At 37.1% G+C, this 72089-nt stretch overlaps 1 protein-coding gene across 1 annotated transcript; it reads left to right on the top strand.

The window, feature by feature from the left end:
* The first annotated feature begins 12064 nt into the window (after positions 1–12064).
* Positions 12065–57168, top strand: LOC123848934 (transmembrane protease serine 11A). The gene is given in 10 exon segments (XM_064584006.1): positions 12065–12153; positions 17720–17883; positions 19710–19828; positions 38048–38115; positions 40226–40386; positions 44784–44822; positions 46770–46941; positions 53518–53777; positions 55159–55274; positions 57007–57168. Coding segments are annotated over 10 exon segments (1350 nt in total).
* The last annotated feature ends 14921 nt before the right edge of the window (positions 57169–72089 follow it).

The following is a 72089-nucleotide window of genomic DNA, read 5'->3' as shown; positions in this document are numbered from 1 at the left end:
CAGTGGGAAACACTGAAGGTGTATGGTATCTTTAAGGTAACTTCACAGAACACTCATCCAGGATTTGGAGGATTTGCAGGAGATAGCAGGTCACACTAATAGGAAGGCTTAAGGAATGGAAAAAAGCAAATACCTAATAATAACTATGATACCCTGTGTTTTACCTACAGTATTTTTACAATATATTTTACAGCCATGCTCACCATTTTTCTCTAATAAGAAATACAATGTGTAAGCCTTCTCAAAATATATTTGATTCATATCTTCACTGTTTCTGCTACACTGAACCTTGGGTCTCTTCTCTATGAGTTTTGGGACCATCTCTACATTTCAGAGATAGTCCTTAGTGCTCAGACTTTGCTGTGAATACCCATTTGCATTTGCCTTTAACAGTATCCATACCCCTACTCTTTCCTATAAATTAATTGGGTGATTCATTCACTTAAAATCTCAATTATTTCTCTTATAAAAGATAAAATACCAAATGACTTCATCTGAGATTACTGTCCTGTTCCCAGAAATCTGGCATTGTTCTCTTCCTACAGCTCATTATTTTCAGCATTGCTTATCAATAAATGCAAAAATTAAGTTCCTCCTCTTCATTATCATCCTTTAGAGAAAAAGTCCCAGGAAAACCTTTACAAATATTGATGATTTAAATTTTAATTTCATTTTGAATACTCATTTCAATCAACTTGTTAATTTGCCAAGTTTATTCTCTAATATATTCAAAAAAACTCTATCTTCAGGGTTAAAACCAAAATAATAAAGTAATACCTCCAAGTTACTCACCGATCACGAAACTTTGTATAAATTATCAACTAAATTTTACCGTTTGGTTCTTTTCAACAAACTCAGTGCCATATACTGGCTACATATTAGCTTATTTAATTCTCACAACAATCCTATGATTAGGTGCCACTATTATCTCCACTGTATAGATGAAAAGGTAACTGGCCCTACATCACAGCTAAGGAGTGAAAGAGTAGGAATTTGTGGCAATCTGGAGCCAGAATCTGAGCTTAACTATTTTTTTTTTACAAGATTTTATTCATTTATTTGAGAGAGAGAGACTGAGAGAGAGAGCACATGAGAGGGGGGAGGGTCGGGAGGGTCAGAGGGAGAAGCAGACTCCCCGCCGAGCAGGGAGCCCGATGCGGGACTCGATCCAGAGACTCCAGGCTCATGACCTGAGCCGAAGACAGTCGCTTAACCAACTGAGCCACCCAGGCGCCCTGAGCTTAACTATTAAGATGTCCTCCTTTTCCTTCTTTTTGATAATTCTCAAGAGAAAACGTTTTGATCTTAATGTAAAAACTGAGTAAAGGATTTATAGTGCTAAAAAAGATTCACTCCATAGGGCTTTATCTATAGTCAATAAATTGAAATATATATTCATATCATTGAGAGTTAAAGGCTATTTATAGCATCTTGTTTGTTCTGTTTTCCCTCTTTTCCAATTGTGTGGCATATAGGGAATAATATACTTGTAGATAAAGTAGGCAGGCTGGCAGATATGTATATAAAGTACTTGGAAACCCAGATGTTGGGAGTTTATGATCAGATAAGCATATTAATCCTTACTGGGTGGTAGTTTATTTTTAATTATTATAATAACATCTGTCATTTATTATTTATTTACAAAATGTGAATCATTTTCCATACATTATCTCATTTATTATTTACAATCCTCATATGAGTTAGCTAATAGGGTAATAGCTATTACCCTATTTTAAAGAAAAAGAAAGTTGCCCCGGATCATGGTTACTGACTTTAAACTCAAGCTATCCATACCATCTTATCCCCAATACATTCACAGTTGGGCCTGTGAAACATCTTGGGCAATGACAACAGAATGACCCACTGGGGATATAAAAGTAAGCAACGTTGGAATGGTACAAAGGCTTTCACGTTCATTATCACCGCGGTCTGGTTACAAATGGACAGATAGCCTTGAAGTCAACCTGGTCAGGCCTTCCCTTAGCTCTGTTACCTGTGTTGTTTTGCCTCTCTGATCTTTAATTTCCTCATGGCTGAGCTGGTGATAAGGTGGTAAGGCCCACTCCACAAAACTGTGACAATTACGGTGTCAGATAACTCCCATGAGAACTCCTGACCCAGAGTAGGAATTTGATTGTGCTAGAGTACTTCATTTACTCACTTTATTGCCTCATGTCCCTGGGCAGTATTTACTATCACCACTTTACAAGCAGAAAAACTGAAATTCAGAGAGGTTTCATAAACTTCTCAAGATACATGTCAAAGAATTACAAGCAGGGACTAAAACCGAAGTCTTATAACCCTAAGAGGTAGAGCATATCCATAATACCAGGATGCTTGGAGAGGATTTGTCCAGGCAGGTGACGACTCAAAGGAATTTTTTAAAATCTTTGTCAAAGAAAAATTCCCTCTGTTTCCCTTTACTAAACTACTAAACTCCTTTCTTACGCCACTACCGCACTCATAACACTTCTGACACCAGCTAGGTGGGGTTTTCTTCCAAGCAATTCTCCAACACCAGGTGGGTGTCCTACAATTCAATTCTGGCATTAACTGGAGTTAGTGCAGACCCCACAGGTTAAGGGCTCAGTCCCATAAGTCTGCCCCTGCCCCCACTGCAAACAGAGATCACAAGTCCAGGTTGTTGTTACCTGAGTTCCTGACAACTGGCTATAAATTGGAGCTTCCCAAAATCCCCTCCTCTGGTTTGATTAATATGCTAGGGTGGTTCACAGAACTCAAGAAAACAGTTTACCTATTAGATTACCAGTTTATTCTAAATGATATTAAAGTATATGTATAAACAGCCAAATGATGAGGTCCAGAAGCGTCCCCAGTGCAGGAGACTTTGTCTTTGTAGAACTGGGGTGCACCACCCTCCCAGCACATACTACACTAACCCAGAAGGTCTCCAAAACCTATATTATTGGGATTTTTATGGAGGCTTCATCATATAGGCATGATCAATTATGAACTTAATCTTAAGCCCCTTTCCCCTTCCCAGAGAGGATTATGGCAGGTGGGGGTGGAGGGAATGAAGCTGAAAGTTCCAAGTTTGTAACCATACCTTGGTCTTTCTGGTGACTAGTCCCCATCCTGAAGCTATCTGGGAGCCCACTGAGAGTTACCCCGTTAGAACAAAAGACACTGCTATCAACCAGGAAATTTCAAGGGATGTAAGGGCTCTTTGTCAGGAACTGAAGTTAAAGAGCAAATATTAGAACAAAAGATGCTCCTAGGACTCTTATCACGTAGGAAATTACAAGGGTTTTGGGAGCTCTGTGTCAGGAACTAGGGCCAGAGACCAATATATAATTTTTTCTATTATTTCACAGTTTTTAATGTTCATTTTTGTTACCTTAATGGAAATTCATTATTTGTGCTGTTTTAAATATTTATAGAAAAGAAGTTTACAATGCTTTATTCTTTTCAATCATATGGCACAGATTGAGACAAAAGCATTACAAGTCGTACCATGAGCTACATGGGGTAGAATCCATGTCTTATTCATCCATGCCTTTCTAAGCCCTGCATGATGCCTTAAAACAAAATAAAGGCTCAATAAAAGATTGTGAAAAAGAAAAATAGGTGGATAGATGGACGAACAGATGGATAATTGAATGGATAGACAGATGGACAAAGAAAAGGACAAAGGAGAAATAAGAAATATTGTAATAACTGATCAATTCTTAGAAGTAGTTAGTTAGGACATATTTATGGTATACAAGGCTCTGACCTAGGCATTGAAATACGATTTATTTTTCACACATGCATAGCATCTCAACCTGGACTTTAACCCCTAATCTGATACATATTTTACAAACTTTAATAGGTGGGACTGCATCTTGTGCTAAAAACATGTTAGGACTAAACCAAACATGCACACACACACAAATACACATGCGCACACACACACCACATAACATTTGGTGCTATCTTTTCTAGTAAAGTACAACATTCTGTAATAAGTTTCTATTTCGTTCCTCAATCCCTTATTCCCCCATTAATATTGTACTTGTAAAACCGCATCTCCATTTTGTTGTCACTCTGGGACACAGTGGAACACATTTTTTGTTGACAAATACTGCATTAAATAAAAAATATTTGGGGTATTTCTTAATATCTTTCCAATCTGAGCTCTTTCCTGTGGGGCCACTCCAAGATGATACTAAAATCTAAAATGCTACTGGTCGCAAAATTACCTACCATAAATATTCTAAAATTAAATGCCCATTTTCTCAGCATGGCTGATTTCTATCAAGTGTGTAATAATAATAACAACAACAAAAATAGTGATTATAGTTCACATTTAGGGGAACCTGAGTGGCTCAGTCGGTTAAGTGCCTGCCTTCAACTCAGGTCATGGTCCCAAGGTCCTGGGATCAAGCCCCACGTCGGGCTTCCTGCTTCTCCCTCTCCTTCCTGCTTATGCTCACTCTCACTGTTTCTGTCTCTCTCTCTCAAATAAATAAATAAAATCTTAAAAAAAAAATAATTCACATTTGTATGGTACTTACTATGTGCTGGTCACTTGACATGGATTAATGACTTACTGTTCATATAAATCCTATGAGGTAGGTATTAATTTCATTTCTTTTTTACAAATGGGAAGACTAAACCACAAAAGAACCAAATACCTTGCTTCATATTGCAGAGCTAGCAAATGGCAGGGCTAGGACTTGAACACAGGTAGTCTGGCTCTGGAGATTGGTTTCTTATCATTAATGCTATACCACTCTCAATTAGAAGTCAGTTCAATTATGTTGCATTAATTTAAACTAACATGTGATGGTGCTGTACCGCTAACACAAAGTCCAAGTTCAAAACTATTTAAGGAAGGCTTTGCAGCTATAAACTAGCACCATGTAAGTTCATATTTTTCTGATATCTGAAGGTAGAAGAGAGTTAAATACCTATCCTGCCTTAGAATACAGCCAGAGAAGGCACTTTTACTAAATCGAGACAAGACAAGAAGATCTAGAATCTGAAATTAATTTCACTCATTAGGGTTGGGTAGAAAAAAAGATAGGGCTGCAAGACTGGAGTAAATCCAGCTCAGTAAGCCAGATGTGATTAAGCGGTGAGTAACTGCGCAAGGAAGTAGCAGGAGGTGGGAGCTTCACTCCATGCGGATGAAGTATCCATGCGGAATCCAGGGAAGGTGTTCTCAATCCCCTTAGTTCACACTTTCCTCTTCCAGCCTCAAAATTCTTTTTTTTTTTTTTAAGAGAGGGAGAAATGGGGAGAGGGGCAGAAGGAGAGGAAGAGAGAGAATCTTAAGCAGGCTTCACACCCAGAACAGAGCCTGACTCAGGGCTCAATCTCACAACCCTGAGATCATCACCTGAGTTGAAATCAAGAGTTGGTCACTCAACCAACTGAGCCACCCAGGCGCTCCCTGCCTCAAAATTCTCAGTTATGCTCCTTTTTTGCCAGTGTGCCGAATTTCCATCCCTGGGACCAGGGTGAAGACATTTCCTTAGATAGGGGAAGAAGTAGAGTCTTTTCTTTTCTAGGGTCCTCATTTTCCTTTTGTGAGTCCCCTGAATTCAGCTCAGCTTGAATTTTCCACAGAAAATTTGCACTAGACTCACAATGGTATATTATTCAATTTTGCCCATCCTCCCATTGCCCCACCTTTCACTCCTACCCATAACTGGGAGTTAAACACAGAAGGAATATCAAAGTTTTCTTTGTTTCTTCTTTTTTTTCGGGAAGTTTTTTTTTAAGTTATTATTTAAATTCTTGGGGTGCCTAGGTGGCTCAGTCAGTGTCTGCCTTTGGCTCAGTCAGTGTCTGCCTTTGGCTCAGGTCATGACCCCAGGGTCCTGGGATCAAGCCCCGCATCAGGCTCCCTGCTCAGCAGGAAGCTTGCTTCTCCCTCTCCCACTCCCCCTGCTTGTGTTCCGTCTCTTGCTGTCTCTCTCTCTCTGTCAAATAAATAAATAAAATCTTTTTTAAAAAATAAATTCTTATTAGTTAACATATGCAGTAATACTGGTTTTAGGAGTAGAATTTAGTGATTCATCACTTACATATAACACCCAGTGCTCAGCACAAGTTCCTTCCTTAATACCCATCACCTTTTTAACCCATCCCCCACCCACCTTCCTCCATCAAGCCTCAGTTTGTTCTCTATAGTTAAGAGTCGCTTATGGTTTGCCTTCCTCTTTTTTTACTCCCCTTCCACTACATTCACCTGTTTTGTTTCTTAAATTCCACATGTGAGTGAGATCATATGGTATTTGTCTTTCTCTGACTTATTTCTCTTAGCATAATACACTCTAGCTCCAACCATCTTGTTATAAATGACAGGACTTCATTCCTTTTGATGGCTGAGTAATATTCCATTATATATATATACTACATCTTCTTTATCCATTCATTAGTCAGTGGACGTTTGGGCTCTTTTCATAATGTGGCTATTGTTCATAATGCTGCTATAAACATCAGGGTGCATGTGCCCTTTTGAATCAGTATTTTTGTATCCTTTGGATAAATACCTAGTAGTGTAATTGCTGGTAGTAAAGTAGTTCTATTTTTTACTTTCTGAGGAACCTCCATACTGTTTTCCAGAGTGGCTGGACCAGCCTGCATTCCCACCAACAGTGTCAAAGGGTTCCCCTTTCTCTGCATCCTTACCAACATCTGTCATTTCCTGACTTGTTAATTTTAGCTATTCTGACTGGTGTGAGGTGATATTCAGAATAGTTTTGATTTGTATTTCCCTGATGATGAGTGATGTTGAGCATCTTCTCATGTGTCTGTTAGCCATCTGTATGTCTTCTTTGGAAAAAATATCTATTCATGTCTTCTGCCCATTTCTTAACTGGATATTTTGGGTTTGGGGCATTTAGTTTGATAAGTTCTTTATAGATTTGGGATACTAGCCCTTTACCTGATAAGACATTTGCAAATATCTTCTCCCATTCTGTAGGTTGCCTTTTAGTCTTGTTGATTGTTTCCTTCAGTGTGCAGAAGCTTTTTCATCTTGATGAAGTCCCAATAATACATATTTGCCTTTTCTCCCTTGCCTCTAGAGACATCTAGGAAGAAGGTGCTACAGCTAAGGTCAAAGAAGTTGCTGCCTGTGTTCTCCTCTAGGATTTTGATGCATTCCTATCTCACATTTAGGTCTTCCATCCATTTTGAATTTATTTTTGTGTATGGTGTAAGAAAGTGGTCCAGTTTTGTTCTTTTGCATGTGGCTGTCCAAGTTTCCCAACACATTTGTTAAAGAGACTGTTTTCCATTAGACATTCTTTCCTGCTTTGTCAAAGATTAGTTGCCACACAGTTGTGGGTCCATTTCGGGGTTCTCTATTCTGTTCCATTGATCTCTGTGTCTGTTTTTGTGCCAGTACCATACTTGATGATTGCAGCTTTGTAACACAGCTTGAAGTCCAGAATTGTGATGTCTCCAGCTTTGGTTTTCTTTATCAACATTACTTTGGCTAATGTGATCCCATACAAATTTTAAAATTGTTTGTTCCAGCTCTGTGAAAAATGTTGGTGTTATTTTGATAAGGATTGCAGAGAATGTGTAGATTACTTTCCGTAATATAGACACTTTAACAATATTTGTTCTTCTGATCCATGAATGAAATGCTTTTCCATTTTTTGTGTCATTTTCAATTTCTTTCATAAGTGTTCTATAGTTTGTCAGAGTTCAGATCTTTTACCTTTTTGGCTAGGTTTACTCCTAGGTCTCTTAGGGGCTTTGGTGCAATTGTAAATGAGATCAATTCCTTGATTTCTCTTTCTGCTGACTCATTATTGGTATACAGAAATGCAACAGATTTCTCTACATTGATTTTGTATCCTGCAACTTTGCTGAATTTGTTTATCAGTTCTAGCAATTTTTTGGTGGAGTCTTTTGGGTTTTCTACATGGAATATCATGCCATCTGCAAATGAAAGTTTGACTTTTTTCCTTGCCATTTGGATGCCTTTTATTTTTTTGTTGTCTAATTGCTGTGGCTAGGACTTCCGTTACTGTGTTAAATAATAACGGTGAGAGTGGACATCCTTGCCTTGTTCCTGATCATAGAAGCAATGCTCTTAGTTTTTCCCCATTGAGGGGGATGATATTCACTGTGGGTCTTTCACATACAGCCTTTCTGATGTTGAGGTATGTTCCATCCATCCCTACTTTGTTGAGGGTTTTTATCAAGAATGGATTCTGTATTCTGTTAAATGATTTTTCTGCATCTGTTGAGAGGATCATATGGTTCTTATTCTTTCATTAATGTGGTGTTTCATGTTGATTGATTTGCAAAGATTGAACTACACTTGCAGCCCAGAAATAACTTACACTTGATTGTAGTGAATAATTCTTTTAATGTACTGTTGGATTAGATTTGCTAGTATCTTGTTGAGAATTTTTGCGTCCATGTTCATCAGGGATATTGGTCTGTAATTCTCCTTTTTAATGGAGTCTTTGTCTGATTTTGGAATCAAGGTAATGCTGACTCAGAGAATGAGTTTTCCTTCCATTTCTATTTTTTGGAACAGTTTGAGAAGAATAGGTATTAATTCTTCTTTAAATGTCTGGTAGAATTCCCCTGAGAAGCCATCTGGCCCTGACTTCTGTTTGTTTGGAGATTGATTACTGATTCAATTTCTTTGCTGGTTATGGCTCTGTTCAAATTTTCTATTTCTTCCTGTTTCAGTTTTGGTAGTTTGTATGTTTCTAGGAATTTATCCATTTCTTCCAGATTGCTCAATTAGTTGGCATATAACTTTTCGTAATTTCTCTTATAGGTTGTTTGTTTTTCTGTGGTGTTTGTTGTGTTCTCTCCTCTTTCATTCGTGATTTTATTTATTTTGGTCCTTTCTCTTTTCTTTTTGGTAAGTCTGGCTGCAGTTTATCAATTTTATTAATTCTTTCAAAGAATCAACTCCTAGTTTCATTGATCTGTTCTACTGTTTTTTTGTTTCTATATCATTTATTTCTGTTCTAATCTTTATTATTTCCCTTCTTCTGCTGGCTTTAGGCTTTATTTGCTGCTCCTTTTCTAGCTCCTTTAGGTGTAAGCTTAGATTGTGTATTTGAGATTTTCTTGCTTCTGGAGGTAAGCCTGTACTGCAATATACTTCCCTCTTAGGACTGACTGCTTCATCCCAAAGGTTTTGAACTGTCGTGCTTTCATTTTCATTTGCTTCCACGTATTTTTTTTATAACTTCTTTAATTTCCTGGTTAACCCAGGATGTTCTTTAACCTCCATGTATTTGTGGTCTTTCCAAATTTTTTCTTGTGGTTGATTTCAAGTGTCATAGCATTGTGGTCTGAAAATATATTTGGTGTGATCTCAATCTTTTTCTACTTGTTGAAGCCTGATTTGTGACCCAGGATGTGATCTATTCTGGAGAATGTTTCATGTGCACACAAAAAGAATGTCTATTCTGCTGCTTTAGGGTGAAATGTTCTGAATATATCTGTTAAGTCCATCTAGTCCAGTGTATCATTAAAGCCATTGGTTTTCTGTTGATTTTCTGCTTACATTGATTTGTCCATTGATGTAAGTGGGGTGTTAAAGTCCCCTACAATGAGTTTCTTTATGTTTATTATTAATTGATTTATAAATTTGGGTGCTCCCAAGTTGGGGGCATAAATATTTATAATTGTTAGATCTTTGTTCATGTTGGATAGACCCCTTTATTATGATACAGTGCTCTTCATCTCTTGTTATAGTCTTTGGTTTAAAATCTAGTTTGTCTGATACAAGTGTGGCTACACTGCTTTCTTTTAACATATTAGCATGATAAATGGTTCTCCATCCCCTCACTTTCAATCTGCAGGTGTCTTTAGGTCTAAAATGAGTCTCTTGTAGGAAGCATATCAGTGGGTCTTATTTTTTTATCCATTCTGATACACTATGTCTTGATTGGAGCATTTAGTTCATTCACATTCAGGATGATTATTGATAGATAAGAATTCAGTGCCATTATATTACCTGTAAAGTTAGTGTTTCTGGAGATTTTTCTCCGTTCCTTTCTAGTCTTTGCTGCTTTCAGTTTTTCTTTCCCACTCAAAGAGTCGCCTTTAATATTTCTTGCAGGGCTGGTTTAGTAGTCACGAACTCCTTTGGTCTTTGTTTGTCTGGGAAACTCTTTCTCTCTCCTTCTATTCTGAATGACAGCCTTACCTGATAAAGTATTCTTGGCTGCCTATTTTTCCTGTTTGGCACATTGAATATATCATGCCACTCTCTTCTGACCTGCCAAGTTTCTGTGGATAGATCTCCTGCTAACTTAATTTGTCTTCCCTTGTAGGTTAGGGATTTCTGTTCCCTTGCTGCTTTCAGGATTCTTTCCTTATCTCTGTATTTTGCAAATTGTACTATGGTATGTCTTGGTGTTGGCCTGCTTTTATTGATTTTGATGGGAGTTCTCTGTGCCTCCTGGATTTGACTGTCTGTTTCCTTCCCCAGATTAGGGAAGTTTTCAGCTATAATTTGCTCAAGTAAATCTTCTGTCCCTTTTTCCCTCTCTTCTGGGAACCCTATGATATGTATTTTATTACACTTTATATAGTCCCTGAATTCCCTAAGTCTACCTTTGTGATCCAATATTTTTCTTTCCCTCTTCTTTTTAGCTTTATCTTTCTCCATTATTTTATCTTCTATATCACTTATTTGTTCTTCTGTTTCTTCCATTCTTGTGGTCATTAAATCCAGTTGGATTTGCATCCTCTTGTTTGCCCCATCAATGGTTTTGGGGAATTGTTTTTCTTGTGCAATGCCCTGTGCTCTGTTCCCCCTGCCCCTGTCTCTCTCTCCTCTTTCCCTGATTAGGGCTCCCTCCCCTCCACAGCACCAGTGATTCTTTTCTCCCCCAAATCACGTCTCTGCATCTCCTACCTTCCATGATGTGGCCTCTAATTGCAGTCTTCAGATTGATTTCCTGGGTGTTCAAAATGATTTGATATTTATATAGCTGTGTTTGAGGGACAAAGCAAGCATAGGGTTCTCCTACTACTCCACCATCTTAACTGCTCTCCCTTTTTTCTTCTTTTTTAAATCTTCTGACTAGCATTCCATGAACACCCATGCACAAGCATTCCAAGCATCACAGTGGTATAAATACATCTAGAGCTATGTTTCTAAACTGTTCTGCGGAACATCAGAATCCCACAAGATATCAGTAGATATGGTGGTTTTTTAAAAAGTACATTTGAAAAACTTTCATTTCAGTTCAATTTGATGAATAGTATTCAAGTATTTACTAAGAGTCAGATGATGTATGAAACACTGGAGTTGTATCAGGGAACAAGATAGAATATATACAAAACCAAGCTAGAAATGCGGCTCACTTTACCTCCATTTAAAACCAGATTCTGAGACTTCTAGAAGTGAGGATCCTATCTAACTTTAACCCATTTTTTCCAAACTTATTTGAATATGGGAAACCTCCTTTCCCCTGCTCCCTGGGAACATTTCTGGAGAAATGCCTCAATGCTATAGATGACTTTTTCACTATCTTCAAGATCTTACACGCTTTAGGTTAAGAGGATATTTGTACACATAACATCTCAATAAATAAAACACACAGAGAATTTGTGGTAGCATGAAAAAAAGTGTCAAGTTAAATAAAAACCTTCAAAGTTTACAGACAACCCCAAATATGGTCATCATTCCATCAGCCCTTCCCCTCCTTCCTCCCCCCGTCCAGATGACCTCTGCCACTGTCATAGGAGCCTCTGTGAGGAAAGAAACATGGGAATCCTAACTTTTTGAAAGTTCATCAGAATGTAAAGCCAGTAGAAAGGAAGATGTGAAAGCAAAAATAAATTTAAGCCTTAAGCACAACGAAGATGGGTGGCCTCTCGGATCAAATAACCTCCACTTTCACTTCATAAAACTCTTCATTTGCCTTTTATGCTGCTTGAAATACCACACATTATTCATTTGAATTAATAGGAAGCCTGTTCTGAAAAATATAAAAATCACTCTCAAAAGAAGTTTGATATCACAGAAAAAAATGGCTTTTGAGTCACAGAGGTCAGTTAGGTTTTAGTTCTGCTTACTGGCTACATGAATTGAGCAAGTTATTTACTTGTAAACATGAAGATAAATAATTCTACTGACAAGAGTGTTTGGAGGATGAAGTGTGACAATATGCCATCAACAGATGAATGGATAAAGAAGAGATGGTGTGTGTGTAGGTATGTCTATATATAATGGAATATTACTCAGCCATAAAAAAGAATGAAATCTTGCCATTAGCAATGACATGGATAGAGCTACAGAGTATAATGCTAAGCAAAATAAGTCAGTCAGAGAAAGACAAATACCATATGATTTCACTCACATATGGGATTTAAGAAACAAAACAAAAAAGGGAAAAGAAAGAGAGAGAGAGTGAGAGAGAAGCAAACCAAGAAACAGACTCAACTATAGTGTACAAACTGGTGGATACCAGAGAGGAGGTGGGTTGGGGGATGAGTGAAATAGGTGAAGGGGTTTAAGAAGAGTACACTTATCATGATGAGCACTGAGAAATGTACTGAAGTGCTGAATCACTATATTGTACACCTAAAACTAATACACCATTGTATGTTAACTATACTGGAATTAAAATAAAACACATAAAAAATAAATAAAATAAAGTAGTCCCAGAGTGCCCAGACAGATATTCACATATCAGAGTATATTAGGTCACCAAAAAAGGTTGCTTTCTATAGCAAATGTCTGACTTCAGTGGCTCAAACGGAATGACAATTTTCACTGGTAGAGGGAGAGTTTAGCACTCTGGTTCTAGAACAACTTTTCTCCAGGGATGGGCACCATGCTAGGAAAAGATGAGCAAAATTTTCTGCACCAAAGACCTTCTAGGAATTTAGTGCACTTAGCACTTTTGTTCAGTTACATTAGGAGTTAAGTAGTCTTATATGTGGCCTGGGAAGCTAACCAATGGAGACAAACCATGAGACACTCTGGACGCCGGGAAACAAACTGAGGGTTACAGAAGGGAGGAGGATGCAGGGATGGGGTAACTGGGTGATAGGTATTAAGGAGAGCATGTGATGTGATGAGCACTGGGTATTATATGCGACTAATGAATCATTGAACACTACATCAAAAACTAATGAAGTACTAAATGTTGGTTAATTGAACATAATAAATAAAAAAATTAAAAATAAAGAGTAAAAAAATAAATCAGATAGTATATTTTAAACTTTAAGATACTGTCTTTATGAAGATTTATGGGAACATAACTTGTCTGTAAATTGGCATTTGTATAATAACCACATTTTTACATTTGTACAATGATAACATTTACCTACAAGAAAGCAGAAGACTAATTTTGAAAATGGAAATATTTAGAACTTACAGATAAAATGATAAAGGGCACGTGGTTGACTGAGGAGTGAGCCTAAAGTGCTGCCTTCAGGGAGGGCCTTTCTAGAAAAAGGAAAACCATGTGGAGAAAGAGGTCTATAATATCTTTTGTTGACCCAAACTATCTTTGAACTCACATATATAAAAGTCATCACCTTAGAGCTTGGTTACTGAAGAAATGAATATCCCAACTCAGATCATTAACAGTTCATACTGCTCTATATATTCCTCAAGGTGTGTATTTTTCAGTCTGCAATTATTCACATTATCACCATGTTTTCATTGACAACATCTTTGGAAATATCATGTGTTGAATATGCCCTTTTAAACACTGAATAACCAAACTTAATGAAGATGAAATGAATATGATAAATTGGATTTCACACAGATTATAGGTTGTGATACTCTGAATAAGTATCATCTATACTTGCCCTTTTCTTAAAGGAATGCAGAGTGCTAATTGGGTCATAATCAGGGATTACTTTTAGTTTTCTTCCCATTTCAAGTTCTAAGAGTTCACTTTGTATTCCCCCAATTTTTAGTTGGGTAAAATATCCCTTAGTCTTCTAGTTGTATGTTCAACATAAAATTCCATTCTATCACCCCCACAAAATTTAGAAATTTTAAATCTTATATGCTTTCTCTGAAGGCTATAGAGATTTCTGTCCATTTTCATGAAAGTCATAATATTTCCAGCTGTGAAAAAATTTTAGAAAGAACTCTAAAATTCCCATCCCCTGATGCATACATTTCTTCTCCCAGTTATTCAAACACCAATCCATGTGCTGCTGTAAGGGAATTTTGCAGATATAATCAAGGTCTCAAATCAGTGGACTTTAAGATGAAGAGATTATCCTTGGTGGGCCTACTCTAATCAGGTGACTCATTTGAAAAGGCTAGCTAGTTCTATCTGGAGAGACAGAGAGATTCAAGATGTGAGAGATTTGTTTGAGGGTGATTCTTCATTGCTGGCTGTAGAGATGGAGCGGGCCACATGCAAAGAATGTGGGTAGAATCTAGGTGCTGAGTGAGGTCTGTGACAGCCAACAAGAGAACAGGGACCCCAGTTCAGCTTCAAAGAACTGAGTTCTGGGGTGCCTGGGTGGCTCAGTTTGTTGGGCGCCCAACTCTTGATTTTGGCTCAGGTCATGATCTCAGGGCAGTGAGATCGAGCCCTGTGTTGGGCTCCCCACTCAGTCCTGAGTCGACTTGAGATTCTCCCTCTCCCTCTGCCTCTCCCCCTGCTCACAAGCATGCTCTCTCTCTCTCTAAAATAAATAAATAAATAAATAAATAAATAAATAAATAAATAAATAAATAAAATCTTCAAAGAACTGAGCTCTGCTTATAACCTAAGTGAGCTTGGAAGATGATCACAAATGTCAGATCAGATAGCTGCCCCAACCAACACTTGATTTCAACCTTGTGAGAGCCTGAGCAGAGAACTCAGACATGACACAGAATTATGAGCTAGTTGCTTTAAGCCGCTAACTTTGTGGTAATTTGTGGCAATAGAAAATTAATACACCAGTGTATGTTTTATGATGCAAGCAGGAAAAAAATGCATGAGCACCATGGTGCAGTGCATCTCTACTTACAATCAGGCTAGATTCCCAAGGCTCTACAAAGCCTATTTCTTTTCAAATCTAAAATGGTATTATGCAAATCACTAACAGGATCTCTCTAGAATGGAAAGTTGGTGATGCGTGTTTGCTTTAATGCATTTCTTGTTTGTATTCATAAAAGCGACACTGAGTTGAAAGTTTATTCATACAGGATTAAGTAGCAGCTGTTTTAGCCTATGGCTCCTGAAGCTTTTGTAATTTGGCATTGTACACCTGATATTCCCCAGATGTTTTCTCAAAGGAAGAAACATTAACACTCCCATTCATTGGTCTCCATTCCCCACCCCCATGCTCACAGCTCCTTGTATGGGATTTATAGATATGACTGCCACAGCACATGAAGCAGTGTGTCATTGGTTATTGAATCACTCTTCTGCTCAGAGTCCCACCGTTCAGTCTGTAACAGTGTGAGTTTGTGTGCATCTCAGTGGTGGGATATGATCTTCCTGTTGGCTACTTTCTTCATTTGTCCTACTCAGAGGAACTCTGCTGTGATGGGAAGATAGATTTCAAAGCTTATAAATCTCCTTGAGGTCTAGCCTTTCGTCTTTGGTTCTCTTATTGTTTTTGAATGACTTGAAGATATAGTAAGATTCTCTGAGAAAATGGTCAAATAAATGAAGAATGAATGAATGATTGAATAGATGAATCTATAAAAAATAAATCAGTTTAAGAATTTTAACATGGACTCAACAGAAAAGCCATCTGGCACTGCAAAAAAAAAAAAAATAATAATAATAATAATAGTGCCCCAGGAGTTAAAAGGCATGAGTTTGAGATGACTGCTAGTTCGGTTATATCAAAGAAGTCATTTAATCATCTCTGGGCCTCAGTTTTCTCACCTGGAAAATGTGTTGAATTTTACAAGTAGCCTCTAAGTTATCTTTCACTTCTGAATTTAGGTTTTAAGCCATTTAAGAGGCTAAGTAATATTATACTCCATGGAGCTTCTATTTGTTGTTATATTCTGGCACCTTAGCTTTTGTCCACTGGAAGACATGCTGCCTTTCCACAGCCAGTTGTCTAGATTCTTTTTAATCAGTCAGTGCACACATTGTCAATATTTTCTATACTAAACAGGATTCAGATCTCTCCAGTTCCACTAGGTTTATAAGGTAAATGTAGTACTTATGCCAAAACTATCATCTTCTTAACTATTTAGGTCCATAAACTGTATCTTTTGTGCTTGCATTTACGTATAAAATATGTTTATATTCAAAAGAAAAAATCCCTATAAGTCAACCAATATTTATTTAAAATTAATTCAGTGCAAAACATTGCACTAAATCTTGTGAAGGAAATATGAAAAATACTTTCTGCCCTCAAAGCTAAATTTTATGAAAGAGATAAATAAAATTGACTACAATGGCAAGTTGTAGAGCACTACAAAATGAGTTAGACGACCAGGATCTTTTAAGCCACTTGACTCTAATCAAGTATCCTCTCTCTCAGCCTCTGTTATTTCATAGGTAAAGCTGGCATAATATCTGCCTCTCATGGATTTATAAAATTCCTACTCTTTACCAGGTACTTTATTGAATCTTAATGATAAAAATATGAACAACAATAGTCCAGCTCATTGAGGAGTTCACAGTTAAGTTTAGATTAATATATATGCAAACAAATACTTGACACAATATCATTAGTACTATTGTTGATCATAAGGTGCTAGGAAAAAAAGTAAAGAGTGATTTTTCTCCTCCTAAATTGTGGAAATTTCCTCTAACCCTGATGTGATAAAAATATAAAATATACAGCATCACATTTGAAGTAGTCTTGTCAAATGAATTTAACCAAAATCTAATCAAGTCTTTAGATCTGTTTAACCTTACAGGAAATGAGGGGGATAGAAGAACAAATTAAGTGATATCATAAGAAAGCATTCAAACAAGCAAGAAGGTGGGATGTCCTAAAGGACAACCGGTTTGATTTCTTCAACCAGTCAATGTCATTAAAATTTTAAAAGGAAACAGGACTCTTCTTTAAAAGACTTAAAAGTCATAATAACCAAATATATTACATGGTTCTTGATTATGTCCTGACTTGTACAAACCATCAGTAAACATAATGCAGATAAAAGAGGGAATTTGAAGATGGACTGGATAGTAGGAGATACTGGAGAAATATTGTTACTTTTTAGGAGTGTTATGGTATTATGGTTACGTTGGAAATACCCTGTTTATAATGGTGATTTAGTGAAAAGTTATAATGTCTTATTTCATATTAAAATATGGCAACAAAATGAATGAAGCAAAATGGCAAAAATATTAACAATTGATAAAATGATGTGATAAATAAAGGGGTGTTCCACTATACTATTCTTTCTAAATTTCTATGTATCTGAAACACTTCATAATAAAGACTTAAAAGATAAAAAGTAAATAAGATAATAGATTTGAAATCACTTTGTAAACTCTAAAAGGATAGACAAAGAAATGAGGGGGGAAAAAAGTGCTGGAGGAAGAAGGAATAGTCCTTTTTCAAGCATGTGTGCTACTTTGGACCACACTGCTAAGAGAAGTCAGGACTGGCCACCACAGAGAGCCAGTGCCTCCAGAAATATAAACCAGGAGCAACATCATGGATTCTCAGATCCTGATCTTTTTAACACCTCCCTTCATACCAAGATGACCTTGATGAAAATTGAAGACAAATGGCTTCTTGCTGGGAAAGGTAGACCAAAGCAACTTGATCTTATCCAAAAGAAAACCAGAAAGCCTGTAACAGTTACCATGTAAGAATAACTGGTGAGTTTTCTTTTTCACAGAACAGTAGGATTTGGCACCCAAAGCAGAGGTTTGAAACCATGGATAATTGCCCTTCTCATTGTGTTATTACTGACAGTGGTGGCAGTGACTATTGGTATTCTGGCTCACTTGTTAGTCTCTGATAGGTAAAAATTATGGATTTCATCCAGTTTGATTTCATTTTTCTGTAAACCTTCATTCGTATATATGTATATGTAATTTTATCCAAAAACAGTTTTGTACTTTTACCAGCAAATGCCCACATTTAGAATTTTTTTAATTTATTCAGTAATTTTATTAAATAATTACTGACTGCCTAATTATATATGAGTACTTTTCTGGATGACTCAAGATACAGCATTAAGTAAAGCTCACAATCTAGTATTCTTTTGAGATTCTATACAAAAGATCAAAAATAATAACAAATTTATTACTAGCAATCATAACTCTAAGCACTCAAGTGAAAAAATTTGATAAATTAGTTATTAAATTAGTTATTAAAATTGGCTCATTTACTCATCATCCTATCCACCAACATTTCAAAGGCAAAAGAAAAACACATGTCCAATGAAATAATGAATTTTGAAATAATTGGTAAACTATAGATATGACAGAATGTTGTTACTTATTTTTAGAGAAAATTTTATTCTTTCCAAAATGATATTCAGGTATTTTTTAAATTGCCTAAATAAATAAATAAAATTGATATATTTATAATCACACAAATACTGCATTTTAGAATTCTTTCTAAATTGCATCTTTCTCTGCACAGAGTGCAAACCATTAACATTTTTTGACAAATCTCCACAGTGTCACACAAATGTATATGATAAAACAACTAGCTCAGGTGGCTTCCTTGAATGGTCTCATCTATTGTCATCTTCCTCAGATTTGATGGGGAGTGATGAAGACTCTATCAGGAGCTTTAAAAGTTTTAAGAACACAGTTCTGGGCCTCCTATGACAACCTCACCTGTTGTTTATACCAATGACCAAAGATTCTTAGGTCAGTTAATTTGACTGCACAAAAGCCCCTTTATTATGACTATAAGGTTTTATAACAATATGGATTGTATAGATAAATATCAGGGGGGCCAAAAAAAGCACTACAGAGTCTAAGATGTCCCACATAGAAGATGTACTATCCTGAGATCCCTCTTTCTTTCCTAGGTCCATAACTGGGAAACCCATTTTATCTTCCGTGAGCCAGGCTCCCCAGGGAGAGATATTGTTCTGTGGTTGCTCCATTCTCTATCTTTAGCTCTTTGTAGCTTTCTTGTTCACACCGCCCCCCGCCCCAACACGGACATGCTCCTAAGATTACCAGATTTCCCAGGAGTCTCCACTGCTCTCTGTTTTCTTACCTTTCCCAGTAGCCAAGCAGAGATCTGACTGATTCACCCTAGTTACACAGTGTTCTTACCTTCCACCTCTGACAGTTTTTCGCCTTCCTTTTCCTGTCTATTGTAGTGTACCTGGCTCTCCCATTACAAATCAAAATTCACAAGGACGTTCATTTACATCTACTTCCAGTAGAGTATGAGGTGGTATACATTTCATTGTCCCTCAACAAGGGACAATATAGGAATTAATAGTTCCAGCTCTAGAGTCACAATGTCTAGGTTTAAACTCAGGCCACTTACTAGTTATATAGCATGGAGCAAGTTACTTAAAACCTCTGTGCCTCACTTACTTCACCTGAGAAATGGAGGTAACACCAATCTTAGAGAGCTAGAATGAGGACCAAATGAATTAATACATGTAAAGTGCCCAGAACAATATTTGGCAACATAGTCCACACTAAAAAAAAATATCAGCTATTATTAACATAAAACATTAATCATTATTTTCATTCATATTATTATGAAACTAAATTTTTTAAAAATCTCAGCAATAATTCAAGACTTTATATTAACCCCATTATATTTGTTTGTGCCTTAGATCCTGAAATCTATGCCCATATCATGTAATTTTCTACTTTTCCTTTGTATCACAGGCCAGAAAATGGAGTATTATCACAGCACCTTTAAAATTTCAGATCTACCAGTCAATAGTAATTCTGGACAAAACAGCACATACCAACTTAAGGTCTTACGGGAGATGAGCGAGAATTTGGTAAGTCACACAATATCCTTTCTGTTGTAAAATAATGTAGATGGAAGGGATTTGTGGATTATTTCCCTCAATATTTCACAAAAGATGATTTTCAGACACTTGCATCAAAATCATCTTGAAGATTCCTAAGCCCCACCCCAGACTCACTGAATCAGTGTCTAATGAGATGGGTAAGCAGCAATGAGGGAGTAAAGGAATCTGCATTCTAACAAACAATGATTCTGAAAAGCCACTTTTTCTAACTCATTCATCTCATCTAAAGGTGAGAGAACTGAGGCCAACTGTATCCCAGGCTATGGCCTCCCCCATTGCCCCATAATATCACCCAAATGGTAAAGTTTAGCCATATCAGAGATGGTTATTTGTAAACCCACATGCTTTTTATGTAGGACCACATTTTAAGATTTAAAATATTTTAAAAATATATGAAAGAAAGAAAGATAATCACAAATATTCATTTTATCTCACAAACATGCTAATAAAGATAAAATAGCCAGACCTTTTGTGTAATGTTCAAATGCAATACTAATAATTTCATTAAAACTAAAATACAGGATTGCCCCCAAAAAGGAAAAAGGAAACTCAGTTATATAATAGTTCTCCTCAGTATGTATGTGAACCATCACTCAAAAACTAAGCTCAATTTAAGTTCTTTGACAAGGAAGCATGTCAGTACAGTTATTTCAAAAGGGTGGGAATGGCAATGTATTGTTTTGTTTTAGTAGTCAAAGAACCTTTTTTCCTTTCTCAAATCAATTTTCATGTTTTCATATCACCATCTGATCTTTATCCCTATGCATACTCAATTGCAACGTACTTGCAATAATATCATGGAGTTTATAACCTATATTTTCAATCCTCACTAAATCATGCATTTTGTTTCATCTTGCAGTCTTGTCCCTCCAAATCATTAATTAACATTTATAGGCTGAAATATATTCCTCCATTCTTTTGTATCTATAGCCTTTCATTTCTTTTTGTTGACTGCTGAGGCTAGGACTTCTAGTACTATGTTGAATAGTAGTGGTGATAGTGGACATCCCTGTCATGTTCCCGACCTTAGGGGGAAAGCTCTCAGTTTTTCCCCATTCAGAATGATATTCGCTGTGGGTTTTTCATAGATGGCTTTTATGATATTGAGGTATGTACCCTCTATCCCTATACTTGGAAGAGTTTTGATCAAGAAAGAATGCTGTATTTTTCAAATGCTTTTTTTGCATCTATTGAGAGGATCATATGGTTCTTGTTCTTTCTTCTATTAATGTATTGTATCACACTGATTGATTTGCAGTTGTTGAACCATCCTTGCAGCCTAGGAATAAATCCCACTTGGTCGTGGTGAATAATCCTTTTAATGTACTGTTGGATCCTATTGGCTAGTATTTGGTGAGAATTTTTGCATCCATGTTCATCACGAATATTGGTCTCTAATTCTCCTTTTTGATGGGTCTTTTTCTGGTTTGGGGATCAAGGTAATGTTGGCCTCATAAAATGAGTTTGGAAGTTTTCCTTCCATTTTTATTCTTTGAAACAGCTTCAGAAGGATAGGTATTAATTCTTCTTTAAATGTTTGGTAGAATTCCCCTGGGAAGCCATCTGGCCCTGGGCTCTTGTTTTTTGGGAGATTTTTGATTACTGCTTCAATTTCCTTACTGGTTATAGGTCTGTTCAGGTTTTCTATTTCTTCCTGGTTCAGTTTTGGTAGTTTATACGTCTCTAGGAATGCATCCATTTCTTCCAGATTATCCAGTTTGCTGGCATATAGTTGCTCATAATATGTTCTTATAATTTTATTTCTTTGGTGTTGGTTGAGATCTCTCCTCTTTCATTCATGATTTTATTTATTTGGGTCATTTCTCTTTTCTTTTTAATAAGTCTGGCCAGAGGTTTACCAATCTTATTAATTCTTTCAAAGAAGCAGCTCCTAGTTTCGTTGATCTGTTCTACTGTTCTTTTGGTTTCTACTTCATTGATTTCTGCTCTGATCTTTATTATTTCTCTTCTCCTGCTGGGTTTAGGCTTTATTTGCTGTTCTTTCTCCAGCTCCTTCAGGTGTAGGGTTAGGTTGTGTATTTGAAAGCTTTCTTGTTTTTTTTTTTTTTAAAGATTTATTTATGTATTTATTTGACACAGAGAGAGACAGCTAGAAAGGGAAAACAAGCAGCAGGAGCAGGAGAAGGAGAAGCAGGCTCCTGGCTGAGCAGGGAGCCCAATGTGGGGCTTGATCCCAGGACCCTGGGATCATGACCTGAGCCAAAGGCAGACGCTTAATGACTGAGCCACCCAGGCACCCCTCTTGTTTCTTGAGAAAGGCTTGTATTGCTATATACTTTCCTCTTTGGACCTCCTTTGCTGCATCCCAAAGATTTTGAATAGTTGTGTTTTCATTTTCATTTGTTTCCATGAATTTTTTTAATTCCTCTTTAATTTCCTGGTTGACCCATTCATTCTTTAGTAGGATGCTCTTTAGCCTCCATGTATTTGAGTTCTTTCTGCCTTTTCTCTTGTGATTGAGTTCTAGTTTCAAAGCACTGTGGTCTGAAAATATGCACAAATGATCCTGATCTTTTGGTACTGGTTGAGACCCGATTTGTGACCTAGGATGTGATCTATTCTGGAGAATGTTCCATGGCACTAGAGAAGAATGTGTATTCTGTTCTTTTGGATGCAATGTTCTGAATATATCTGTGAAGTCCATTTGGTCCAGTGCGTCATTTAAAGCCTTATTTCCTTGTTGGTTTTTTGTTTAGATGATCCGTCCATTTCAGTGAGGGGGGTGTTAAAGTCCCCTACTATTATTGTATTGTTGTTGATGTGTTTCTTTGATTTTGTTATTAATTGGCTTATATAATTGGCTGCTCCCATGTTAGGGGCATAGATAATTACAATTGTTAGATCTTTTGTTGGATAGACCCTTTAAGTAGGATATAGTGTCCTTCCTCATCTCTTATTATAGTCTTTGGTTTAAAATCTAATTTGTGTGATAGAAGGATTGCCACCCCAGCTTTCTTTTGATGTCCATTAGCATGGTAAATGGTTTTCCACCCCCTCACTTTCAATCTGGAGGTTACTTTGGGTCTAAAATCAGTCTCTTGCAGGCAGCATATCAATGGGTCTTGTTTTTTTATCCAATCTGATAGCCTGTGTCTTTTGTTTGGGGCATTTAGCCCATTTACATTCAGGGTAACTATTGAAAGATAAGAATTTAGTGCCATTGTATTGCCTGTAAGTTGACTGTTACTGTATATTGTCTCTATTCCTTTCTGGTCTGTGTTACTTTTAGGCTCTCTCTTTGCTTAAAGGACCCTTTCAATATTTCCTGTAGGGCTGGTTTGGTGTTTGCAAATTCTTGTAGTTTTTGTTTGTCCTGGAAGATTTTTATCTCTCCTTCTATTTTCAATGACAACCTAGCTGGATACAGTATTCTTGGCTGCATATTTTTCTCATTTAATGCTCTGAATATATCCTGCCAGTCCTTTCTGGCCTGCCAGATCTCTGTGGATAGGTCTGCTGCCAATCTAATGTTTCTACCATTGTAGGTTACACACCAGCTTGTCCCAAGCTGTTTTCAGGATTTTCTCTTTTTCTCTGAGCTTGTGAGTTTTACTATTAGATAATAGTAATATTATCTAATAGTACATATATAAGTTTTTCTTTCTTTAAAATTTTGGGAGGCAGTTGGGTGTCAGGGTGTTGACCTATTTTTATTGATTTTGAGGGGGGTTCTCTGTGCCTCCTGGATTTTGAAGCCTCTTTCCTTCCCCCGATTAGGGAAGTTCTCCACTATATTGCTCCAATATACTTTCTGCCCCTCTCTTTCTTCTTCTTCTGGGATCCCAATTATTCTAATGTTGTTTCATCTTATGGTATCGCTTATCTCTCGAATTCTGCCCTCGTGATCCAGTAGCTGTTTATCTCTCTTTTTCTCAGCTTCTTTATTTTCCATCATTTGGTCTTCTATATTACTGATTCTCTCTTCTGCCTCATTTATCCTAGCAGTTAGAGCCTCCATTTTTTATAGCACCTTATTAATAGCCTTTTTGATTTTGACTTGGTTAGATTTTAGTTCTTTTATTTCTCCAGAAAGGGATTCTCTAGTATCTTCCATGCTTTTTTAAGCCCAGCTAGTGTCTTTATAATCATCATTCTGAACTCTAGTTCTTAGTTATGTCCATACTGATTAGGTCCCTGGCAGTTGGTACTGCCTCTTGTTCTTTTTTTTTTTTTTTTGAGGTGAGTTTTTCCATCTTGTCATTTTGTCCAGAGGAAAATAGATGAATGAGAGAAGAAAATGCTAACAGGGTACAATGACCCCAGAAATATATACACTAAACAAATCAGAAGAAACCCAAAACTGGGGGGAAAAGAAAGGGAAAGAAAAAAACAGAAAAGAATATGATCTGGCTGGTGAATAGATCAGAGCCACAAACTAGAGTTTGGGCATTTTTGGTATGTTAGAAGAAACGGCCTCCCAAATTTTTAAAGAAAGAAAAACTTATATATGTACAAAAATAAGGGTAAATACAATGAAGGGATGGAATATGACTGTAAAGATGAAAAGTATGAAAGATTTTATAAAAGGAATTGATAAGAAGTTAGTTGAAAAAAGAAGAAATATTTAAAACAAACAAACAAACAAAAAAACCTGGAGAGAATGTGATCAGGCAGGAGATTAGAACAAAGCCATACACTAGAGATTTAGGGTATATTTTGGTTTGTTAGAAGAAACTGTATCCCAAAATTTTAAAGAGAGAAAAACTTATACATATACAAAAAATAAGGTTAACTACAATGAAGGGATAGAATATGACTCTAAAAATGAAAATTTAAAAAGACTTTTAAAAAAAGAATTGATAAGATGTTGGTTGAAAAAGGGAAAAAGAAAAATTCAAAAAATAAATAGAAAAAGAAAAAAAATAAAGAAAATTTAAAAAATTTTAACTTTGAAAGACTAAAGCATCATGGGAAAAAAGCCATGATTCTATGTGCTGTATTCCCCTAGTGCTGGAGTTCTGCCATTCTCATTGATCGGTAAACTTGGTCTTGGCTGGCTGTTCTTGCTGATCTTCTGGCGGAGTGGCCTGTTGCCATGGTTCCCAAATGTCTTTGCCGGAGGCAGAATTGCCCCACCTTTGCCAGGGGCAAGGCTAGGTAATCTTCTTGGGTTTGCTCTTGGTAACTTTTGTTCCCTGAAAGCTTTCCGTACAACCTTGGAGGATCAGAATGAAAATGGCGGCCTCCCAATCTCCACCCCGGAGGAACTGAGACCTCGGGGCCCCATTCCTCAGTGTGCCCCCAGAGAAATCAGTCAATCATTCCCATCTCCCCATGCTCAGCCATCCTGTGACCGAGCGTTTCTATCTCTGGCACACGATCCTCATTTGGAGTCTCCAAACCCAGCAGATTCCTGTGGTGTGCTCCCGTGCCACTCCTCCTAGGGAGGAAGGGGAGTCTCCCCAGATCAGCCGCTTGTTGGGTCCCTGCTCAAGAGCAGCGGCCAGATTGTGCTGCGGATCACAGTTTATGGCAATCCCAAAGTGACAGCCCACTCCTCAGCTCTGTCTTTGCAGTTGGCTTCCCTGCTCCGATACCTGGGAGCTCAGCTGCACTCAGGCACCCCTGGTCTTTCTGTGACCCCGAGGGTCCTGAGACCACACTATCCCAGTGAGGATTCCACCCCCTGTTTAGCCACTGGAGCATCGCCCCTTAATGGAGCCGACTTCTAAAAGTTCCCTCAATGGAGCAGACTTCTAGAGTGCTCCACTGCTCTATCACTTGCTGGTAGCCGACTGATGAAGGCTCCCTCCCCCATGGCCTGTCTTCCCAAATATGGGCTCAGATTCATTTCTCTGCACATCCTACCTTCCAGAAAGTGGTCGCTTTTCTGTTCAGAGAGTTGCTGCTATTCTTTTCTTCGATCTCCTGTTGAGTTCATAGGTGTTCAGAATGGTTTGATACCTATCTAGGTGAATTCCTGGGACCAGACGAAATTTAGGTCTCCTACTCCTCTGCCATCTTGCTCCTCCTTTCAGTAATAATGATTTCTCTTGCTTCCCTCCATTTCTGACTTCCAAAACATAAAAAGAAACTGGGTGGCTCAGTCATTCAGCATCCAACTCTTGATCTCAGCTCAGGTCTTGATCTCAGCGTCAAAATTTCAAGCCCCGTTTTGGGCTCCACACTGGGTTTGGAGCCTACTTTTAAGCTGTATGAAAACTGACGTGAGTTCTTGAAAATGGTCCAATCAGGAGACAGTGGTGTGATGTTACAAATATAGAGCTTGAACTGGGGACAGGCCCCCAATGCCACCCCAGGTGGCACACTGGGCAGGGGTCACAGGGAAGCCTCCTCACCACTGTTCAAAGCAGACCCCACAACAAAGGCAAGTGCTAAGCCTGTGCTGGGTGCTCATTGTTTCCTATTTTTTCCACCATGAGGGTGAAAGAGAAATTTAACACATGCCTGCTTCCTCCTGGGCTCAGAGACCCAGCCTTAGTGTTATAGCAGCCACCAGAGACAATCAACTTCCCAGCCAATGCCAGTAGCTCCTGGCAGCCCTGCGACTGATATCAATGCATGCAGGGGGACCCTGAGTTTTCATTTTTATAAACTGCAGGTACCTATCCTTTACCTATTTCTCTATTAGAGTTATTTTGTTTTATTAGTGTTATTTTCTGGGAGTTCCTTATATTTTCTAGATATATACAGGTTGCTGGTTGTAGAAATTACAATTAACCATTCTGTTTTTTATTAATTTGCTCCATGTTGTCCTTCATGAAATAGAAATCCATAACTTTGAAGTAATCTTCATCAATTTTCTTTGCCTTATGTTCATGTTTTTAAAGTTTTTTTAAAAGTCATTCCCTCGCTCTAAGTCATAAAACTATTTTAGTATATTTTCTTCTGTTAGTTTGTAGTTTTACCTCTTACATTAGGTCTTCAGTGTATCTAAAGTCCACCTTGTATGTAATGTTAGGTAGGGACCCAGGTTTTATTCTGCATATAAGTGAGCCAGTTTTCTCAATTAACTAAACAATCTTTCTTCCCAGTATATGGTATGATTGTTCAGCTCTTTACATTTCTTTGCACTTGAGTCTTGCAGAAAAGGAAACATGATGTATCTCCTCAAATTGCTTCCAATCTCTTTGGAGAGCTGAGAATAACACACGTGAAACTGAACAGCATGACATAATTAAGAACTAAATTGTATGTTGAGGACCTTAAGGGCAGAGTAACTTCAAACAAAAGGAATTCAACTAGGTTTCCCATGGTCAAAAAAGATTTTGAATTATTTAGCACTGTTTAAATGAGACAGATGTCCTTTTTCCTCCATTCACCACCAAGTTACCTCTAGAAGAATTACACAAAGCGTTCATGCCTCATCCTGAGCCACTCCTGTTTATTGTTGCCAAATCCCAATGAATAAAACCAGATTCTTCTCTCTGCCCTATATGGGTGCTAACTAGACAGCCAAGAAAGATAGGTTGCAGGTCCTGTTCTTCCTCATAATTGGGGATTTACTGATTTGAATGCAAATGGAGGTGCAAAAGTAAAATTAGTTCATGCTCAGATACTGCTAAAAGAACTCCAGTAACCAGACACCAGTAATTCATGACACTCCCAAATAGGTAGGTCACTTTCTTTAATTATTGTAAGTTTGGGTAGGGTCACTGGCTGAGGTAGTACTTTATTTGAAGAAATATATTTTAGCAATATCAGGAGATATTTTTAAACTATAGGGTCATTACAAATGTGAAAGCTATAAGCTTGTAATACCATAAAGATAACTAACATGTATTGAGTACCAAGCACTACATTAAGCATCCTATATGTATTATTTTAGTTAATCCTCAAAAACAACTTTATGAGGCAATTACTATCACAATTTTACAGATGAGAAAATCAAGGTACAGAAAAGTTAATTTACTCAAGATCATACAGCTAGTAAATAATAATTGTTAAAATTTAAGATTACCTGTTCTTAATAAACTTCCATCATCCCTAAGAATCATCTGTGTGATTTTACTTCCCATCTACAATCCCACAAAATTCCAGAAATCAAGTAATTATCCCTGTTACATTAGTGTCTTTCAATTACACTGTCAATGTTGGCCAGTGACCATCGTTTGCATTAACAATGGCAGTGGTTGGGAATTTTCTTAAGGTTGTCTCCCCGTAAAAAACCCTGCTCCTGTGCCCAAGGAGCACCCAGGGACACTCAAAAAGGGCCTAAAATGATTCTCAAAATATCCTTGATACTATGTGTCTATATAGTCTATAGCTGTAGAAACAAGGAACTTAGAAACAGAAAGAGATGCAAGGACATAAACTAATGAGAAACACTCTCTAAAGGAATTAGGAGACAAAAGTGAGAGATTTGGCTCTCATCAACACTGAGGCAGGAAATGCTCCTACCAAGAAAAGGCAACTGAGTCAAGGTAAACTTAAACTTAGCAAAGGTATTAGTCTTAAAGTTTGGACTTGCATAAGGTAAGAGAAGTAAAAGATGCTCCATGCTTGGTGTAGGGCTGTGGCCCTATGCCTAGAGAGAGGAAACTGGATTTGGAAGATTTGAGAAAAAACTAAGCAGACATTATCAAGAAACTTCATGTTCAGAGGTTAGAAAGACTGGATGTAGAATATGGCTGAGACCTTACGTGAGAACACAGATTTACATTTATTTTGTAATTAAAGATTAGGCATATCTGAAAGAGGAAGATGTGTTTCACTGCACCTCTGACTTCAATGTAGTTAATTTGAATCCTGGAAGAAAAAGATAATTGTTGTATATTTCATGTCTAATCTGCAATGTAACACTGCAAAGGAGACATTATTATCCACACTTTATAGATAAGAGAACTAAGCCTCTGAAGTTAAGGTCCACAGCCAGTAAATGACAGGGGGATATGTGAAGCCAAAGAGGTAATTTGAACATGTGCTCTTTCCATTAAATTTTTCTACTTGTCAGGAAGGAACTCAGCTAAGATAGGAAGCTTAGTTTTACATCAATTTTTTTCCCATTTAACATTTAAATTTATTATTTTCCTATTTTTTTTTAATTTAAATTTTGTTAGTTATAAATTACATATGTTGTGCTAGGTAACTTTTACTTAAGCAACACATTGGGTTTATTTATTATATAAGTATGTCCTCCTCCATATTTTCCTCACTTCCCAGTATCAGTTTTGTGTTCAGCTTTATTGAGATCAATTTACAGATAACATTGTGTTAGTTTACAGTATAAAACATGTTGATTTGATATACTGCAAAATGATTACCACTCCATCATGTCACATAATTACCCTTTCTTTTTTGTGGTGAGAACATTTCAGATCTTATTCTCTTAGCAACATTCAAGTGTGAAACACAGTATTATTAGCTATAATGCCCATGTTGTACATTAGATTCCTAGAACTTATTCATCTTATAATTGGAAGTTTGTACCCTTTCATCAACATCTCCCTGCTTCTCCCATGCCCCACCCCCACTCCCAGCCTTGGTAACCACCATTCTACTCTGTTTCTGTGAATTCAGCTTTTTAGAGTCCACATATAAGTGATATCATACAGTATTTGTCTTTGTCTGACTTATTTCACTTAGCATAATGCCCTTTAGTTCTATCCACGTTGTCCCAAACAGCAGGATTTCCTTCTTTCTTGTGCCTGAATAATATTCCTGTGTGTCTGTGTGAGTGTGTGTATAGACACACACACACACATACCTTTGTATATATACCCATGGGATTGCTAGATCATAAAGTAGTTCTAGTTTTAATTTTTTGAGAAAATTCCATACTGTTTTCCACAGTGGTTGCACCAGTTTACATTCTTCAAAAGAGTGCACAAGGGATTGCATCCTCTCCAACACTTGTCATCTCATCTTTTGATGATAGCCATTCTAAAAGGTGTGAGATGATATCTCATTGAGTTTTGATTTGCATTTCCCTGATAATTAGTGATACTGAACCCTTATTCATGTGCCTGTTGACCATTCAGTATGTCTTCTGTGGAGAAATGTCTATTCAGATCTTCTACCCATTTTTTAATCAGTTTTTTTTTTTTTTTTTTTTTTTTTTTTTTTGCTGTTGAGTTGTATAGGTTCTTCATATACTTTGGATATTAACCCTTTATCAGATATATGATTTGTAAATATTTTCTTCCATTCAATAAGTTTCCTTTTCATTTTGTTGGTGACTTCCTTTGATGTGCAGGAGCTTTTTAGTTTCATAGAGTCCCACGTACTAGTTTTTGCTTTTGTTACTTGTACTTTTGGTGTCATATTCAAATAATTGTTGCCACAACCAATGTCAAGAAGATTTTTCCCTATGTTTTCTTCTAGAAGTTTTATGGTTTCAGGTCTTATGTTTAAGTCTTTAATCCATTTCGAATTATTTTTGAGATGGTGTACAGGGGCGCTATTTCATTCTTCTGCATGTGGTTATCCAGCTTTCTAACACTATATATTGAAGAGATTATCCTTTCCCCATTGAGTATTCTTGGCTGCCTTGTTAAATATTAGCTGATCATAAATGTGAGGTTTATGCCTGGGCTCTTGATTATTTTCCATTGGTCTGTGTGTCTGTTTTTATGTCAGTATCCTGCTGTTTTGATTACTATAGCTTTGTATTAGTGTTTGAAATCAGGAAGTGTGATGTCTTTGGCTTTGTTCTTCTTTTTCAAGATTGTTTAGCTATGCAGGGTCTTTTGTAGTTCCATACAACTTTTAGGATTTTTTTTCTATATCTGTGAAAAACGTCACTAGAATTTTGATGGAGATTGCATTGATCTATAGATGCTTTGGACAGTATTTACCTTTTAACAATATTAATTCTTCCAATCCATGAACACAGGATATCTTTCATTTATTTTTGTCTTCTTTGATTTCCTTCATCAAAATGTTATAGTTTTCAATACAGAGATCTTTCACTTCCCCGGTTAAATTTATTCTTAAATATCTTATTATTTTTAATATGATCTTTTTTATTTCTTTTTCAGCTATTTCATTGTTAGTGTATAGAAATGCAGCCATTTTCTGTATGCTGATTTTGTATCATGCACCTTTACTGAATTCATTGATTAGTCAACAGTTTTTGGTGGAATCTTTAGGATTTTCTCTATATAAGATCATCTATCTGCAAATAAAGACAATTTATTCCCTTCTGATTTGGATGCCTTTTATTTCTTTTTCTTGCTTGATTGCTCTGGCTAGAACTCCAGTACCATGTTGAATGGGTGGTGAAAGTGGGCACCCTAGGTGTCTTGTTCCTGATCTTAGAGAGGAAGATTTCAACCTTTCTCTGTGAAATAATATATAAGCTGTGGGCTTGCCATAGATGGCCTTTATTATGTTGAGGTATGTTCTTTCTATATAAAATTTGTTGAGCATTTTTATCATGAAAGGATACTATATTTGTCAAATGATCTTTCTATATCTATTGAAATAATCATATGATTTTTATCTTTCATTCTATTAATGTGTGTATCACATTTATTGATTTGTGTATGTCAAAGCATCCTTGTACCTCAGGGATTAATATTGCTTGATCATAATGCATGATCCTTTCAATATATTGTTGAATTTGACTTTCTAATTTTGTTGAGAATTTTTATATCTCTGTTCATCAGGGATTTTAGCCTGTAGTGTCTTTATCTGGCTTTAGTATCAGGATAATGCTTGCCTTGTAAAATGAATTTGGGAATGTTCCTTCTTCTTCTTCATTTTTTTTTTTTGGAAGAGTTTGAGAAGAATTATTGTTAATTTTTCTTTAAATGTTTGGCAGAATTCACTAGTGAAATCATCTGGTCCTGGGTTTTTCTGTATTGGGAGGTTTTGATTACTGATTCAACCTCCTTACTCCTTATTTATTGATCTGTTCAGATTTTCTATTTCTTCATGATATAATCTTGGTAAGGTTGTATGTTTCCAGGAGTTTATCCATTTATTCTAGGTTATCCAATTTGTTAGTATATAATTGTTCACAGAAGTCTCATATGATCCTTTGTATTTCTGTAGTATCTGTTATAATATTTCTTCTTTCATTTTCTGATTTTGAGTCTTCTCTCTTTTCTTCTTAGTCTAGCGAAAGATTTGTCCATTTTTTTTTACCTTTTCATAAAACCAACTCTTAGTTTAGTTGATCTTTTCTATTGTCTCTTAGTCTCTATTTCATTTATTTCTGCTCTGACCTTTGTTATTTTCTTCTGCTAACTCTGGGCTTTGTTTTTTCTTCTCCTTCTTTTTTAAAATTTTAATTCCAGTATAGTTAACATAGTGTTATATTAGTTTCAGGTGCACAATAGTTTTTCTTCTTTTCTAATTCCTTGAGGTGTGAAGTTAGGTTGTTTATTTAAGATCTTTCTTTTTTCTTAATGTAGGCATTTATCACTATGAAATTCCATCTTAGAACTGCTTTTGCAGCATCCCATAGTTTTGATATGTGTTTCCATTTTCATTTGTTTCAAGATTTTTTTTTGTTTTCCTTTTGGTTTCTCCTCTGACTCATTGGTTGTTCAGAAGTGTATTGCTTAATTTACACACATTTGTGAATTTTCTAGCTTTCCTCCAGTTACTAACTTCTACATACCATTGTAGTCACAAAACATAGCATGATTTCAGTCTTAAATATTTGCTAAGACTTGTTTTGTGGCTTACAGTGATCTATCCTAAAGAATGTTCTGTGTGTGCTTGAGAAGAATGTGTATTCTCTTGCTGTTGTGTGGAATGTTCTATATATGTCTGATTAGTCCATTTTGTCTAAAGTATGGTCAAGTCCAATGTTTCCTTGTTGATTTTCTGTCTGGATGATGGATCCATGCCAAAAAATGGGATACTGAAGTCTTCTACTATTATTGTATAGTCTATTTCTCTCTTTCAGATCTGTTTGTTTTTGCTTGATTTATTTAGGTGTTCTAGTGTTAGGTACAATATTTATGATGGTTATATCTTCTTGATGAATTGACTCCTTTGTCATTATATAATGACTTTCTTTGTCTCTTGTTACCAGTTTTGGCTTATGGTCTCTTGTCCATATCAGTTTTTGAGGAGGAAGACAACAGAAACAAACAACTATAATAGAGGAAGGAGGTTGATGAAAATATCTGCATGTATATATTTAGCACAAACAATCTATGATTGGAGGAAAAATATGGATGGGTGTTTTCTGAGAGAAGTTTTTTTGAGAAAGGAAGCAATCTGAACCATCTCCAAACTTCCTGATAAAGTTGTGACTATAGCAAAGTCTTTACTGGATAATCTATTTAGATTATTGTTCATCATTCAGGAAGTATAAGAGATTCTAAGAGTAATGATTCATATCCTCTCTCTCTCTTTCTCCTTCTCACTGAATAATTTAGAGATTTCCAGGACAACACACCTGGAGAGCACAGGAACCTTCTAAAAAATGACCTTCCTTTGCCTCAGGCATTCTGGTTTAAATATCTTTAGTACAGCTTTAAAAAGACACAAATTATATATATTCCTCTTCTAAAATGGTAATTCAGAGATCTAAGCCTTTGTGTTATGCTGAAAGTTAATAATTTATCCTTTATCACCTTAATTGCAAACATTTCAATTTATTGAATTTACTTTGGCTCTCAATCTCAGGAATATAAACCAATTTGGGATAAGGTTATCCAGTATATTGCTACTTGCTATGTGTGATCAGACAGTTACAGATGTCCATCTGTTTCCTTCTGACGTCATACTAGGAAACACTGAGAAGGACTAGTGCAATCAAAGAAATAACTTTGATAATATCACATAATGTCACAACCCATTTGTTGATATCATTACCTCCTGGTTTAGGATAATCAGAAACACGCTTCCATGGCACTCCACCCACACACCCCACATGACATTGGATCCAACTGTCATCTCTAATAGACACAGCATTGGGTTCAAAGCTGTGGCAGTTGTTGTTTTTTGTTGTTTTTTTTTAAGTGACTCAATACCCAGAAGGCCACCAAGCTTCAGAATCCCGTAAACACCATCACTGTTCGGGTTGGCCACACTCTATGTAAGTTTAGAAAAATTATTCATAATTGACTTTTTGATTCTTGTTTTGCCAAAAATCCAGAATTTTAAATAGATACAACTTTAAAAATTGCAATAAGAACTATCAAGATTATAGCTCTCATATTTAGAAGGCAAAGAAAACAGACTGCCTTTGGAGAGGGCTAAAACAGTTTCTTGACCCCTTACATGCTGCCTACTACACATCAGTGGGTAGGGGCTTTTGGTAAAAACCCACATGCGTGCTCATCCCAAGGTCAGCTGGCTCACTGCTTTGTCACCTTGAAGCAAGTCATCTATATAATGCAGACAATAATAGTATTCACCTCAGAGGGTTGATGAGAAAAGCAAATGAGCTCAGAAATACAATGGAGTTAGTGCTTGGTGCACAGGATACACAACTATGATGACTATTCCTACTATTATATCTATCGCACTGTTAACATGGAGGGGCTTTCCATAAGCAATCAAATTACCTGAAAATGTCCAAAAGGAGAAAGAATTCCTATCAGTAATTCATAGTCAGTTTGCTTTTTTCTCCAGAAGCATTGGTCTAAATCTGATGAAAAGCTCATTAAAAACTCTTGCAACTTTCCTGGTAAATGCAAGACTTTCTGATAAATGTTCGCTTTCTTTCATTCATTCATTCAACAAAAACATGCTGTATTCCTACATATTGTAGAGCATGAAAAAATCAATACTTATACCTAAGGGTGTACAATGTAGTAAAGGAGATAATATACTTGCATAAATAACTATATTAAGGAGGAAGTAAAAGGTATAGGAGGGATAAGAAAAATTAAGACAGAAAGAGGAAAGATTACTCTGAGGTTCAAGGAATAACCACAAAGAAGGTATTATCTGAAATAGACCTTGAAGGAGAGTTGTGGTTCAGAAAAGCAGAGCCAGCAGAATGGGGGAGGGTGTTACAGATTCAAGGAATAGCCTGTAAAGGGCAAGTACACAGGAAATAAGGGTCAAGCCTGACAGGTACAGGTGGTGTTGAAGACTGGACGGGATGGAAGATGGGCAACAGACGGTGAAGCCCTTGAATATCTGACTCTGTGACCAGAGGCAAAAATGAATTGTGCTTTATTCTCTGTTTTTACCTTGAGGTCAGCCCTTAATTTCAATTAAGTCTTATTTAAGGCTAAACGTGTGTTGTTTTTTTTAAAGTATCTCATACTGTTCTTTGTGTGCTACTCTTATTATAATTAGGAGAAAGCAACAGGATCTGAAGTCTTCTTCATGGCATGTTTGTGGGTCCTTTAATTCTCAGGGCTCATCTGGTGTGACATTGGAAGAAACTTTTGATATTCCATTGGCCGATCTTTGGTGGCATATCTATCTGAAGTTTGCAGTCTGAGGCCTGAAACACCTCCTACGTAAATACTAAAGATTGCTGAGAGAGAAGCCAAGTTGGGAAGCCTCTGACGATGAAAGGCGGGTGACATGTGTGAACACATTTTGTTCAGGAATGAGAGCTGAATGGTTGGGCGTGTCTGTTTGTTGGAGTTATCAGCCTCTCCCTAACTCTTTTATTAAACACTCAACTAACCTTCAATTGCCCTTTTAGAACTTAATCTCAGTGCAGCTTCCAGCATTTCAAAATCATCAAACATAAAGAGGTACTACCCTGAAAGGGATGGGGTCTGTGTTTAATGTTAGTTGTAATTACAACTAGTAAACTCGGCAAATGCCCCAGAATGGGAGGTGGGCTAGATTTACAAATCAGTATCTCTATTAGTTTGTGTAAATAATACATTTATAACAAACTGGCACACAGTTTAGAAAAAAGTGTTCTTCTAAAACTTCTACAAATTTAAAATGCCAAAGTATCAGCAGAATGTTTCTTATGAAGTAAGCCTTCATCTTCTAGGAAAGAGTAATCATGATTAATGATTAATCATTATTTTAGGGTCTCTAGAAAGCTAATTCATACATAAAATCCATTCAGCAAGAGTTTAGGTTCCTGTTTTCTCTGATTCCCCCTGCTGAAAATTCCTTTATTGTAGAAACCCTTTCAGCCAGTCTCTGTGCTGCAGCATTTCTCAGTGTTTTCCTCAGGCTACCTGATCACCTGGAGATCCTGGGCCTCACCCCAGGCTAATCAAAGAGGCTTAATAGGGGCAGAGTCCTGAGATTTGTATTAGAAAGAAGAAAACTTTATTTCTATGATTACTGAAGTCACTTATACCTAGATTCTTAACGATATTCTTCCCAGACAACTGAACCATTCAAAGACCGGATTGATACTGGGTACAGATATTTTTCTCAGCAGCCATGTGACTTTAGAATGATGTCATCTAAAGTCAAAAACTTAATCTAATACCTTCACCAACAAGTTACAGACAGCCAAGGGAACAATTGTGAGTGGAATTTCAGAGAATAATTACAAACCAAACTTCTATAAATACTCAACTGTTTTCTTCCCTTTAATATTTGGCACTTTTCTTCCTGTTAGGTTGGCCTGGGTTTTTTGTTTTGTTTTGTTTTGCCATTTCTTTCCTTTTGGACTTCCCCCAGATACTGAGTAGTAAGACTAGCTGTGTGTAACAAAAGAGAAGTCATTACAATGTCACTCCTGCAAAAACACACCTTCCAAAACAGTTCCATTTCTAGCTTATAAACTCCACACCTCCTCAGCCCATTTAAGCTCTTATGTAAATACAAATAAGTGTGTATATTTTGGATACTAGCAATTTTTCTACTTTCTAAATACTGCCTTTGATCTTCAAGTTTACAAGTATATGACCAATTATATCTTGACTAGTTCTATACTTTAAGTCAACCAACTGTTTATTTTATAACTTATTGTTTCGTGTTCTGTGAAAGAACTTGAAGTAAAACGTACATCACATTTAACAAGGAGGCTGTGTGGTTAATGAGAAGAGATGGCCCTGCAAACAGAAGAACTAAATTTAAATCCCAGTTTATGATCCACATAATGGCTGGCAGGGAAATTTACCTACTGCCTCCAAGTGACAGTTTCCTCTTCAAATAAAATACAAATCAAGATAATTTTTATTCCATACCAGTTATTGTAAGGGTTAAATGAGATCAAGAATATTTTGTGTCCCAATTAAGCACTTGTGAATGCCTGGTAGTGCTAAGGAAGCCATGACTTGTTCCTTGACCTCTGATACAGCCTTTCATTTATTTTTATGTTTTTGCATTTTTCAAAATGAGTTGGTTTTCTTGCCCCTTCCTTAAGGATTTAGGACATGGTTTTTGCACATTTGGTTCATCTACGATCAAATGTGAAATGCAATGCTCAACGTTTAGTTTAGATGACACTGTTGCCACCAAGTGGTCACTATGAGATACTGCAAGCCAAAATCCAGGTGTGATAAGCCACAGCCACATGATGATGGATCAGGTAATTAAAATTCTGTGCAAAAGAACCCAAAGCAGTAGCTTATCTTCTCCTTCCTTGGTGATATAAACTGAGTAATACAACTTTGATCTAAATCTGCAACGCCATCTTACTCTTTCTTCCTCTCTGATTTACCCTAGGGCCCACAATCAACAATTTAAATAATCATTGGCTCTCTCCCAAATCCCCAACGCTGGTTCTCTGTACTAACAGCCAAAGACCTGCAGAGAAATCTGAGACCTGAAATGCCGGGATGGGGGGTACAGTTCACTACCAAAATATACCCAACATCTTATGTGTGTTTAATCTTTATACCCTGTGAGTAGCATATCAGTATCTTTTTTTTTATAGGCTGGGAAACTGAGGCTCAGATTGGTTCAGGAACTTCCAACATTGCCCAGTTCATGAGCAGCAGGATAGGCTTCAAACCCAGTACTCAACCAAGGTTTTGCTCACCATCTCTCAAAACCTCTCTCCGTGTCACCTCTTGGCTCTGTGTCTTTTGGCTTCACCTTCTATAGAATTTTAGGAAGATACTTCAAATTACCTATGTCTGCACATTAGAATCACCTGGGGAGGTTTTTAAAAATATGAACGCCTAGGTTCCCTCCTAATCAATTATAACCAAAACTCTGAGGGGCTCCAGTATCTATAATTTAAAAAAAAAAAAAAAACTGCCAGTGATTGTTTCACTGTGAGAGCTGAGAACCATTGGTTTAAATAATATTATTCATTTTAAAACTCCTTTCTATTGCTTTAGCATTTAATCAGAAGGATATTCTTATTATAAAATATCTTATTAACACAGAATTTTTCTCTTGTTTTAATAACAGGTGGATGAGATATTTATAGATTCAGCCTTGAACAAGCATTATATCAAGAACCAAGTAGTCAGACTGACATATGTATGTTTGGGCAAAGGTGGACTCTCAGCCTGGAGGGACATAGAGCAAAGGAGATGGGAACTCTCATATGTTGTTGCCTCTATGAGCTTGGCTCTTGCCTAAGTTTTCTCATGAAGAGTATCTCTACAGCAATCTGGAGATACAGGGTTGACCACCATTTTCTAAATGCAAAAACTAAGACGCAGGGAAGTTAAGTGAAGAACAAGGATTCAAACCCCATCAACTGGGGTGCCTGGGTGGCTCAGTTGGTTAGGCGACTGCCTTCGGCTTGGGTCATGGTTCCAGGGTCCTGGGATAGAGCCCTGCGTGGGGCTCCCTGCTTGGTGGAGAGCCTGCTTTTCCCTCTCCCTCTGCCTGCCGCTCTGCCTACTTGTGCTCTCTCTCTCTGTCAAATAAATAAAAACTTAAAAAAAAAAAGGTTAAAAAAGAAAACCATCAATTGATTGTAAGGCCCAGGACTACCAGAACCCGTGGCCTTGGGAAAACCCACCAAGTAGTCTTGACAGACGTATCAGTTCAAAAATAAGAAGGCAAAGCTGACTACAGAATGGGATCATAAGTTTTACCTGTAATGAAGTCCCAGGAGGCAGGCCCCAAAAAAAGATGTTCCTGTTTTAACGAATTTTCTGCTTGTTATGGTAGAGGGGGAAGGCTCATATCAATTGCAGAAATTTCTCAGAAGTTTCAACTATGTTATTTGGAATGCACATAGCAAAACATAAATACATAATGGGTGCAAACCTATGGGCCCATAGGACTCATCCTCTTAAAAAATGAGTATGTTCAGACAGATTTATATAAAGGAAATAATAATAACTTTTCTCACCAACAGACTAATGCCTTATTAGAAGACTTACTCCAAGTTCCTTACACTTTACTAAATAGCTAGTGACCTCCAGAAAGATTTTATAATATAAATTGGATAAATTCTACAATGTTTAGGAGATAAAAAGCATATATTTCTGAAATTCTCTGGATTTCATATCCTTTCTTTTCAAATTCTGATTTGCCATAACATTCTAGAAATATTATCATAGTCTTGTGAACCCCTTTGAATTTAAAGTCATTATAACAATGTAAGCTTTTGTGTGGATCCAGAGAAATTCCACCTCATAAACAATGTTTTCCTTCTGTTTCAAGAGGGAAAATTACTTGGTCATACATTTGCCAATTTGACATAAAATTCTGATTATTTGTATCTTCACATTCTAGAGCCTAAATGGACCACGATATATAAAATGTTTCAGAATCAATATTTCCTGTTTTTAGTCAAAGGATTCAGGGTAATTAGGCCTGTAGTGTTTTTCAGAGCTTGGGTCTTTTGAAGTGTAAAAATAAGAGACATGGCAGATCAATACATAGAGTTCAATTTTTTTTTAAAGGCCTTTAATTGTTTGGTTTTCCTAATTTAAAAGGAAAAACTGAATACTACAGGTAGAGGGTCTTGAACTTGCTTATATGAAAAAAAAATTCAAGGAACTGGACATGTTTAATGTGGAGAAGACTCAGGAACCAAGAATGTCACTGTCTTCAAATATTTTATGTGGGAGAGGAACCTGATGTTTTATATATATGTCCCAACTGGTAGACCTAAGCCTAACATAATGGAAGATATAAAGTGACATATTTCAACTCAAAATGAAGAATTATCTTAAAATTAGAGCTGACCAAAGAGAAACAGGCTCTGGAGGGAAGTAAATGTCCCATCATTTTAATTACTGCATGGGGCTAGAGGACCATGGATGCTTAGAGGTGATGTAGGTATCAGATACATGAGAGATTGGCCAAAGAGACCACTAAGGTTTCTTCTGATCCTCAGACTTTACAATTTGGATGAAATTTTTTTGATATCTGAGTCTTACCCAACTGCTATAATAAGCCTTCAAATTAATGGGGAAAATTTACTCAAAACATGATGGAAACTTGAAGAGGGAACATATGAAATGATATTGGGTCAGACAGTGACATACAGATGAATGTCAATGTAAGAAGATTAGTCCTCAACACTTTTAGCAATTAAGGCAAAATTCAGGGGCATTAAATCCAGGAAAGAGTATAAGACCCGATGTATACTTTGAATAAACACCTTTCTCTTATATGTTGTAGTCCAGAGGAAGATAGTGTGAAGGCAGATATCATTATGGTGTTCCAGTTCCCTTCTACTGAGCAAAGGGCCTTAATAAAGGAGAAAATCCTTAGCATCTTAAATCAGAAGATAAGGAACACAAGAGCCTTACCCATAAATTCCTCTTCAGTTCAAGTTAATGGTAAGTCAGTACACCTTTCTATCAGATGTGAAGTTTTCTATTAGGTCCATTTTATGTCTAATCTTAAACTTACTTGCCATTACTTCCATTCCAAATAACAGCTAGAATTTAGATGGGAAAAGTTTTTCTAGTTAAAAAAGTGACATTTCAAGGTTTTATGTTTCTCTGATGAAAGCATGTCTGAAGTTAGTTGCCAAGTGGTTTTTCCTGTAGGTACTGACTGACACTCATCCTTAAATAAAGGCAAACCTTACCACTAACGAGAATTAATCTGACCCAGCCACTGCCTCCATGACTAAGCTAGTGAAAATACCAAGCATTTAGCAACAACTATTTTTTGGGGTGGGACCTTCCTAAAACATAAATTCATTTGTTGCCTTTAAAAAATATGTTTGTGTCTGTATATAGTGAAGTTTCTCTTCACTTTTTCTCCTGTGGGCATTTGGGAAGATAGTAAACCAACTTTGGATCCACTAAAGCCACCTTATAAGTGATGTTTTAAAAATCACTGAGCTAGAAAAAAATCTCTGGAACCATTATACCATTATCATTGCTCTAAAAAGGCAAGTCAATCTTTGTCAAGGCCCTTTTCTATGCCCTTCACATGCAGCATCTAATTTCTATATTCTTAGGAAGTAGGCAAATTCACCTTTATAAATATAAAAGACAAAAAGTTAAGGATGCTAATAAATAAAAGGATGTAAGATTCAAATCTAGATCTCTAATTTCTTGAGAGGCTCTATATGAAAAATGTTCTGTGGTCAAACACATCTTAGAAATTCTGTCTATGATATTCATCTCTTATATTAGCATATTAAAGGCTCTGCGGAGTCCAGCTAGACAGAAACCTGTTTACCCTTGTGCATTAAGCTGCTTCCGCAGCACCTACTTCTGGCACGTAAGTGCAGATTTCTCCTACAAATTCCAATGGACACCAGACTTAAAAGAGTCTCAGAGTAAGTGATTAATATCAGAGGTGAAACAGGATGCCCTACCCTTGTAAGGGTCTGGCTGATTCTTCAAGAGGAAACCTGACCAGGAAGTGAAAATCTGAGAGAATGGGATGGGCAAGAGTTTGCTGGTGAAGAGTCAGCTACTCCGGGAATGAGGCTGGAGACGTCTCCCAACCCAGAAGGGAAAACCTGTCAAGGGCTTAATCCACCTTGTTGGGTGAGGAAACAAATGAATCAAGGTTGTGAAATAGTGGCAATTCTGATAAATTATATGATGTGTTGTGTGTGATTTCCAATAACCAGTTAATTTGCCAGGAATTTTAAAGCCTGAGCTATTTGAAACCAGCAATGAAGCATGAAATGGTTATCAGTTGCCTGGACTTTTTGTTTTTTACAGGATCAGCTTGTGTGCTATAGCATATTTTAATGACTAGTAGCTTAAAAGGCAGGGTGCTGATGGAGAACCTGGTTTGAAAGTTACCTAATTCTGGGCGCCTGCGTGGCTCAGTCGTTAAGTGTCTGCCTTCGGCTCAGGTCATGGTCCCGGGGTCCTGGGATCGAGCCCCGCATCGGGCTCCCTGCTCGGCAGGGAGTCTGCTTCTCCCTCTGACCCTCCTCCCTCTCATGTGCTCTCTCTCATTCTCTCTCTCTCAAATAAATAAATAAAATCTTTAAAAAAAAAAAAAAAAAGAAAGAAAGTTACCTAATTCTAACCCCACAGAGTCACTTCAAGACCACCCAAGTAATTGGCCCATGACTTTACCTCCATTTTCTCATCCATAAAACTGCAATGATTCTTCCTGTAATCATAGAAATAACATGAGGATATACAAGAAAATAGAAAAGGTGAAACATACATAGGCCATTACCTTAGAAAGCCCCTAAGTTCTACACGTGCTTTGGAAACCTGAAAGCATAATGCGAGTGATTGGTAGTAGAAAAAGCTGGATAAAAGGGTTTCCCTGAAATGAGAAGGGACAGGTCGGGCCAGCGGAGGGAAGCGTCTGGCTCTGTAGGAGCCTCCCGGAGAGGTGCGCTGGAAAGATCCTCAGGCTGGACCTCACAGATTCCGAGGCCGCTAGCGAACCTTGAAATTTCCAAATGTAAAAAGAGCAGTGTTTACTAACACTTAGGAAAACCCATTTAGTGAAAAGCTTAGCAGAATCCTCAAGACAATTCTTTTTTATTATTATTATGTTATGTTAATCACCATACATTACATCATTAGTTTTAGATGTAGTGTTCCATGATTCATTGTTTGCATATAACACCCAGTGTTCCATGCAGTACGTGCCCTCTTTAATACCCACCACCAGGCTAACCCATCCCCCCACCCCCCTGCCCTCTAGAACCCTCAGTTTGTTTTTCAGAGTCCACTGTCTCTCATGGTTCATCTCCCCCTCCGATTTCCGCCCCCCTTCATTCTTCCCCTCCTGCTATCTTCTTCCTTTTTTTTTTTTTTAACATATAATGTATTATTTGTCTCAGAGGTACAGATCTGTGATTCAACAGTGTTGCACAATTCACAGCCCTCACCATACCACATACCCTCCCCAGTGTCTGTCACCGAGCCACCCCATCCCTCCCACCCCCCACCACTCCAGCAACCCTCAGTTTGTTTCCTGAGATTAAGAATTCCTCATATCAGTGAGGTCATTCTTAACAGGCAAAATGACAGCTCTCCAGGAACACTCAATCTGGGCTGCTCCCAATGACTAGAAAATTGTCAAAATTCTAGACCAAGTCTAGAAATAACCCTGCAGCCCAAGATTATCTGTTATTTGTCAAGAATCTGTGGGTTGGTTTTGGTTTTTTGTTTGTTTTCTGGGGTTTCTTTTGAAAAACAAAACCTGTGTGGCATGGATCCTTCATGGGAGGCAACATGTCAAAACAAAGCTAAAATCAGCTTCTTTGCATTACAAACACCATGGTTGTGAAAGGTCAGCTCACAGCCTACATTTGGTTCATGTGTGCTCCCGTTCCCCTTATGCTACCTGTAGCATGTAGTATTCCCCTGAATACTACCAACTCGATTACTCTCAACTCAGAAGCATATTGGAGGGTCATTTTCATGACTAAGGTGTTAATGTTTATTTCACTCATACACATGAAAAATAAAATTATTTGGTAAAAATCAGATATCAACAGCTAGTTACTTGCGTGGGGGTATTTTAACTCTAAGTGTAACCATTCTCCCTAAAAACTCAATTCTCAAAAATCCAATTACACTCACAACGATTTCAAGCAACCTGGTATCCTTCCTGGAAAGGGGCAATTTGCATCTTGCTCAAACTAAGATGAAGTTTTAAGGAAGAATTCTAACATTATACTATTTTCCATTTTAATTCATTACTATTATGGGGCATATTAAATTAGTTTTTAAAAAAACGAAACAAGAAATTTACCTACTTTAAAACTACATTTGACAGAAAATTGAGTTCTTCCATAGAGTAAATACTGAGAATCTGTCCTGAGCAATTGATTCTTCAGCATATAATGACTTGGGCATGCATGTAAGGGTATTCTTGACTTGGATATTTTCAAATTTCCCACTTCACAGAATTCATCATTACTAGTTTGCCAAGTGGGATCTATAGAAGGTGAGTAGAAAGAAACATTCTTATTTTGCACAATGTAAAATTAAAGACAGAGTATGATTCTGAGAACCACGGCACTGGTTGAAATAAGTAAAACAGCTTATCCTCATACTGCTCAGTAAACCTTTTTACCTTGAAAATCATCAGTTTTCAAATAGCTTTCCACAAATTTGAGTTGAAATGCTCATGTGTCCTTTGTCAGATTCCTAACTTTGTTGGAAATTGAGGGAATTTAATTTTAGATTCTGTCCAATAATTGGTCTTTACCAATATTCAGCAGATGTTGGATAAGAATACACAATAGTTTATTCTTCAGAAAAAATAATTTTGATAATTTAGTAACTGTTTTAGAAATATTTTAAATATAGTTTATGTGGGAGGTTTCAAAGATTTTTTTCATTCCCAAACCCTTTAACTAAAGAAAGGCTTATGTGAATTCTTAAATAGAAGAGATAAAAGCAGAGCTGCTCTGACTGAGGCTGGGTTTGAGCCTGGAGACCCCATCTAGTGGCTTCCTCTTTCCCCATTTTCTCTATCTCCTGAAGTGAAATCCAAAGAGGCTATATCCTACACCATTAGGAAACCACTGTTCTGCTTTAATACAAACTATTTGCGGGTTTTAATCATCTACTATTTGTGCCTTAATCACCTACTGCTTGAGCATTTATCCACCTAATTAGAGGTTGCTTATGAATCTCTATAAAAATTGTATACATATCTTGTTTATTGGGTTGCCGTTCTCCTGATTATATGCTCAACTGTCTAGAGTCCATATATAGTCAATATACTCTGAAAGACCAATTAAGAGAATATCACTTATCCTTCTATATTCTATTTTGTTTTTCAGCAATGAGCTCATCAACAGGGAAGCTAACTGTCCAAGCATGTAAGTCTAGTTAGCTCATAAAAACAAGTTCAATTTCCACATGAGAAAGGACAATATCTTCAAGTTAGCTCATAATTTCCCATCCATGTCACACATTTTCTTTGGAAGAGAGTAACAATTGGACAACAGATGGACATACATTTTTCTAACTCTGAGACTGATCTTTTTCATCTTGTTCAAGAAAAACATTTTACATGGTGGGAATTTGGGGGCAATTTGAAGAAATTATGTATTTCTGTCTTGGAATAAATGGGCTTGCTTTTCTAATTTTTTTTAAAATGCTATGAAATGTTCTTTCTGCTGAGAAATAAAATCACAAGAAAGCGATAAATGGGAAGGAAACAGACCCTATTGTCTGTGACTGAGCTATAAAATTTGCTTAATACATTCATTTTCATTGTTGACAGCAGCTCCGCCCACTCACTTCATATCACTGTGGCCTAAATTTTGAAAGATTTTATCAAAGTGGTGATAAATTTGAGCAAAGGTATTCATGCATTTGCCTCTCTCTCTTACAAACACACTATATATTTCTATTCATTTATTCATTCATTCAATGAGTATCTTTTTCACATCTACCAAGTGCCAGGAAGTTAATACCACTATGAATAAGACACGATCCCTCCTCTAAAATGAAGAGCTTGAAGGTAGGGGAAGACATAAATAAATCAAGAAATGTTAAAATGGTGTGATAAATGTTACAACATAGAAAGTGCAGTCAATCACAGAGTCAGCTTAACCTGGTCTTGTAGGGTCAGAAAGCGATCCCTGAGACAGGAGAGAGAGAAGTCAAGTGACAAGTGGAATGAGCGCCCTGAGCAGGGGCAGTAGTATGTAAAAATGTCTTCAGAAAAGCAAGAACATGGTCATTTCTTGTAACTGAAAAATGTCAGTGTAACAGGAACATTGAATGGGGGTTGATGAACATGGGAAATGGGTATGATTAATAGTGATCAAGGACCAGAACCATGCTGAAACATTCTGACTTTATTTGGAGGACAATGGGAAGTCCCTAAAGAGTTTACACATACAAGAAAGATCAGTCAGTTTTCAGTATGGAGAATAGATTAGGAGAGCAGGACCAGAAGCAGGGTGATGAACTAAAGCTGTTGCAGTCCTCCAGATGAGAAAAATGGTAGTCTAGACTAGAGTAATGGCAGAGTGAGGGAGATTTCTAAAATGACTGGCCACAATGCAGTGTAGTCAATATCAGTAAAATGAGTTTTCTTTTTTGATACCCAATTAGTTGGAACAAGAATTGAATCTACCATATTTTCTTTATTAGCACCATGTTTGGTATATGTGCTGCCGAAGCGAGCACTTTAGCACCATGTTTGGAACAGGCTTAATTCTTAGGAACCCTAAGCAGCAAAGTAATCTCTAATCTGATGCACATAATACAGTACATATTTATTCCCACCAATAGTGAATGGGATGTTTATGTGGAAACATGGAACTCTCCATCCTGCAGTGTGAGAAACTGGTCATTATACATTAACCCATGCACACCTTAGGAACTAGTCATGCAGGAAAATATATGGGAGAAGGAGTTCCAACAAATGGACAATTACTTGTCTGGGGAGTTCTTCTGGTGAAGACTTCATGTCAAAGTAACACACTGGATCATCTGAAACTGGGAAGCAATAGTCTTAGTAGGAGCTCCCAGGACATCTAGACAATGGATACCATAAATCCTCAGGACACCTACTTTGTGATATGTCAGCCCTTTGTAGTTTAACATAGCTTTAGTAGACAATATATATCCACATCTATCAATACAGGGATGAGCAAAACATCAACATATCAGGAAACACAGAGGATAGATATTAATATTGTACATGTTTGTATAATGATAAATGTCAGTACTACATTACAGTTCTCTATTAGGTACTCTGAATCAAAGACTATAGAGACATTTCTTATAACTTAATGATCTTTTCTCTTCAGGTTGTGGAAAATGAGTTGTTCCATTAATAGTCAACAGAATAATGTCTGGAGACATCGCAGCCAAGGCTGCCTGGCCTTGGCAAGCTTCCCTTCAGCGTAATAACATACATCAGTGTGGGGCCACCTTGGTCAGTAATACGTGGCTCATCACTGCAGCACACTGCTTTACGAAGTAAGTTACTGACTGTAAGTTGGCCTCCATTATTGTTAAAAAACTAAGTTTTATTATGTTCTGAGTAATAACCAATGCCCCCAAATATTACTGAGGTAAATGAGAAACTTTTCTTTCTGTTTTTTTTCTAATATAATGTTATAGCTGCATACTTCTTTGCAAAATTAGTGGGGGTAGTAGTCATTATCCAGCACTCATTGGTCATGGCCTCACAGGTTTTGGGGAGGGGTGTTGGAGTATAGTTGACACAAATGTTACATTGGCTTCAGGTGTATAACATGTTGATTCAGCTTATCTATATGTTCTGTGGTGCTCACCACAAGTGTAGCTGCCATCTACCACCACACAACACTATTATAGCATCACTGAATATTATTTCCCACGCTGGGCCTTTTATTCCTCTGAGTTATTCATTCCATATTTTTCTCATCCCTCAATCCCCTTCTCCTCTGGCAACTACCAGTATGTTCTCTGTATTTATAGATCTGATTCTACTTGTTTATTCCTTTTTTTTTTTTGATTCCACATATGAGTGAAATAATACGGTATTTGTCTTTCTCAGTCTGAATTATTTATTATTAGCATAATACCTTCTAGGTTCAACCATGCTGTTGTTACAAATAGCATGATCTCATCCTTTTTTATGGCTGTGTAATATTCCTGTGTGTGTGTGTGTGTGTGTGTACACATGTGTATGTATACACCTCACATCTTCTTTATCTACTCATTTATCAGTGGATACTTAAGTTGCATCCATATGTGGGCTATTGTAAATAATGGTGCAATAAAACATAGGGGTGCATATAACCTTTTAGTTTTAGTTTCTTTTTTTAAGTTTTTATTTAAATTCCACTTAGTTAATGTACAGTGTAATATTGGTTTCAACTCTACAATTTAGTGCTTCAACACTTACATACAAACACCCAGTGCTCATCATAACAACTGTACTCCTTAATCCTCACCACCTATTTAACCCATCCCTCCATCCACCTCCCCTCTGGTAACCATCAGTCTATTCTCTATAGTTAAGAGTCTGTTTATTGGTTTGCCTCTCTCTCTTTGTTCCCCTATGCTCATTTGTTTTGTTTCTTAAATTTCACATATGAATGAAATCATATAGTATTTGTCTTTCTCTGATTTACTTCATTTAGCATAATACTCTAACTCAATGTCAATGCAAATGGTTAAGACTTCATTCTTTTTTTATGGCTGAGTAATAACCCATTGCATATATATATACCGTATCTTCTTTATCCATTCATCAGTTGGATATTTGGGCTGTTTTCATAATTTGGCTATTGTAGATAATACTGCTATAAACATTGGGGTGCATGTATCCATTTGAATTAGTATTTTTGTGTTCTTTGGGTAAATACCTAGTAGTGTGGTTGCTAGGTCATGGTTCTATTTTCAACTTTTTGAGGAACCTCCATACTGTTTTCCAGAGTGGCTGTACCAGTTTGCTATTCCCACCAACAGTGTAAGGGGGGGTTCCCCTTTCTCCACATCCTGGCCAACACCTGTTTCTTATCTTTTTAATTTTAGCCATTCTGATAGGTTTAAGGTGATGTCTCATTTGGCTTTGATTTGCATTTCTCTGATGACCAGTGATGTTGAGCATCTTTTCATGTGTCTGTTCGCCATCTGTATGTCTTCTTTGGAAAAATGTCTATTTGGGCCCTCTGCCCATTTTTCAAGTGGAGCACTTGGGGGGGTTTTTTGGTGTTGAGTTGTATAAGTTCTTTTTATATTTTGAATATTAACTCCTTATCAGATATATCTTTTGCAAATACATTCTCCCACTCAGTAGGTGTCCTTTTTGTTTCATTGATGATTTCCTTCACTGTGCAAAAGACCCCATATAGCCAAAGCAATCTTTAGAAAGAATAGGGCTGGAGGAATCACAATCCCAGATTTCAAGATATACTACAAAGTTGTAATCAAGACAATATGATATTGGCACAAAAAATAGACACATAGATCAATAGAGCAGAATAAAGTTCCCAGAAATAAACCCACCATTATATGGTCAATTAATCTACAACAAAGGAGGCAAGAATATACAATGGGAAAACACAGTCTCTTCAACAAACAGTGTTGGGAAAACCTGACAGCTACATGCAAAAGAATGAAACTGAACCACTATCTTACACCATACACAAAAATAAACTCAAAGTGGATTAAAGATCTAAATGTGAGACCTGAAACTATAAAATTCCTAGAAGAAAATATAGGCAGCAATCTCTTTGACATTAGCTGTAGAAACATTTTCTAGACATATCTCCTTGGGTAAGGGAAACAAAAGCAAAATTAAACTACACCAAAACTACACTACTATTTTGGGACTACTCCAAAATAAAAGCTTTTGCATGGTGAAGGAAACCATTAACAAAATAAAACAAAAGACAGCCCACCAAATGGGAGAAGATATTTGCAAATAAAATTCTGACTTATGATACCATAGTAAATTCTGCCTACCTGAGTCTAAATCTGTATAGAGACAGATTCTTAAAGTTTGAAAGACATCAGAGCTCAATAGGTCAATATGTTAGAACCCACGGAAATCCCTTATGCAGGTGCCTAGTTTGGCATGAGTAATGGAGAGCTTACTATCTCCAAAGTTTGCCAATTTTGTGGTAGATGGTTTTACTTTTGCAAATATCTTTATAACACTGAACACCAAATCTGCAACCTAATAACTTCCACCCACTGAAATTTGTTCTTTCATCTGGAGCAGCGAGGATCAAATTTATTTTTTTCCCCATAGAACCATGGAGAGAACTAGTCCCTTATTTTCTCTTTTTCAGGCCAAACAATACAAAATGGGTGAGAATCTCCAAACCATATGTGAAAATAAATATCACTACTTTATTTCACAGCATCAACTTCAGATGTCCTACAACCTTGGTTCTTCTCCTCTACATGTTCTTGATTTTGTCAGTGACTCCCTTGAAATATTCTTCCAAGAACTAAATACACTTTTCAAAATAGGTAATATGACCAATGTCATAATGACAAAGTAAAATGGGAGGGCTTCTGAAAACATAAAACAATATAAATTGAATGTGACAATAATAGGTAGCTTGGTAACTAAACAATTCTATCTAAAGGATCATGATTAAGAATTGCTATTAAAATGCTGAGGATGTTTTTTATGGCCCACCAAAGACCTTAATCCTGCACCCTGTCCTAGACAGTGTATTTTCTAGGCTTGGCAGATGATGTGGAAGTTATAATCAACAAAGTAGCTGATGACAGATGCTGGAAAGGATAACCAATGTTTGGGTAAGAAAAACAGAAATTTCAAAAGAACTTTAATTATGTTAGAGTAATAAGCAAGAACTAAATGATTAATTTTAGTAGGTATAAACGTAAAGCTCTAAATGTGCCCCAAAAAATTGAAGTATATCAGTACCGAAAGCATATTTGTGCTTTAACCTGTGAAAATTGCTTAGAAATTCTTGTCAGAAAATAACCCACTATGAAGTCAGCTGTTCACAAAACTACTCTGTGATTTAAAGTGAATTAAAATAAATGCAGATTTCAAATAAAGGAGATATTAGACTCTTCGTTGGTCAAATTCTGACTGGGATAGTGAATTCTGTCCTGGACAACACACTTAAAAGAAAACTTGACAAAATGAAATACTCTTAGAGTATACAGTGTTGGGTGATAAAAAAAAAAAAAAAAGTGATAGTATAACCATACAGCCTTGCCTTTCAAAACCTATGTCTGAGATGCTTTCCTGGGGAAGAGAATTAGGGCATCAAGGAAGAACTTGTCAACAGTTAGAGCTGTTCAAACATGCAAGGGATTCCAAGGTGAAGAAAGAGACTAGGGGAAGGAGAGGTCCCCACCTGCAGAAGGGTTCAAGTGAAGACAACTGCTACTTGAGAGTGTGTTCTTGCAACAGTAACTATTACCATTTATTAAGCTCTGGCGTGCTACAAATTTTTGGTTAGATGCTTAAGATTTGTTTTATATAATTCTTACACTCACCTCATTAAGTAAATGCCTGCTTGATAAGCCCTTTTATGCTGAGGGAAATAAGAAAAGTTAAGGTGGGGTGCCTGGGTGGCTTAGTCAGTCAAGCATCTGACTCTTGATTTGGGCTCAGGTCATGATCTCAGGGTTGTGAGATCGAGCCCTGGCATCAGGCTCCCTGCCCAGCACTTAAGCTTCTCTCTCTCCCTCTCTCCCTGTGACCCTCTCCCTGCTCACGTACATTTTCTCTCTCTCTCTAAAATAAATAAATTTAAAAAAAAAAATGAAAAGTTAAGTACATTGCCCCAGGTCACAATGTTAGGGGATGGTGGAACTGAACATAAGCATATATGTCTGCCTCATGCAAAGTCCTATCTTTCAAGCACTGGATCAGTGAGAGGACCAAATAACTTTTTATGGCCTTCCCTACTCTGGGATTATTTGATATCATTGCAGTCTTATACGAAATTAACACTTTAAGAACTCTTTTCATGTGATTGATTTTCAAGCTAATAATCAACAAAATTCCCAGATCCTTTTTACAGGGATGGTTTCCAGACCAGGAGTCACACTTTCATTTTTTACATTTTAATGAGGATCTAAATTACTGTTTTATACTTATCACCACTAACTTGCAACTTTTTTAAATTTGGGCCTAGATTAAAAATTTAGAAAGTTTATCTGTAATCTTCACTTAGTATCTCTCATATCAGGTGTTTTTTTGGGGTTTGTTATCTACAAATATAGCAAGTACAAGCTGTATTAAATAGTATGAGGGTGTTGTTTGAAAGCTCTAGAATGTTACTTTCAGTTGAATAAATACAATTCAAGGTCTGTCCTTTGCATTCCCAAGTTCAAAATACTTGATTTATGTTAAGTTTATCTAGGCATGATTAAGTTGAAGGAGCAAATTTACATCAATAAAACTCAAAAAAGACTGATTTATAAACAAAAATGTCAATATATTTATACTATATGAACACTTATGTTCACAAACCAATTTTTTCTTTTTTTTTTAAGAGAGACAGGGAGCATGAGCAGGGAGGGGCAGAGGAAGAAGGAGAGAGAGAATCTTAAGCAGGCTCCATGCTTAGCACAGAGCCCAACATGGGGCTCAATCTCACAACTCTGAGATCATGACCTGAGCCCAAATCAAGAGCCAGACACTTAACTGACTGAGCCACCCAGGTGCCCCCACAAACCAGTTTTTATTTAGTTTTTCTCATTTGAGTATTTTTGCACATCAAAATTGTGTATAAAAACACAATTTCAATTTTAAATTTTAAGTTGCCTTAGAGAAAAAAATAATAATCCTAACACAATTACAGCTGTCAAACTGGACGTAAACCCCATTATATGTTTATATGCTTCTTTCTCTGACTAAAGCTACCTATTAAGAAATAATTAGGTTGAGAAACAAGTACCTATGTGAGCAATATCTGTCTCTGCTTATCCCTCATGGATGATGTTAGTTCAATTACTTAGTTAAGAACACTAATCTTGCTACTAACAAATAGATTTTGATGGGAAACCATGTCCAATAAAGAGAAGAGCAAAGACAGGCAAGCAGACATGATACTAGGCAAATAGTTTAACCCATCTAGACTTTATTTTCCTTAAGTATGAAACAAAGGCTTTACCAGAGGATCTTTTATTACTAGATGACCTCTCCAATCTCTATACGTACCATGATCCACCAGTTGCTCAAGCCCACAAACTAGAAGTCACCCACAAGCTGGAAGTTACCCACAGTTGGTCATCTTTCACAAGACTTCTGACAACTTTTACCTTGTTAATTCTTGCCCTCCAGGAATCTGTTCTCCGGAAAGAACCTATCTGATTCTTTTAAATGTACGTGAGACTACATTACTCATGGCTTAAAATTATCCAAGGAATTCCCATATCACTTGAACAAAATCTAAACACATTCATGACCTATAAGACACTCTAAAATCTGGTTCCTGCCTACCTCGTCAGCTTCATGCCCCACCGCTCTTCCCTTGTGTCTCAAACTGTAGTAAGACCTTGGGAAGTTGGTCTGGAAACTTGTCTACCTATCTTCTCACAGCTGGCTCCTCATCAATCATGTCTCAATCTAAACACCATATTCTCAAAAGAGAATTATCTACCTACCTACCCACCCCATACTCTATTCAATTGCTCTATTTTATTTTATTCATAACCATTATTACTGCTTGGATTTATTTATCTGTTAATTTGTTTTGCTCTTTTTCCTTCACTGGAATTGAATACAGCCAGCAGCAGGCACTTTTTCTGTCTGGTTCATAACTTTAACCCCAACACTTCAAATAAGACTCACCATATAGAATTTCAATAAATATTTGTTGAAGAGATAAATGAATGATAGTTTATATGCTTTACAGTTCTAGAATTCAATAATTCTTTTTTGGATTTCAGCTCTAAGATACTGTTTGTACACAGTTTATCTTTCAAAATAGCAATAGACTATATTTAAAGGTCAAAGGAAACTATCATTACAGCCAAATATTTTTAATATGGAGTTTTTTATTAGCCTTTATGCAATTATTATAGTGCAGTTTATATATTCTGTTCATTTCTAACCTTTTCCAGTAATGCAAATCCACGTCAATGGACTGTTAGCTTTGGGACAACAATCAACCCTCCACTAATGAAAAGAAATGTCAGAAGAATTATTGTCCATGAAAGATAGCACTCCCCAGCAAGAGAAAACGACATTGCTGTCGGGCAGTTCTCTCCCAGGGGCACCTTTACTGATGACATCCGCCGGGTTTGTCTGCCAGAAGCCTCTGCATCCTTCCAACCAAATTCCACTGTCTATATCACAGGATTAGGCGCACTCTTCTATGGTGGTAGGTATTTCAAAAAGGACCACAGAGCACTATGTCCAATTTAGGACAGTGTGATTTAATCTCCATCAATATTATCCTGCCAGCCATTTCCACACAGCTTGGTTGGATTAGTTAGAGCTCTTATTTTGTAAGTGACAGAAACTCAACTCTTACTGAAGCAAAAATAATAATAAAATGGCAAATTTGTTCCTTGTAATTTAGAAGTCAAGAAAGATGAGGAGAGTCTGGTTTCAGACATAGCTGGATTCAGGAGTATGGAGTATGATGTCATTTGATTCTGAATCTCTGAATCTTCCCATTTCTGGCTCTGTTTTCCCTGAGGTTGCCTTCATATGGAGGGATTCTATCTCCACATAGTGTCAAAGGTGACCAACAACATCAGGGTTTACATCATCTTCCCCTAGTAGCTGCAGAGGGAAGAACCTGTCCTCTTTGCCAGAATCTACGTTAATCCCTGAAAAGGTCTCTTTTGGTCCTGTTTGTGTCCAGGGGTACTTGGATTGACTGGCTAACTCAAACACTCATTCCTGGGTCTATACCGAGAAAGGCAGGTGTGTGATAGACAGGCTGGTCAGAATCACATGGAATAAGGGAGAGGCAGTTCCAAAAGGTTGGGCTTCAAGGAAGACATGAGAGAAGCAATGTTCCCTCAGCAACACTAGAGTCTTATGTGCTCTTCTCTATGCAATGCCAGGTGTTCATCAGGTGTGCTGTGATCCTCATGCCCACCTTCACTCCAAGACTCCCTCCCTCTATGCCCCATCTTTGTGAGCCTCCCTTGACTCTTTTCATCTCCTCCTCCCCTTGGTTTGCTCCACTACTCATTTTCATCTTCCTCAGTCACCTTACAAGTTTTCCCATTGCTCAGCTACAATGTCCAGTTGCAGCAAAATCTGCTTCAGAACTACAGAGGTTAACTTAAAAGGGATCAAGAATAAGAATAGTGTGTAGAGATAGTCTCTGATAACAAAGCTTCCATGGCCCTCTCTAAAATGATTTAACTTGATACACTAACTTAAACTTCTAATAAATAAAAATGATTTTGTTTTTGAATATTTGGGGGCATACTTACATACATTCTGGATCATAAAATCTGGTGTAGGTACATACATATAACAACAGCAAGAGAGTTTACTTAACTCTGGGAAATGTTTTTCTTCCTAGTATAGGTATTTATAAAATGTGATAAAGATAATAATTATCATTTAAATGTGCCAGATTTTAAAGGGGAATTTATTCTCTAGAAATTGCTTACATTAACCTCATTCTGTATTGACAATTTTAGTATGAAATAGATTAGATTGGGAAAAAAATTCCACTCACTTCGTTCTAGCTAAGGATGTTGATTGTAAACACTAAAATGACTTTGTTTTCCCTGAAGGGGAATCCCAAAATAATCTTCAAGAAGCCAAACTGAAAATCATAAGTGATGATGTCTGCAAGCAACCACATGTGTATGGCCATGATATAAAATCTGGAATGTTTTGTGCCTGCAGGGTAGGTGGAGAGGGATTATTTTAATATCATTAACCCAAAACGTTTTTATCGCTTTCAAGAAATATTCTATGTTCTTTACGTTAGTACCAATACAGATATCTTGTCAGTTCAATAATTTCTAAATGCAGATTTCACAACACAAACATTTTTAGGTGTTTTATTAAGCAAAATGTTATAAACAGAGTTTCTTTGATGCTATCAAACCAACAAATTAAATTTTCTTAATACCAGAAATCCAAAGTTTCATAAAGCAGAGTCCCTTTTCTCAAAGTGCTCTCATCTAGAAAGTAAATAATCATGAGCAATGAACTATGATGAGATTTTTTAAATGATATAAGGGATAACAAATATTTTTAGCATGAAGGGAACATTTTTGCAGCAAGTATCAGAGAGATCATACTGAAGGATATGAGACCTGAGGATAAATGGCTCTTACCCAGTTATAGAATAAGAGAACAGTATTATTTTTCTATATATAGAAAGAGCATAGCAAAAATTATGAAGGTGTGAAATTATAATTCATATTTGAGGGAATCCCAAGTAATCTGTTGGGTCTCGGCATAAGGAGGAGGAGAGGCCGTTACACTAGGTGAGAAGGTGGATCAGACCATGTTGGGACTACCTGGTGCCCTTTCCAGTGCCTTCCTCTGCTGTCCAATAGCTATCCTGCATGTATGTTTTCTGACAAAGGTAGAAAGTGTATTTCTTCCTGGACGTACTTGCTTTATAACATGAGATTCTTGAAAACTCCAAGAAGGTGACTACATGGTGAAATATCAAAATTGTTTTGATATTGAGTGACAGAAAACTCTTCCCAGAGTCTCACAAATTACACACGTAAACTTCTGTCAGAAAAGAGCAGGGAGTTTTGTAGCCTATAGGCTGGGCAAGAGCGGAATCTGGTACATATCCAGCGTCAGTTGCTGAGAATGTGGAGGGAGGCAGCTAGAATTCAGAGAATGCACAGAGAGGTCCAAGCCATGATGGACAAGGGGAAAGTAGTGACAGGAGTCCATTTGCAGACAGCACATGGGAATCTAGGCAAATGGTGAGATTAGCGATATGCCTCAGGAAGGAGGTGGTCATAAAGAGATTTTACTGAATTGGGGAACAGAGGTAAGATTCCTGCTCCATGACTGCTCAAGTGAGTGGTAAGACAAAGCTCTAGCCATAGAAAAATTGGGGAGAATATCGAGAAAGTGAGTCAGGGACAGGGTCCAAGACAGGAATACAGTGATTATAACTGACGCTCATGGTGAGGGGTTTAGTCTGTCCAATAAAACCGAGGTCAAAGCACCCTGCTTGGAGTCAGAAAAAAATCAACACCAGCTAGACTTTCTGTTTGTGTACTTGAAATTTGCCAGTAGACCTTAGTCATTCTTAACACACACACACACACACACACACACAGAGTAACTGTTTGAGGTGATAGATGTGTTAATTAACTGATTGTTGTAATCATTTCACGAAGTATATGTATGTTAAATATCATGTTTGTACACTTTAAATATACACAATTTTATTTGTCAATTATATGTCTATAAAGCTGAAAAAATTAAAATGTGGAAATTGAAATTTAAAGCTCTTATAACTTTTGAAATCTATGTTTCAATTAATTATTCTATAATTGGTAATCAATACATATGCTATAGAATAATAAAATATGTGGTTCATCAGAATATTTTAAGTAATAAGCTTTATATTTAGCTAATTTTCTTTCTTTTATTTTCAGGGTGATTCTGGGGGACCTTTAGTTGTAAAGGATCTTAAAGATACCTGGTATCTCATTGGAATTGTGAGCTGGGGAGATAACTGTGGTCAAAAGAACAAACCTGGAGTCTATACAAATGTGGTTTATTACCAAAACTGGATCACTTCAAAAACCGGCCTCTAATTCACTGTAAAAGTTAAATATTGATATCAGTAAGGAGGCAATGCATGTATGAGAATTTAAATATTCAGTGAATGTAGTACAATAAAGTGAGATTAAATGACATTATTTATTTTAGAATCACTTCTATCAAGCAATAACCCATAGCCAATTTAAAAGGAATTTAAATCCTTATAAATTTGTAAAGTACTGGGTCAATTTAACCTGGAAGGAAGAATACAGCCAAGACACTCAGTTCTTTATATCATGCAAGTTGGAGTATAAAAGAGGTGTAATGCAAATTTTGAAAATAATCCATGATTTTTAGAATGTCTTTGTCAAGAAGATCCCCTTAAGTGAGACAGTTTTTAATCTCTTAAAGAGTTCAGGAAAACCTTATAGAATTCCTTATCATTTCTCCTGAGCTCACCAATACTTTTTTTTTTAAATTTTTCCTTATTATTCCAAGTTTTCCAAAGAGATTTTTCACCATAATACATTTTCTATTTATAAACCCTTTGGAAGGATCCTTGAAAAAAAAGTTATATCTAGGAAACAAACTATGGTGATACATCAAGCCAGAGATCTTCTAACCTTTCTCTGTTGTGAAATCTCCCTAATTTTTTGGTGACTTTTTTTAAACACAGACACAGAGAGAAAGAGAAATACTGATTTATATATCCAGAGAAATCCTGATTAATAAATGAATATACATAATAATTAGCTAATCAAAAATGTATCCTTGTTTACAAAAACTGGGGGAAGGTGATGGTAACTTCATGAGTCATTACAAAACAATGGCACAAAAATTTGACATTTCATAGATGCATTTACATGTTTGAACCACCAGGAGGTGGCTCTGTACCTTTCTATAAGGTTAAATTCCTTGAAAAAAATTGAGAATTTGCAAATATGTTGAATAATCAATGAGCTTTGTCTTTCTACATAGAAAGAAACATTCATACCTTTGAATTGCTGCAGCTAATTATCTCTTAAGGCTTGTGGCAGTAGCCTAACTATTGCAACCATGAAACACTAGTTTAAAAAATTTTTAATAAATATAAATTTTAAGGACCTACCACACAGAACACATGAACAAAGTGATCTGAAAAACCAAATGTACCCCCAAAGTAAAGTGTCTCCTGAAGATATTAGGAGAGTCAGGCTTGTGTATTCCATGATACAATTAAAGGAAGGCTTTGTAGAAACAGTTACTCTGTGACAATGTCAGCTAAACATCAGGCTTATGGGCAGGTCCAAGTATAAGCCAAACCATTGAAAAAATTGAGTTACTTTATAACAATGTCTCCCTATGGGCTATTGATAAGCCATGAAAATAATCCTACAATAATCTAAAAGACACTAACAATTTATTCACACTCACAAAAAAATATCCATAACCTGGACCCACAGAATTTTAAAGCTTAGGAAAGACTGCAAGTCATGCAGGCCAACACACCTATGGTTCAGCTAGCTGAAGCCAGGAAATGTAAATGACTTGGTGAACCTATAGGTAGTTTGTATCCCCAGTGGGCCTAGAACCCAGGTACCAATTTCACATGCCCTTTCCCTCACAAAGTCCCTTTCTGATCACCTATATTTACTAAATAATCAGATCTATAAGAATTCCAGTGACTTCTATTGAATCTATTTTAAATTAGAAAACAAGATCTTAAGAATTTTCAGTGATGTGATTCACTTGGGCAGCTGGCTGCCAATTCTCTGAACTCATTTCAAGATAAAGTTGCTTCTTCACATGTAAAAATATACATAGGTTTATAAATTAGTTGATATTATGGTGGTAAGATGTAATTCTGACTTTTAATGTTAAGATTCAAGAAATGATCCTAGAGTTATAAACTTTGTATTGCTAAACTGTTCCATGCACCATTTCATTCTTGTTCACATATAAGCAAGTACTGATATATCATTTTAAATCTAATAATAAAGTTGATGATCAGAGCACTCTACAAATAATATCACTGAATCTGTGTTAGGCCAAATCTTAGCATGAATCTTACAACTGCTGTTAGGGATTGCATTTCTTTTAAATAACTATTTTGGGTCATTTTGGTTATTGTGATAACCAAAAATATCTCCACACATTGACAAATGTCCCCTGTAGAGAACTATTGCTCTGAAAGCATTTGATTGTTTTTAGAAATGCAAGAGATGGGAAATGCAAGCCAACTGGGTGGCTCAGTTGGTTAAGCATCCTACTCTTGGTCTGCTTGAGATTCTCTCTCTCTCTCCCTTCCCCCATTCTATCTCTCTCCCTCTCTCTAAAATAAATGAATAAATAAAATCTCAAAAAAAAAGATAAGCAAAAGATATCTCAAAATTATGACACTGAGTATTAAAAAATTATGGTCTCCTGATCAAACTGAACATTCACTATCATGTTTCTAAAAGAAGTAGCAGAATAAGACAGTGGCTATTTCAAATACAGACTGATCTCCTTGTACACAATGTGCTTGAAGGATTTCTCTCATACCCTTGCCTAAACTAGGTAGAGTATATTCATGGAGTACCATTAACCATAACCTTGAAGGTAGGCTTTTATAAATACATCCTCTAGTAGAGTTTCTCTATCTTGACCACAATCACAGTAGAAAATATATTTCACAACACAGCTCCATAAGAACATAACAAAATACATATATGTTAAAATATTAAAAACTGAACCAGAAGTTTCATCAAACAATACTTATCTTACTCAGTGCAATAAAATCCAATATTTTCTATTCTATTCTATTTCAGTTTTTTATAATGCTTGCCCCACCAAGTAAATTAATTTCAAAACCTAGTGGGCCATGACCCGCAATGCCTATAGAACATTCTAGAATAATAACCCACAATTATGAACACCATATTGCTATTATCTCACCTAGTCCTACTGCTCCCTCCACCTTCAGCCTCTCCCCACTCTATCCATTTAGCAAACTGCAGCTCAGTTATGACGCTATTCAATAATATTGTTCCCACACACTCAAATCTTCACTGGTTTCCCCTTTGCCCAACAAATAGTCTAAATCCATGTCGCCATAGCTTTTAAGTCCCTGTACAATCTGCCAACAACCAACAGACTTTTTGTTTTGCTTGTGCTCAGTGCTCCTGTAACACTGAATGTTACGCTTCATTCCCTGAATACATTCTCCCCTCTGGTCATGCAATATTCTCTTCACTCTACAAGATCTAGTCCAAATTCACCTCTACCAAGAATACTTTTATTGTCCCAGATAAATTACCTCTCCATGCAAAAGCTTTTTGAATTTCTTTGTTCCTCCTCTAAAGCATTTCTCATATTTTGCATTGTAGTTTTAAAGTACATGTATTATCTCTAAAATATACTTTAAGTTCCATAAGGCTAAACACTGCTTTACTCATTTTTGTATTGCACACAGTATTATAATATTCTGTATATTTTATGTTTAGTGAAAGAATAAATTCACAGAGGCAAATTATGATTCCTATGAATCATAATGAATCTTCCTTCATAGGAAGGTAAGACACCTCAGTTCTCAGTTATTAACTGTTTCTCCCATGTCATGTTCCTTTCCAACCTGTGCTCATCCTCCTTTGCATATTCCTGAATGCTCCTAAAGACCTCCTGCTCCCCACCTGAACCAGAAGTGATCAACATACAGTAAGGTGTATGCATGATAGTGGCCCTTCAGGAGACCCTCTAATTTGAAAACTGTTCCCCATAATCCCTTAAATGAGCGCATCTCAAACATAGGGATATTTGGAAGTAACGTTAAAAATCTCCCTTTCCCTTTCATCATTTTTATTTGATCTGCTAGGACTGTCCTTTCTTCCTCTTTCTTTCATGGACCTCACAAATCTGAATACTTCCAAATGGCCATGTTAGATGACTCTACTGATTGAGGCCCTTTTCTGTTGAATTTGCCTAATAGGAGACAATGGAGATAAAACTAAAACATATGCAGTACATCTACTTTTTAAAAGTTCACAGAAATAAAGGAATTTGAATTTCAAAAAAAGATCATATTTGACTTACTGATTTTAGTTATTTATATAAGACTGTCCTTTTCATTTCCATTAGTAATCAAGATTTAACTGACAAACTTTTTAAAACTGTTTTTGCTGTTTTCCAAGTTCGGGAGACTCCTTCCACACCAGAAGTCACTAAATGAAATTCAGGGCAAAAACCCAAAACAACAGTTCCTCAGATTACAATAATCTGTCCCTAGTCTTAAAATAGGTTTTATTGGTTTAGACATAGTAGATGATGTTATGTGGTGTGCAGTCACTGAAAACCCCTGCATAACCTGTTGAATATTTTGCTTGGGCTATAATGATCACTTAGGGTAATATCGTGGTACAGAAAAAGCACTAGGTTGAGCACCTCCCTGACTGTTACGTGGTCACTTCCCTCATAGAGTGGACTACATCCGCACTCTGGGTCTCTCAGGGCCATCCCAGAAGGTTCTGGCATTCAGTTATGCACTATCATCCACTATCATCTGTAAGAATTCTCCTGCTGTCCTTTGAAGGATCATCTGCGTTAGCTGGAACCTGACAGTTAGAGGACTTCAAAATTCTCAAAATCCTCCTCTACTTCAGCAAAAGCAACACACTCAAAGAAACAGCGGCAGTAACCATGGGTAGCAGAGGCCACGAAAGTCTAGACACGTGGCTCCATGACACCAGTTCCCTTCAAAGGAATATTATGCTTAATGTTGAAGAAATAATATTTCTTCAAGGTATTTGATCCTTGTGGGAACGCTTCCCTGAAGAACTAGATATGAATGAAGACCCCGGAGAAAAGATAATTCCAGTTTCAGTGATAAAAGCCAGGGTTAGTTTACGGGAGGAGATTGGAGGAATCCCTGCCATTATCTATAGATACTACACAGTTACCTCTGGGGTTCCAGATAAACATCCCTCCCATGGTAAAGTTTGTTTTACTTTGTTTGAGTGGCCAAGGCATTAAAATATGAAATGAATCACTGTGGAACCCTAACTGTTTGTTACTAACCTTGAAAATTCCCACAGGGGCGCCTGGGTGGCTCAGTCGTTAAGCGTCTGCCTTCGGCTCAGGTCATGATCCCAGGGTCCTGGTCAAGCCCCACATCAGGCTCCCTGCTCAACAGGAAGCCTGCTTCTCCCTCCCCCACACCCCCTGCTTGTGTTCCTGCTCTCGCTATCTCTCTCTGTCAAATAAGTAAATAAAATCTTTAAAAAAAAAAAAAAAAAAAGAAAATTCCCACATACAAAACCATTGTATTGATTATCTTGTGGGGATCATGTTTAGACGGAGAAAGCATTCGCGGTTTCTCTCAGTGCTCTTCTTGAAACTGTACTAAAGGTGGTAACAGTCTGGCTCCATCACATACACATGGTGGGGGTCTAGCACAAGCCTGAGGCTGAGCCTCCAACTCTCAAAGCTCCTCCTGCTTTCCTGGCAGTCTGGATGGACATCGAGGAGCCTCTTCTAGGTCAGGAGTCCAGCCCACAGCTGAACACAGCTCTGTCTCCTTTCTCCCACTATGTCTGAGGCAATGAATACTACCCCTGCTGCAAAAGCACAAACATTACTCCTGGTTTTTCATGAAAACTACTCTAAAGGGGCGCCTGGGTGTCTCAGTTGGTTAAGCGTCTGCCTTCAGCTCAGGGTCCTGGAATCAAGCCCTGAGTTGTGCTCTCTGCTCAGCGGGGAGCCTGCTTCTCCATCTCCCTCTACTGCTCTTTCTGCTGCTCCCCCTGCTCATGCTCTCTCTCTCTATTTCAAATAAATAAATAAAATCTTTTTTTAAAAAAAAAAAGAAGAAGAAGGAAAGAAAAACCACTATAAAAACAGCCTTGCCCTCACATTACCTTTCACTGGGCCATTTTTTTTTAAAGATTTTATTTATTTGTTTGAGAGAGAGAGACAGATAGTGACAGAGATAGCGAGAGAGAGCACAAGCGGGGAGGAGAGGGAGAAGCAGGCTTCAGCTGAGCAGGGAGCCCAACGTGGGGCTCGATCCCAGGACCCTGGGATCATGACCTGAGCCGAAGGCAGACGTTTATCCAACTGAGCCACCCATGCGCCCCTTCCCTGGGCCATTTTTAAAAAGAATTTAACATACTCTGATTACACCATCTCCTACGTCTCCTATTTGATCCAAAGACCATATTTCCTTCTCATTAGGTATCTCTGAAAAGATCAGATCAACAGATTAGAGCACAGGACAAAAAACACACTGACACAAAAACACAGACTGGATTCTAAGGTGATCTGGATAGCTTCTCTCTGTTCCTTAACTATGGACTATTTCTAATCCCAGACAGCTATTATAGTATTAAAAGTATTGATCATGGTATTAAATGTTCAAAAGCCTTGGAAAACAAATCAGGATGAATCAGTGGAAATGCACCAGTATTACTGAAAACAAAAACAAAAACAAAAAAGGAGTCAAGTATGTGATCTTCCAACAGTTAAGTGAGAATTGTTATCTTTGCGTCAGAAGGATTTATGCTGCACGTTCATGGTTCCAAATGGCCTCAAGCCCTGTTAAGTACCTCTCTACAGTCTTGTATTTCACAGTTTAGTGGAAGAGTGAGACATCAATACAAAACCTGGCCATTGATACTCATTTGAATCAACTGGACAATCGAATAGAGGTTCAAATACTCTTTTAAGGTATTTGTAAAAGATTACACTATCAAATCACACATTTGCTGAATGGTGGATAGTGTAACACAGAAGTAAACAATACGAAGTTCAGTGGAATGTATTTGAATTCCAGTCTCACAACCTATCAGCTGAGTGACGATGGGTCTGTTATTTGTATTTCATGAAGTTTACATACTTTTATATGTCATCTTGACTGGGCCATGGTACTTAGTTAGATGTGTGGTCAAACATTATTTTGGACATTTCTGTGAGGTTGTTTTGGATGATGTTAACATTTTTTCCAGGTTTAAGATATAACTGACACATAAAATTATATATATTTAAACTATAGAACATGATAATTCAATAATACACATACATTGTGAAATGATTAGCACATTAAGTTAATTAACACATCCATCACCTCACAGTTATTATTATTATTTTTTTTGTAGTGACGACACTTAAGATTTGCTCTCTTAAGAGAATTTCAAGTATACAATACAGTATTATTAACCGTAGTCACCACCATGTATATTAGGTTGTCAGGGGCTTAATGGGGAGATGCTGGTTAAATGGTGCAAACTTTCAGTTATAAGATGAATAAGTTCCAGGATCTACGGTACAGCATGGTGACAACAGTTAGTAAAACTGGATTGTATACTTGAAAATTGCTTTAAGAGTAGAGCTTTAATATTCTCATGACAATAGCAACACCAATAAAATGGTAATTGAGGTGAAGGACAACATTTTGCAATATATATGTGCATCACATCATCACATTACACATGTTAAACTGACACAATATTATGTGTCAATTATATCTCAATTAAGCTAGAGGAAAACCAGTAGATTACCTTGAATTCAGCCCTAAATACCTATAAAAATAAATGGGAAAATTAACCTATTCAAAATAACAACAACAAATCCAACAAAACACAATCAAGAAATTTCCTTGTTTGACAATACCCAGGGCTAAGGCAGAAAAAAAAATCCAAGTTCAGTGAAAGGTCTATGTGACTAAAGATCTACTAGGACATGTTAGGTATATTATAAATAAAACTAAAAAACAGAGTTTTCAAATCCCAACTGCAAAGTGAAGATCATGAGGGAAAACACTCTAAATTACAAGAGTTTGATTTGTAATCTATATAGACGATCTTATATAACTTTTTCTAGAAAAGACAGACCCAGGGATTTATCTATTTGAATAAAGTTAATAATTCCTGAGAATGAGATTGGTATACTTCTTAATGTTCTATCAAGATTTCAATTAACCAAGAGAATGTCAGCAGTATAGAATTCTCTGAAAAGCCTTCAGCATGTTCTATACAGTCAAGGGCACAGTTAAGACAGCATAGAAAAGAACTGTTTCCTGAAACATTAGCAGTCCAGACATTTTTAGTAAAAAAATGTTTATATGTTTTTCATTCCTTCCGCAGTTGTTTCCTGTCCAAGTCTCCTAGTTCTTGAATCAATTTCAATAATTTTCTTTTTTTTTATAAATCTATTTTCTGAGCACTAAATATTTTTTATTATAGTTTCAAATTATCTTTTCTTATCTCTTCTACATCTGTTGTTATTATTGTTCTCAACTTTTTAATTGTTTTAGGTTTGTGTACTTTTTTTTATCAATACAAAGGACCCTCTTTACCCTGTTAATGTTGTTGCTTTGGACCCCCACCCTTACCTTGTCTGCATGTTCACTTGTTTTTTTTCTTCTCTTTCTTCTTGATTTAGTTGTGTATCTGATAATGTATAGGTTTCTGACAACTGGATTTTCCTTTTTTTTAAATTTTATTTATTTATTTGACACAGAAAGAAACATGGCAAGAGAGGGAACACAAGCAGGGGGAGTGGGAGAGGGAGAAGCAGGCTTCCCGCTGAGCAGGGAGCCCCATGTGGGGCTCGATCCCAGGACCCCGGGATCATGACCTGAGCCGAAGGCAGACGCTTAACTGAGCCACTGGATTTTCCTTTTAAAACCATTAGAACTTCGCTTTTTACTACATCTTTTGAAACCGTTCATATATATTGGCATAATTTTTATGTTTTTTATAACCTCTGTCGCCTTTATTTCTGCCGTGTTTTTCTTATCTTGCCTAGCTAATTTCTTAATTATCTACATTGTATTCCCCAAATAACATGCCCATCCCCAGAGTAATAAAGACCTTACTAAATATTTCTATGTACTTCCCTCCCTTGGGGGAAGCTTTTGTATTCAAAATGGTCTAGTAACCATTTTAAACATATATAAATTGTTTTCTTTAGAGCATCTAAAAACAAAAATGAAAAAAAAAGTTTTTATGCCAATACTTAATGTAATGTCATCTTCCATAACATTTCCTCTCTTCCCTTCTCTCCAGTGAAATCCCTCCTGTGCTAGAGGCCTGGTTTGTACTCTTGCAGGACATCATGGTGGTCCCCAACAGGGTATTCAGAAGAATACTCACCATGGGAATCCATACCCATAACTTAATAGGTTCTAAGGTCCTTATTACAACACTGCACAGCTATAGTTATATTTTTCAAAAGTAACTACTTTAAAAATACTACTATATATTTAAGTCAGTATGTGATGAGGCATTGTCTCTGACTTTAAGGGTACAATTAAATTCCTTCCATTTTTTCATCATCTTTGCTATCTTTCATATAATTAATGACATTAGAAAAAAAAACTTCTAAATAATACTTTCTTAACACTGAACAAGAACTATGTCCAAATGCTTGTGGGATTTTTATACTGTCTTTGATATAATTTTAATATCAATTTTAAATACCAATGCATGGTGTTATGATACTCAAGAATCCTTCTAAAATGAAAAGACAGATACAAAAGATATGACAGTGGAAAAAGTAAGTCTACCCACATCACACCTCAAATACACTTAGTCATAACCTGAAGAGAACATATTTCATAGCAAAAAACCTGTGACTTAAAAAAAAACAAAAACAAACCTGTGACTTCTCTGCGTTTTTCCCTACATGTCAAAAAAGTGAAAGTAAATAGCAGGTGGTATTTTTAGACATTCTCATCTCACTTCTGAATGCACAGGACAATATACAGTACTTTTAGTGACCTGAACAATCACAATGAAATCAGTTATTAAAGAAGTATCTCCAAGGAAAACAAAAACAAAAACTCTACTCTTGATTATAAGGAATTTACTCAGTTAGAATGTTCCCAACACCCCAAAAGTGCTGCTGGGTAAGGCCCTCTGGGTAGGCAAGACAAACCTGTATCCAGAATAGATGTCTAGTCCTATAAGGAAGAAATGGCTGGTACTTTCAGGATGTCAGGGGTCCAATGCAGTAAATATGCTATCAGGTAGCCAGTTGGTCTCCTTAAAGAACAGTGCCATCTTGTGAAATCAGTGTGTCTTTGTTGATGATAGGTTGGACATACTAAGGAGACTCGACTGGTGCTGTTAAGCGGGAACACAAGCTGTTGGACCCACATGGTCTCCATCTCTCCCACTGTGGCCATCTCATTTATGCACCCATCATGCCAACACTTAGTGATATTGTGCTAGAGTGACCAACTATGCCAGTGTACCTAAGATTGAGTTTCCAGAATGCTAGACTTTGAGTTTTAAAGCCTGACAGTTCCAGACAAAATGGAACAAGTTGATCCCCTACCAGCACATTCCTGATGGCCTTGGTGAATGGCATATTATCTGGGCTCTCCCATGAAACCTAATTTTCTGATGAGTCTATATATATATATATATATCTTTCATATAATTAATGACATTAGAAAAAAAACTTCTAAATAATACTTTCTATTATTTATAAATATATAAAACTAAATAATAATACTATATATATATATATATATATATATATATATATCCATTCCACCATGCCTACTTCTCTGAGCCTTTTGATCCCTTGGCCTCTACTGTCTCCCACCAAAATTCTGGAATTTCAACCTTGTTTAACATGGGCCATTGTTTTTTTCAGACTTCTAGGAGCAACTCCAGCAGCAAATTGACACCATTCCCTGAGTACCTTGGCAGGTGTTATGTCCTATATACTGGGAGACTGCCCCAAGTCAATCAACCCCTCCTTATCCAGCCTTAAGTTCCAGACCCCTTGATCAAGCACCCTTTAATCCAATCAAACAGAAAGTGCTCCCATAGCCCCTGCCGGCACCTGCTGCTAATTTTTGCAGCTCCTTTGTAATATAGATTCTTTCCTCTCTCTTTAGGCCTGACACATTCCCAGATGGTTATGTTGTGACTTACCCTTGGTAAGAGGACTGGCAGCCAGGAGAGGAAATACATGCAGCTCCTGAAGAGGACAGCTATTACCTTATAAGCAAGAGGCCTCTGCAGTGTCTCTGCAGAATGCTAACTCTCAAAGGACACAGGAGACCTACTTCTGCAGATTCAGAAGGCTCAAAACAAGTCTACAGAGTCAAAATCTTCAGGGACTTCTAGCCAGATTATCTACATTCCATGTATCAGGTTCCAGGTCTTCTCAAGTAGGGTTCTGACTTTGGAATAACAGACCTGTCTCTGTTGAGCATTCAACAATCATGGGAGTTGAGCCACTCTATCCAATCCTGTGCTTGGTATTCAGTTTTCCTGATCACCTACTGCATGAGATGAGGGCTTCTAAATAACTGACCAAAGAGAACCTCTGGATCTCATACTAGGCTTTTAATTATGTTAATTTCCCTCAACTCTTCATTATCATTATTACTGCATTATGGAGCATACACACACCCTAGCAGCAACCATGCAATTCCACTGTCCTTAGGTCTGCCACCCCCACCCCCCGACACACACACACCTTTCACACATGAATCAGCACACTGGCCTGTGCATTCACCTCTAGTATCATGCTGGCCTAGCTCACTAGGGGTGAGAGTTTTAATATCATACCACCATGTGTGCTAGAGGCTGTTGACATGCCACCTACCACCAAGTCCTCATTACCAGCTGGGAGGTGAGTGATCCAGCCCCCAAATTTCATCTTAATGTCTCTTTTCTTGGAGCTCTCTCAGTACTATTACAAGTTGGATTTTTCTGAATAAGGAACACTGAGACAAAGTAAAAGCATAAAGGTTTATTGAGAAGTAACAGCTGTTAAAGGAAAAGGGAGGAAGTGGGATTGGGCCAGGGCGTTAGCAGACAGCAATACCTATCTGACAAAATCTCTGCCTATCAACTGGGAACTCCGGAGTAAATATTACCGGTTAGAGAAATCCATATTATGTGGCAATAGCTGTACTCTTATATTACCACCTTACTCAGTCATTGGCTGAGACCACCAAAAGAAGAAAATGCCCTTGGCTTTAAAACTGAGGCAAACCTTGACAAAGGTAGCAGCTAGAGGCTGTCAGGTTGTATTAAGCATATCTTTTTATTCCGATGCTTTAATATCTGGGACTTTGCTAACCCTAGAGGGACCGCTGCTCGCAGGGCTAGCTAATACCCAGAGACAGCAAATAACTCCACCCGTGAGTGAATCCTTCATAGACAAACCAGCCAAGCCAGAGCTCATATCCCAAATACCTCCTTTTTTAAGCTCGTACACTCTGAGCCATTACTGCCATGCCATAGAAAAATTCGCACACCATTATACTGCATGTACCCAGGCCTGTGTACCAGACAACTTAGGGACAGTTCCTATACCACAGAGCCCACTGAAATTATTCAAACTCTCCATCCTATAGCTGCTTACCCTGTCTCACTTGCTTCTTCCTATAGAAATCACAACCAAGGCTTTCGTCCATAGTTCCTCATTTTTCTCTCTGCCTCCTGACTAACTCTGGTGCTTCCCCATGTGGCCCCGCCTAGTGTGGCATGCTCCTTCCTCTTGGGAACAGTAAATAACAATCTTTTCAACGGCCATCATCTCCTGAGCTGCTGGCCTTACCATATTTAAGCAAACATAAAATCTATATTTTAAAACACAGGTACTCACATACTTTGCAGCTGCGCACTCTGTCTTGAAAAATGATCTGAAGGATATCTCCATGTGTCCTACAAGAACAATTTTTTAAAAGCTCAAACATAGCTATGGTACTTCTCATCCACATGAATGAATACTTAACCACATACCAGGCAAGGATGACAGGCTCTGAAAACATAGCAGTCCTTTCCCCCATAGGCCTATGGTCTACTGTGGAATAATTTCAGAAAGTGTGCTGAGTTCTGAAATGAGTATAAAAGAAGAAGCAAATAGATGTGGATCACACTGAAGAGGAACCAAACTATCCTAGGAATTAAGAAGCTCTGGTAGAGAAAGAAGCATATAAGCATACCTTAAAGATTAATCAGATTTGGGAATTTAAAAGAAATTTATTGAAAAAGGTAGAAAAAGACGATACAAGCTGAGGGAACAGACCCAGAGGAGACAGAGAGGGCAGTATATTCAAGCATCTAAAGTAAACTCAATGGATAGAATATAGTGTAGGAAATGAGGTAGGAAGGAGAGGAGTGTAAAAAGGTAGACAAAGTCCAGATGCTGTGGAGCCTTGCTACCCATGTTAAGGAGAATGAACTGTATCTTAAATGCGAAAAAGCTACTGAAGAGTTTTTATAAGAATGGTGACATAATTCAATTTGCAAATGGTCATTCTTGTAGGTATGAAGAATGTACTAGAGTGGGAAAAGACTAGAGGCAGGAAGCTAATCAGAAGAGTGGCAGTAATCCAGCTGAGGGATTATAGTGGCCTGGAGTCATGGGGGCAATGGGGCTGAAGACAGAAAAGAAACAGGTTCAATAAATACTTATACACATAAGACTGAGAAAAGAGATGGAGTCAAGAATGATACCCAGATTTCTAGTGTGAGAAACTGAGTGAATGGGAGAAGACTTGTAGAGACGGGGAATACCGGAGAAGCAGGTTTCAGATGAGGAAGGATGAAGATGTGAATACAAAGCACAAATGAAAAGATTAGCCTCCCAAAGGAAGACAAAAACCTCTTCCACTATAATAGGAAGGATATAGGCAGATGCGTAAGATATATAGATATGATAACAAATAGTTGAAGGAGTGGCCATCTGAAACCGTCTATATTTTTCTCCAACAGTAGAACTATAAGTCATCTGTTAAAAGCAAGGGCAGGGAATAAAAAATAGAAAATAAACATTTGGGGAAGAGTAGAGAAGATCTGAAATGGTTTTTATAAAGACTAAACTAGAAACTGACCAGAGAAACCTAGTTATGTTGCTGGGCAGTAATGAAGAACCAGGTAAGGCCAACGGTCATTAACTGATAATTCGATCAATCTGAAAATAGATACTACTCTAACAGCTGCATGTATTCATACTGTTACCTTGTTATTAACCAAATAAGAAATCACTTAAGAGCCTTTTGTGGATATACTGGATAATTTTAATTGGGTTTATCAGCCAGAACCTTCAGTTTATAAGATCACTTACATTGTGTATTAACATGTATTATATTAATTTGCCCTGATTGTTTTTCTGAATGTAGAGAAAAAATGCAAGAATCAAATTTGTGTATATGTGCAGGAAATTACCCTCCATAGGAGAAAATGATTCTATGCAGCCCAAGGGAGATCAATGTGGAGACCTTAGGAGAGAGGTAAATGATACATACTTCTTCCTTTAACAAGATAAAAAGGAACCCATGACCAAGATGTGTCTTTAATCTCTTACTATTATTAGAAACTGGTTTAAAAAATGTACATGAGGAATGCACAAAAAAAAAAAAATCACTGGCTGCCAACATGAAAGCCATCACAGGTTGTAGTAAGCTTTGGATTACTTAAACCATGTTTGAACAAACTCTTTAGGAATAAGATTGGTTTGGAGAAGCAAGATCACATGTGTGAATCTAGGTGGGTGGGGATTTTAGAAACACCCAGGCAATTTTCTTTTTTTTTTCTTTTTTTTTTAAAGATTTTATTTATTTTTTTGATAGAGAGAGACACAGTGAGAGAGGGAACACAAGCAGGGGGAGTGGGAGAGGGAGAAGCAGGCTTCCCACAGAGTAGGGAGCCCGATGTGGGGCTCGATCCCAGGACCCTGGGATCATGACCTGAGCCGAAGGCAGACACTTAACCGACTGAGCCACTCAGGCACCCCCAGGGCAATTTTCGAACTACATGCCCTCCATGTCTCAAGCAATTGTGACCCCTACACACATACATATACATACTCCCCTGAACATCGGAGGTGAGGGAATGATTACATTACATGTTGAACATGCCAGGTGCTTTACATTTGTTCATTCCTTTGATTTGATTTGACTGAATATAATGTTTACAACTCTATGAGAATGGTACTTTAACTCCATTTGTACACATAAGAAAACTGAGGCTCATAAACAACTTTTCTGAAC

This window comes from Mirounga angustirostris, unplaced genomic scaffold (assembly GCF_029215605.1).
Source record: "Mirounga angustirostris isolate CCGP_5_RB_7025 unplaced genomic scaffold, mMirAng1.0.hap1 SCAF_2, whole genome shotgun sequence".
Taxonomy (NCBI): Eukaryota; Metazoa; Chordata; class Mammalia; order Carnivora; family Phocidae; genus Mirounga; species Mirounga angustirostris.
The sequence above is the reverse complement of the archived record's forward strand: the minus strand, read 5'-3'. Positions and strand labels throughout refer to the sequence as shown.